Raw genomic sequence first — 72089 nt, 5'->3', positions numbered from 1 at the left:
GGGAGACAGGTTTTGGCACACAGATTTATAGTCACGTAAAACATAAACAATTTTATTTGATCATTGAATCCATTTAAAATGCGAATGGTATCGAAAGGAATGTGAAAATATGAATTCACAAAAATGTCTCATTCAGCAAAACAAGTCAGCAGGCTCTTGATTTGGAAACAGGGTTTGCTGTTCATGGAGGATCTTAAAGAAAAAAAATGAATTAAAAATTCAAACTCATAGGATATAAATTGTTCTTCTCCCAATCAATTATGGCATCACAATATTTTTAAAAAAGGTAACACGGTTTCCTTGGATTCGAAGTTAGTTAACAAATGTGGATGTATCCAGGTTTATGTACTAATGTTTATTATAAATTGGAAAATTTCTCAGGGGATGAACAACATAAATTAATCTTGTAGTTTTTGATGTCTTAACGTAAAAAGAACGAATTGAACAATAACTCATTGATATTTAGAAAATATTAGACATATCCTGCAGTTTATTTTTTCTGTTGCTGAAAACATTTGGGATTTGAACAACTATTTCTTTTAAAGTACAGACAAAAAAGATTGTACTTCTGACAAGAAGGCTCCGGGGAGTCGGGGCCCTGTGTGGAGGAAATGAGTCTCGCCAAAGCTAGGACACCTTCCTGCCGGCTCTCCAGTGGCCGTCTGGGTCTCTGACCCACAGCTGGTCAGCACTTGAACCCCTTCCTTTACTGGAAAAGGCATTTCAGGGTCAGCAGTGGGAGATGCCACCTTCCACCTCTAGGAGTCCTGCTCAAAATTTGCCCATGTTAGCGGCATCCCAAATTAACACAGATCCTGTGGTGGTCATACCAGTGAACTTGGCTTCCACAGTGCTCTCGGGTACCATGCTGAGGGCATCCAGCCACATGCACACAGAGGCAGGACTATGCAAGATACAGTCCTGGTTAGTGCTTCCTAACACCCAGACATTCTGACATTGTTGCTTTTGGTTTTATTTTTGTGCTTGTTTGGGGCGTGTGTGTGTGTGTGTGTGTGTGTGTGTGTAAGTGTGTGTGTGTGCTTTTGTTGTTTGCTTTTTAGATCACTGTCTTAAAAACTGAAATGATCTAGTAGTGATTAATCTGGATATTTTGGCCATTTTCAAGATCAACTAAGTAGGTTTTCTGCTCCAAGGGTTTATGGGAACCTTTAGATTGTGCAAATGATCAAAACTACAACATCACATTGATTTTGGCAAATAATTACAGCCCAAAGTAGCCTGCCCCTAAAATAGCAAATCAGAGGCAAGATGGACTACCTTGTAGTTGCTTTAGATACAGAAATCAATAGGATAATTCAGGGTAAAATACAAATAAATTCCAATTCGTAAGTTGGCTAATTCATTTACAGTTTTCAAAGTTTAAGCATAAACAGTTCTTAATAATTGCAAGCTGGTCATTGTGGTGAAAATATATTGACTACAGCTGAAACCGGTTTCGCTCAGTGGATAGAGCTTCGGCCTGCGGACTGAAAGGTCCTGGGTTCGATTCTGGTCAGGGGCATGTACCTTAGTTGCGGGCACGTCCCCAGTGGGGGATGTGCAGGAGGCAGCTGACTGATGGTTCTCTCTCATCGATGTTTCTAGCTCTCTGTCCCTCTCTCTTCCTTTCTGTAAAAAAAAATCAATAAAACATATTTTTAAAAAAAGAAAATATATTGACTACAGATGCTAAATATATAGTATAAATATAATATAACTACTGATTTCAATTTGCCCTAGGTAGAAATAAGAAAAAAAACTTGTCCCTGTAATGGAAAAAAAAAAAGCCACAGTTGGGTAGCTCAGGCAATGTGCCATGGCATAAGGGAGTCCTACAAGGAGCCAGAAAACACTACAATCTCAACCTTGGCCTTTAGTGCTGGTGGTGGCCTGATGTTCTGAGTGGACATCTCATAGGGACACCTGCAGGAAGCATTTGTTGTAGCAACATTTGCATTTGGCCAGGCCTGTCCCTCAAGGCATGCATGTGATGATCATGCTTGCATGGTGAGAAAATGGACACTCTAGAAGACTACCTAGATGATGTTCTCCTTTACAGACCCTGAAGCAAGTCTCTAATGGACTCTGACTATAGATGGTTGATTTGGGACAAAAGGCCTAGAGAGGAAAGTGTGGGTGTGAGTGAGGAGGAGGGGACAAGTGTGCATGTAGGAGTGGATAACTGAGGTCCACGCTCCACCCCCCATGAATGAGAGAGGAAGAACCAAGGCACGCGTGGCCATGACAGGAAAGATTCTGCATAAAAAGTACCCAGGATTGGCACCCCTTTGTCAGGAGCATTCGTGTGTGTGGGTGGTGCAGCACAAGGAATGAATGGACACTGAAGAGCTCAGGACATGGAGCGATGGCACCGTGCATGCAGGCTTGTCCCTGAGCACAGGCCTTCCAGTCCCTTCCCTCCGGAGTGGGTGGTCTCAGAGTTGAAGACACTGATGAGGATGCTGCAGTGTGGAGGGAAAGACGAGCACCGAGCAGCTTTCCCGTTCCGATTCAGGAAAGCTTATAGTGTGCACTTGAGTCAGCCTCCAGGGAAACAGCAATGAGTCAGGGACACTTCCATAGTTGGGCTATTTCCTAGAAGCCTCTTGTAGAGAAGAACTATCTAGAAACGTGTCATTGAGCTCCAGAGGGTCTCTCTCTCTCAAAGACACTGCTTGTGTTAGGAGCCCTAAGCAGAGCCTCTCAGAGAACAGTCTCCACAGGAGGAGACTCCTGTGACTGCCAGAGAACATTCTTTTTCATTCACAGTCTGAGCGAGGCTGGGCTTGCAGAGGGGTGTAGAAGATGGTCAGCGGGAAGTCCCAATGAACGGAGCCATTATTGGATTCATCCACTGGCCTCTCCTGGTGACAAGTGGCTCCTGTGAACACAACAGGGACTTCATGGAGACGTGTGGATTCCTGCCCCCCACCCTGTCTCCCTTTCTAGCTACAGAGCACTGAGCTGCTGAGTGCCTCACAGAGAAATGCCTGCTTATTTATTTGTTTACTTTTGAAAAATAATTTTTAAAAAAGTCAAGGTGCAATAAGGAATGATGCCAAGGGCAAGGAGCATGCCTCCTTCCGGGCCGGTGGCCTGGAGTGGGCATCGATCTGTAGCTTTCATAATGAACTCTAATAACAGCTCTATTACTGCCCGCCTGCCAATTGGCCCGGGCGCCCTCAAATTAGCCACAAAGAAGCTAGCCTGTCAATATTAATTCCACCAAAGAGATTACTTGTTCTGGGAGAACAAAGGTGTTCTGGCTTGGGCAGAACAACTTAACTCCTTGTCTCATAAAATTTAAGCTGCTATTGATCGCATTCTTCTATTGTGTGAAGGATTAAACACACGCACGCGTGCGCGCACACACACTCACAAACACACACAGGTCCCTCCCTCCCGCTCCACGCACGCACTCGGGGGGTGCACCACCCGCGCCCCCATCACTCATGCAGGCTCAGCCCCTCCTCCCTGCCTACAGGAATCATTCAGCAACATGAAGCAAATTAAATCAATGAATTCATCCTAGCAGATGGCCACTTTAACACTCAGTTAGCCTTTAGATAATTGAGCGTTGACTCCGGAATCATAAAATGGATGGCTCGTTTGTACATTTTACTGAAATAGATCGCCGAGGTTAAATAAATGAAATCCCATTTGTCAGGCGGTAATAAATGGTCTCCCCTTCTGCAAACAGCTCTGTTTGGCCTAATAAATACAGGGACGTTACAGTGCTCCTCCCTTGATAGGGTTACAGCTTAATGAAATGGTCTTCCTTCTGCTTGTTTTTGCCTCCTCCTGCACCGCGCGATAAGTAGCGAACCAACGAAGCTTGTAATTACAATCTTACAGAAACCCGGCCAATCTGTATATAAATCTCACCCTCCAATTACAAGATGTAATAATTTTGCAGTCAAGCTGGTAATGAGGTCTAATACTCATGCCTGCGATAATCCCCGCTGGATGCTGACTCTATCAGATGTTAGCTTTGTAATTATACTGGCAGAAAATCATTATTTCATGTTCAGCAGAAAAATGAGGTTGGTGGGAAGTTAATTTTCTCTATGCTCTGTGAAGCATAGACAAAATTTTAATGATTTAATCATTATGGTTATCCCTTTTGCAATTGACCCACGTTACTTGTGTAGAAACATTGGCACATTAAAAAGTCCCTGTTACCCGATAAAGCTTGCTAGGTATGCAGCTTTTAATGTAAGAATAACTGTATACAATTAAACTATTACCCTACCGATAGGGAAAAGTCATTTTATTTTTAGTTTTCATTATTTGTGGGTATGATTCATGGAAATGTTTGTATCTTGCCCGCACTGTAATAAATGGCTAATTTTAGAAAATTGAATTATGCTTTCCTGATTATGTCAGCCCCACAAAATATCATCATAAAAGAGCAATGCAAGCAGATGATTTTTATGTGTGGGCCTGAGAAGTTATGGCCAAAAACAAATGGGGGAGTGGCCAATATCCCACTTCGGGGATGTGGTTGCTCAAATATAAGGTTTCATATTTCTAAATTTGGATGGTGGGGGTGTTGAAACAATACCCTTTAACATAATTAAAATAATCTGCCTGTGACACTATTTTCTTTCCATAGCTTTGTAGCGCTTCAGTGACATAGTGAAAAACATGCACAGACACATACACCACACACCCCCTCCACACGCACCCCAGAGTTTCAAGCCAGTTATAGACTAAAGGAAGGTGAGATTGCTAGCACCACACTGTCCCAGGAAAGGAAATCTTTTAAAAACTTCCTCCTAGTGCTATATTTTGCAGTAAAACCAGCTCTGTCCTGAAACTCCTAAAATAGTTAGAAATGGATTCTATGGCCTGGTCAGCTATTGTCAATAGCTAAGCTCCTCCACCTGTGTCTATACCCACTTGCTCTGGTTCGGACGGAACTAACCCGATAAGAATCTCACACACGGGTGTACCTACTGTTCCGGTGAGGGAAGTAGGTGTTTGGGGTATGATCTGTTCCTGATTCCCACTTACCTTTTCTTCCTGTTCATCCTTTTCTGTGAAAGTTCACTCATCTAAATCAGACTTGGCCAGGTTCCTAGGACCTTTGACTGCCTAGGATCGTATCCCAGGGCCCTCTGCAGGCTGGGAGGGGTGGGGACACATCTACCTGAGAAGTCTTTACAGACTGTAAACCAATGGTCATTTGGGAAGAGGAACATTCCCGAATGGTAAATTAGCCTTTTGACTTTTTCAAGATAGGAGTGGGTATCAGAATTATACTTTGGTGGCAAGGATGGGCTCTGGAGGTTAAGGGCAGCATCAAAGCCCCATGTCCTAGGTTATAGTGCCCGTGAGAGTTCATTGTATGTGTCAACTTGACTGGATCATGGGGCACCCAGAAATCTGTTAAAACATTATTTCTGGGTGTGTCTGTGAGGGCATTTCTGGGAGAAATTAGCATAGTGGTTGGTGGCCTGATGGAAGCAGTTGGCCCTTCTTATTGGGTTCAACATCACTGAATCCTTCTCAGGCCTGGATAGAACAAAGGATGGGGGAAAGGGGGATTTGTCTCTCTGCCTGACTGCTGAGCCAGGCATTGGTCTTCTGCTGCCTTTGGACTGGTTCTCAGGCCTTTGGGCAAGACTGGAACTGCTTCACCAGCTCTCCTCAGTCTCCAGGATGCAGATGGTAGATCTTGGAGCTTCTATCACTCCACAGTCTTTTGAGCCAATTCCTAATAGTAAATCTATTTATCTACCTATCTATCTCTATTTATCTATCTAGTTACCTATTATCTGTCCATCAATAAGTCATCCATCAATTTACCTATACATCTATTTAATTATCCATTATCTATAATTTATTTTCTACCTAATCATATATCTATATATCAATCTATCATCTATCTATTAATCATGTGTTTATTATTTATCATCTATCTATCAATCTATTATTTGTCATCTGTCTCCTGTAGTTCTGTTTCTCTGGAGAGCCCTATCTAATTCAATGTGCATTTTTGTTAAGTGGCAGAATAAGTGAATTTTCTATAAAGTGAAGATTTTTTTTAAAATGACAGACTTTCTCAGCTACAACGAAAGAGAAGTGCCTGAGCCTTATGGCAGTGTCCAGTGAGCAGGCCCAGAGGACACATCCCAGCTTCCCAGCAGAAGCCTCCAGGCTGTGGTCTTTGGCAGTCATCCTCAGTGCCAGCATTTCCTCTGTGGCTCCGAATGAAGGCAAGCGAGCCAGTTTTACGTATGTTTCTCGGGCTGTTTTATTTTCTCTTGGTTTTTGTAAATTCTTTCAAGTCTCTCATGGAGGCAAGAAAATACATGCATGTACATAAGTAAAAAGGAAACAGTAATTATAATGAAAAATGAGATGTTTGGGTGACTGTGGGATGCTTGGGCCAGACGCTTGGCACTGACATTTGAGGTCACAGAGGGCACCTGCTCCCAGGGCCCCCACTGTGCACCCTTTGCCCCAGAAAGACCCCGCCTGGAGTTAATTACAAATGGGGGCTGAGAAGTCAGGCTATCTGTGTTTGAGTTCTGGCTCGACATTTTACCATGAGATTATAGACTGAGCACCTATTCTCCCCTGAACTGGACAATGACCAATTGTCTTTATTCTTGGAGCTCTTAGGAGGATTGAATGCATAGCACCATGCCTGGAAAAGCACAGTTCCCTAGAAAATGTTAGCCATTATTTAACCTGAATTTGGGGTCAACCCTACCTATGCATAGTGATGTACAATGCATCTGTTAGTGGGAGGGAGCATTCAGGAAGCTTGCTCTGGTCAGGCACACCACTGCGGAGGTGGATATGGTGCAGGGCCTATGAAGAAGGAGAGGACATGGACTCCATCCCCTCTGAGCAAACAAAATAAGGTTCCCCTCTCTCGCCCGGGCCAGGACCAGAGCTGCAGGCACAACCGATACATATGTCATGTTCAATCTGTACTACCACCCTGGACTTAAAGCTCTCATCCCACACAGGGAGAGACAGAGGCACAGAAAGCTGAAGAACTTGCCAAAGGTCCTGTATCCAGGAAGCAGACAGCATTCAGTCAACTTTCTCACAGCAAGAAAAATCAATCATTGACTACATTCCGGAGTTTGATAAACACTGGTTCCTCTGTCTGCGGGTAAGGTGCTCCTGTTTCTGCCAGGGTTTCTATGTTCCTAATGCTTGTGCTTTGAAGCATCTCACCACACCCCACAGTGGGTCACTGCTCGCTTGTCGGTCATTTAGATTCCTTGCCTGGCCTTCCCTTCAGGTCATTGATGAATAGCACATCCTCCAAACTCACCCTTCCCTTTCTCCTTACCTAGTTTTGATGCCTTAAGAGTCAGAGAAACACTTTCTGACTCCTTGAAGAAATGGACTACTGATTTTAACGTACTTTCAATCTCCTTTACTTCTAAAATGTTCATCTGTTCTTTGCTGCTCTACGCAGGGCACATGAGGACAGTCAGGCAAAATTTGTATTAGCTTCATCAAATTTTTCCTCCCTATTTATTATAAAAAGCTTAGATTTTCCTAAATATTGGAAAAATAAGAAGCCATGTTTAAGTACTTCTTTTTGCCAACCTCTTAATTTTTTACAGAGAGGAAAGGGAAGGGATAGAGTTAGAAACATCAATGAGAGAGAATCATCAATCAGCTGCCTCTTGCACACCTCCTACTGGGGATGTGCCCAAAACCCAGGTACATGTCCTTGACCGGAATCGAACCCGGGACCTTTCAGTCTGCAGGCTGATGCTCTATCCACTGAGCCAAACAGGTTTCGGCTAACCTCTTAACTTTTAATGTCACTTTTTCCTTATGGCATCTTCCTGTATCTGACCCTTTGGAGGAGTGGTGAGAGCTCAGGATTGTGTCCAGGTGCTTCTGACCAGTGGATAGGGCACACCCCTTACACCACCAAGGTCAGAACACCCCCCCCCCCCTCCGCCCTCTCCCACTATGTAGTTTTTTTTTGGTCAACTTGCAGCAGTAAAATGTTGCAATCGAAAGAAGCTGCAGATACCTGTAAGCCAAGGAATGGGAAGACGGATGCTTCTTACAAGTTGAGTTGCAGGATTTTGTCCAATACTGGAGTTTGCAAGGACAAATTCTCTGCTGTGTATTTGAAATACTTTTTGACAATACTCAAGGTTTTTGAGTAAGAAAGACAGAGTTTTTCTCTTACATTTACTGGTCTATGACAAGAAAAGTTACTTGAAGTCTTTGAGATTCAATGCCTTATCTCTAAAATGTAGATTTAACAGCTTCCTTTAGCTGTTGTGAGGAAGAAATTCATAACTAACGTAAAGTAGTTACCAGAGAATTTGGTACCTAGAACATAATCAATGAAGACACAACCTGAGGAAAAAACAGGAGTCCATGCTCCTCCTTAAAGCCCATTTCACTAGGATAGTTTATTAGGCACACATTGCACACACTTACACACATACACACTCACATATGCAAGCACATATGTGTGGACACACAAACATACACCCACACACTTTGCACACCAAAAAGCTTGTAAAAGCAATGCAGATCTTCTTGAATGCAAATGGAATACAAATGAAAGCCCCTCATTTAGTGGCAGAGGACAAGTTTATATCACGTGATGCTCAACAAACCATATCTGCATGGCCTTTTCTACTTGAGGCCCCAGCCTCCCAGATGCTCCGTCTGCTCCAATCTCCCTCTGGAACCTTTCCCTGCTGTGCTTTCCATTGAGGTGATCCAACACCGCCTTGTGCAGAACAACCTTCCACCCTCTCCTGGCCTTTCCTGCCTACAGCCCCGTCTGCCAATCCAAGAAGGAAAACAAGTCTGCACAGACTCTCCTTAGGCAGTGCAAAGGGGAGGAGACTCGGAATGTTTTCATGTGTTTGCGCCTGACACTGACTATCATGATAAATGCAAGCGTTCTTTCAGAATACTAATAACTATGTCAATTTCTGAAATATGTTTCTTATAATGTATTGGAAGAAAATTCTGTGGTTTATAATCACCAAATTACAAATCTGCATTTATATGTGTGTGTTTGGTTACTTGATTGTTTGTTTTCCATTGAAGTGAATGAGCCCAGGAAAAAGGATCCAGTTTCACACCCTGGAGGCTCAGGTCACCTATGAAATGAACACAGTGTACTTTCCTAAATTCCTGGAATTAAGAAGAAAATCCTTTTCCAGGCAATAGCAAATATTTAGAAACAATGGCCCCCCAAATTTCTTTTATTAAAAGTTCATCCCCTTAAAATAAGAAAATTCTATTTCATATTTGGATACTAAGAAAAGATAAGATTCCCCATGGGCTGGCAACTATCTTTCTACATTTCCTGTTTTGTTTTTTTTAATCATTATTAAAAATAGTTATCAAAGCTCTCTATCAGAATTGCATCTATGATTCTGATTTATGCCAAAATATATCTTATCAAATATTTAAAGCAGATTCACCCACCAAACACATGAGCTATCAATTTGTACTGCTCTGGACTCAATTTGGTGAGGTAAAGGATTAGGAATGAGACGTGAGGAGAAGCCAAAGGGTACATTTGTTTATGATAAATATTTTAAGTATCTGTCATGAAATGTGGCCAACCCTGTCTGCACTTTGATGACTGATTTCCATGTTTTAGCATTCCCTCCCCAAGTTGTTTTCATATATTTTCAAAGGGAATGACAATGATTGTTCTTGCCCTGAAATTTCTGAATCTAGCATGGAGGACCTCTCCTGTGGCACTGGACTGTGGAGGGAGTGGGTTGAGGGAGAACCTGTAAAAGAAGTATGTAAACAGTCCAGACATCTTACAGCTCATCTATAAGATGGGCTGCAACTGAGCCACGCAGTAACATCTCTCAGTGCTTTGCTTATGCCATGAAGTACTTTTTTTCTCATCCTTTTGGTAAGAAACCATTCTTTTTTCTTAGTGCCCCTGTCCTAGGGATATACAGTTTGAAGTTGATTTCATACTTCAGGTTTACTTAACCTTTGTAAGATTTACCTCAAGATAAAACATTTTCTTTTATACTCAGAATAATTCTTTATTGACATTCACTTAGAGTCTTGTTTTTAACAGATTGCTTTTCCCCCTGGAGGAAGTCATTTGAAATTTGGATTAGAGAGATATTTTTGTCAAATTTGAAGTCCTTTTAATCATAATAAAACATGCTGGAATGTTGTCGAACATGTTTATTAAAAATACATGCATTTGCATTGGCAAGAAGGCTTCCAGGAAATGCCAAGAATTTCCAGGCACTTTTTAGATTTTCCAGATAATAAGAAATTATTTTGGTGCTTTCATAAGTGTACTGAATTGCCTCAACTTATTCTTTATCCATAAATCTAGGGAGAATTAAGGGTTGTATCATGCCCCCACTGATTTACTTTAAAATGATGTTGTTAAATAGCCATGAAATTATAGGTTATTGAGGGAAACACAGGTGTCATTTACTTTATTTTCAACAAAAGTGATGCAAAACTTCTTCAGAATAATGAATAAAAACACATACTACTTAAAAATACTATACAATGAAAGAGACCCCCAAAAGCCTTAATATATTAAATTTGCTAGTGACAAATTCTTTTAGTTTTTCTTCCTGTAATAATGCCTTTATTTCCCCTTTCCTCCTGAAAGGTAGTTTCACTGGCTAGAATAGTCACAGTTTACTACTCTTTAAGCCTTAAAAAGATGCTGTGCCAGGTTCTTTAGTCTGCCATGGTTTAAAACAGAAAATCTGCTGTCATCCTGTTCCCCCTATATGTGATGTGCTATTTCTCTTTGATTGTCTTCTCTTTTAATTATTTTACTTTTCAGAAGCGTAATTATGATATGTTTGTGTAGTGTTTTGTTTTTGTTTTAATTTATCCCATTTGAGGTTGGCTTATCTTGTTGTATGTGGAGGGATGTTTTCAGCCATGATTTCTTCAAATTACTTTTTTAGTCACACTTAATTTCTACTTTCTCTCTGAGCTCCAGTGATATGGATGTTGGACCCTTTGTTATTATCCTACCGGCTTCATAAAATTCCATGCATTTTCCCTCAGTATGTTTTCTTTCTGTTGTTCAAGTTGGGTAAATTCTATGGATCTTTTCTCAAGTTCATTGACTATTTCCTATTATGTCCACTGTACTCTTCGTCAGGCAGTGTTTCACAGATTGGATCTTTCAGTTCTAACATTTCCATTTGGTTATTCTTTACAACTTCTATTTCCTTGCTGTGGTTCACCTTTTTCAAGGCAATTTGTAACAGAATTTTTATGGCAGCTGCTTTAAAATCCTTGCCAGATAATTCTGACACTATTCATTTCAGTGTTGTCATCAGCTGGTTATCATTTTTCAGTCCAGTTGTGATTGTTTTATTTCTTGGTTTCATGAGTGATTTTTACTGTACCCTGGACATTCTGTTTGTTATGTTAGGAGGTACTTGGTCCACTGTTAAGTTTTCTATTTTAGAGTGAATCTATCTCATTTAGGTGTAGCATGTAGGGCTGTGTCTCCCTTTGTGAGATGTGGCTCCAGTGATAGTTTAGGTTTGGAGCCTTGGTGATGCTATTTGGTCAGCTTGATGTAGCCAGTGCAGCTAGGTTTCCACTGGCCCCTGCTGGCATTTCCTCCTGGGTGGAAGGGGTTCCCACTCATATCTCATTTGGAGAAAAGGATCCCCAGGCCAGGAGGAGACTTGCCTGGCTGGGCACTTGGGATCTCTTCAAGATGCTATTTGGTCAGCTTGGCTGCCCCAAGATCTCCAAGCAGGAGAGGAGGCCTCAGGCCAGCTCAGTAGGTTGGGATGTGAAGACAAATGAAGCTGTGGGATGGTAAGTGAAAGAAGACTGTGGGACTGGGTCTGGGCTATTTCCACTGATGACGAGCTATCCCCCAAACTGGAGGTTAAAGGACAGCAGTGCCAGGAAGGCAGAAAGACATGCTGACTTTACACTGCTTTCTCTGTGTCCTCTGTTGGCACTTCTTTACTGAAAAGCCATTTGTGTAGGCAGATAGCATTTCAACATATCTGCATGTTTCCTTTAATATAGATTTCAAAAGACTGAAATAAAATGAAATCATATTTTATGGCCTTTTCCTTACTTTCTAAATTAGCAAAATACCCATGGGTCCCAATGTCATATTTTCTAGGATAACTTTATTAATCCATGGACAGAAAACACATGAAATCCCTAAAGGGCTATCCCTAATCAATGCCCCACCTTTGCCAACAAAGCCATGGTGGCCAGCTTCTCCATGGCTCTGTCTGTGGTCCTGAGGTGAGTCAGTCCTACAAGAGGAAGGCCACGTCTAGTTTTTCTCCTGTTTACAATGAACGAACAGAAGGTATGACACAATTTCCAGAGTTTGTCAATACTGAGGGCTCTTGGTTTTGGAGACCTTGAAGATGGTGAGAGAAGCAGCCATAAGTGTGGGACCTCCATGGGGGCTACCTGGTACACAGTGTGCTTCATTCAGGTTGGGGGAAACACTATTCTGGTTAAGATAGATTCTGAATTTTAAAAAATTAGTCTATTTTTTTCGAACCGTTTTAGATTTACAGAAAACTTAGCATAAAATACAGAGAGTTCTCACATCTTGCATTAGCATGGTAGAGTTTTTACACTGAACCAACTGATATTGATACATTATTATTAATCCATCCACTGCCCTCCAACCCTCCTGGCAACCACTGATCTTTTTTTGGCTCCATCGTTTTACCTTTGCTAGAAGGTCATAGCATTGGAATTATTATGCACATGACCTTTTCAGATTGGCTTCTTTCACTTAGAAAGAGGCATTTAAGTTCCTCTGTGTCTTTGGTGACTTATTTCTTTTAGTGCTGAATGGTATTCCATTGTCTGGATGAACCACAGTTTATTTGTCCTTTCACTTACCGAAGGAAATACATCCTGTCTCATTTACTTTTTTTGTTTGTTTGTTTGTTTTTGTTGGGGGTGAGAGCATTAAGGTTAAGATACATTGTTCATTTTTAAGGAAAAAAGATTTCAGGGTGGGGGGAGAGGGCCTTTTGGATTTTCACTTCTATGAGCCAAAGTTTTCCAAGCTGCAAGCCAACTGGGCAGAAAAAGGAGACATCAAAAGGAATAAATATTTATGGACTGTTTTTAGGTCTATAGATGACAATAATTTATTTGACTTGCTAGTTAGGTCAACTAGCAAGTGAAATAAATACTAAACATGTATCAATAATTCTAACAGATAACATAGCTAAGCTACTTTACAGCAACAAAAGAGGTACATTTAACAGATCATTTTAAACATTTGACCAGGTGAAATGAACAAAAAATCAGGATATAACTGAACAGGATTTGCTGGAAGGCACTCCTGCATTGCCAGGTCTGCAGGACTTAGGCGGGGTAGCACCTAATTATATGATGGGATGAACTGAAGATTCACCTCTGGTGTCACCAAGAAAGAGTATGATGGAGAGACCCAGAAACACACAAAAACAGGACATTTACATTAGGCAAAGAACTGCTTCATGCTTTCCTTTTTTATTCATGCTCAACTTACCTTGGCTTACAACAAGTTTGAGCATTTTCTTGAAGTAAGTAGGATTAAACAACGATCTCACTTGTTAGTATAAATAATGGTAACACCGGTTCTTCATTTACTCTGTGTATAATTATACAGGTGTAACAGGCTCAATTGCACCCGATGAAAATCATGTCTTCAAAGATGCCTTAGAGCCAGGATTTTTGGGGAGGAACATTGTTATTAAAGAAAAAAACAAAAACAGAAACACCCACATGATTTGAACATAAACAGATCTAATTATTTCTCCCATCTTCGTCATCACTATAGATGTTACATGGCTTCCAGTCTAAATAAAATAAATGAGAATTCACTCCATAAATGAAATGGAGGCTATTCTGAAAATGAAAACATGGCTTTGACATTTAGGAAGGAAGTGTCACCGCGTCTCCAAATGCACCAGCTCCCATTAGCCGTCATTTAGATGTTGTCCGTCAAAACCTTCCGCATCTGGCACTGACACCGTGCAAAACGCCTTGATTGAAACTTCCAGTCACACTTGGAAAGTTGGGCAGATGGTGTCTCTTCACATTTAATTTTCCCCCCCAATATTTTTCCCCCTGAAACTGAGCTCCAGGCCCTCGACCCCCCAGTTCAATCCCATTTTTTTGGTTTTTTTTTGTTAATAGATCTAATCGGTGGCGTGTTAAACAAGAGAGGCCCTTTCTGTATGCAGTGTTAGGACAAGTGCAGGCCGGCTGGAGAGCACCAGAATAAACAACTCGCCGATTCAATTACAATGCAGCTCGGCTTTTATCTGGCTGTGACATCATTTCAATCAAAATGTAAAATAATACAATCCAATAGTTGCAAGAGGGAGAGATAGGACACAGGCGGCTGCACTTAGTCATTTAATAAAAGGAGAAGAGGAGGGTAGGGGAGCCCTCCTCTGACAGTCGGCGAGGCTCCCAGTTCCAAAACTCCATTACCTGCTCTAATGGTATTCAGGACAACGGAGTGCAGGAAATTGTCTATTACTTTTTATTAGTGGAAGCTGTTATGGAGGATACAGCCTGCTGCACTGTTTTTTTCTTTTGTGCGTTTAATTAACAAAAGCATGAAATCTCCCTATTGGCAGCTTTCTGCACACAGCTTCTACTGCCTTCCCCTCCGAGCAGGGCCTTTTTTTCATTTCCTTTGTCTCCTTTAATTTTTTCTTTTTTTCTTTTTTTAACAGTGATGTTTTTCAAGTCCTGCAAATCATCATGAAAAGAAAAACATAATTCAAGGGCAAATGGAGGCTCTAAAGTGCTTAGGCTGCTGAAACAAGCAGGAGGCACTTCCCTATCCACAGTGCTTGTGTTGGAAGTTTCCCGTTCAGTTCTAAGAGTTTTACTGTCCTCGGGGACAGGGACACTGAGTGTCACCTGCTTTGTGTCAGGGTGATAAAACGACAATAGCCAGCTCTATCCATCCTGCCTGAGAAAAGAGAAAAGGAGGCCACAGTTTTAGAAAGAGGGTGGGGAGTGTGTCATAAACCTAAGTCTCCAAGTGCTGGCTTATCAGAATATTGACTGTGGCCCTTGAATAGCCCATTTCACGTAATCAATGAGGTCATTGTTTTTTCCTTGAACTGTATTTAATTTATAGCAAGCAATCACTTCTAAAAGGAAGTAATCCATTATCCTTCAATATTTTTGATCATTTCATACACCAAGCAGATTCATCAAGCAAAAACTGGTTTGAATGAGCCTTAAAATGGAGGTGGCCTAAAGCAGCATTTTATTTTCAGGACTGTGAGGACTCCAGCATTGGGACAATTGGACTTGGTTTTTCCTAGCATGAGAGATAGATATAACTCTCTTCCCACCCTCCACTTCCGACCCCATAAAGAACACAGTGTAGTTGGAAAGGTATCATCTTCATATAAGAAGTTAAAAAGCAGCATGTTCTAGGACCAAGTTATGACCAGGACCAAGACAGAGTCATGTTTGTGAGGCCATCAGGAAATCAGGTGACATATGTAACAGGACGTTAAATGGGAATTTTCCTATTGTCTCCACATTCTAGCTAAAGCCCAAGCTAAGACAAGGGATCCTCGTCCTAAAGAGGACGAAGGCTCCCAAACAAGACTCACCCCCCAAAACACAGCCTCTCTGTCTGCCATTACTCTCATCCAGCTACAGAAAGGAACAGAAGCTTGGGGGCATTTGGGGGAGGATGTGAAACACGCTTTGGCTTTTTGCCCCATCCCTGCCTGTGGGGGAGGGAGCACTCCCTGACCCCAGGCCAAATGAAGGACCTTCAAGGAAAGCACTCACAGAGATTGAGACCCTCAGAAAGGGGAGATGACAACTCTGTCTGGATGAACAGAGGAATTACAGATCTTTGTGCTGCTCTTGGGAAGATGATAACATACTGAGATGGCTCTTAGAAGAACCAGAAACACAACCTGGAGACTCTGGGAATGGACTAGAACCTAGAGAGCTCTTTATTTTTTATTTTTTTAAGTATATTTTATTGATTTTTTTACAGAGAGGAAGGGAGAGGGATAGAAAGCCAGAAACATCGATGAGAGAGAAACATCGACCAGCTGCCTCCTGCACACCCCCCACCAGGGATGTGCCCGCAACCAATGTACATGCTCCCACCCAGAATCGAACCTGGGACCCCTCAGTCCGCAGACTGATGCTCTATCCACTGAGCCAAACCAGTTTCAGCTAGAGAGAGCTCTTTAGAGGGGAGGTTGGCCAGGAAGCCCGTGATGGCACAAGAGCCAGAGAGCACAGTAGCTGGGTCAGTTGCATTTCTACAGCTGGGCAGGGCCAGGCTGCAAGAGTCTTTCCATGCCAAATAGATACAGCAGAGGATAGAGATCTTGAGCCATCTGGGTGGGCAGCCCTTTATTGTCAGAGAAGTGAGCTGAGGGCCCTGAAGTGGCCCAATCATTTCATCTCTGTATCCATGCCCTTTTGCAAGGTGACTTTACCCCCTACCACATAGGCAATATCTTTTTTTCTGGGCTTGCTAAAGTTTGTTTTGGCCAATACAACATGGCAGAAGTGACAGTGTGATAAGACTCCAGTCGCTGTCCTGGGACCCAGAAAGCATGATGTGAACAAGCCCAGACCAACCTGGTTGGTGGTACAGGCACACAGCCAGTCATGCCTGGCACCCCAGTGGTTAGCCACTGACCACTAGACCTGTGGGAGAAGCCATCCTGGGTCCAGCAGCCATGGTTGACCTGCAGCCATCACAGGTGCGTGAGTGCACCTAGCTGAGCTCAGTGAACTTTGGCCAAGATTTGCACACCCATTAAGTTGGTCTGTAGCCTCATGAGCAATCCTAAACTTGTTGGTTTAGCCACAGAGTTGTGTGACTTGTGATAGAGCATGAATAACAGACACCAGGAGTGTCTACGTGGGTGGCCTTCTCTGCATCAGGGACTCACAGACAGAAGCTCCCTATGGAGACCTTTAGACCCGTAAACATACTGTGAGGGCCACCTAGCATGATGAAGAGGGATGGCTGGTTAATGTTTCTGGGACAAAGTTCCAGGCATTTAAGACTTGGCCCTTTATGCTCATCCCAGACCTTGGAAGAGCCAGCAGTGGGGCCCCAGGAGAAAGAGAAAAAATGTGAAAAATAAAAGTTACCACCTAGGACCCCTCCTCACTGCAAGGCTCTGAGCCATGGGTCAGATGTGAGCTAAAGGGTGGGGGAGGGCTGAACAGTGTGAGATACCGAGGATTTGACTAAACTTTGGTGGATGTATTAATATCAGAAAAATGAGTGACTGCTGAAACCAAGAATGAACGGGAGGCAGAGGGTCTTGGCTAAGGTGTGCACAAGGGCAGGAATGGGAAATCTAAAGCATGAATGGAGGCGATGATGGGAAAAAGACCCAAATGCAGTGGCTTCCATGATGCAGCTACATAGATTTCAGTGGAGGTCTTGGCAATAGGTTCCAAATGTAAGGTTGGATGCAGTTGTGGGGCCATTGAACAGGGGTCTGAAGATTGTTGGCTTCATTTGGCAAAAATGGAAAACACCTGGAGGTCTTAGATAATGAAGAAACATGGTTCATTTTTGAAACGCGAGTCCTGTGATGAAGGCATTGGTGTACCATCAGGGAGAGAAGCACAGCATGGACCCTGAGCAAACCATCTCCCCAATATGAGGAAGCACTTCCCCTGGCTAGAGCTGGAGTGTGGGGGAGGGGATGAAAGGTGAGGATGTCACTAATCTGTGTTAGAGCCAGTGGTGGTAGAATCACTGCTTTTGTCTTTTGCTAGTTTCCTTCTTGGAAAAAATACTGTTTCCTAATAATTACAGTGTCAACATGAAAAGGAAGAACCTAGGCCCAATCTTGCATTATGTCATGAAACAAATTACTCAGAAGACTACTGCTCCCACGTCAAATGTCTGCAGCTGCTGACTTAGACCTTGGCCGTAGAATAAGGCACTGTCTTGATATTGTCAAGTTCAGGTGTATAGAAGAGCAATAAGCAAAGCTGCAATAAATTGAGTTCTCCCCAGTGGACAAGTTGGTGCCCATGTTTCACAGACAAGGAAATGAAACTTCATGTGTTCAGGTAAATTTTCCAGGTCATGAGGGTGGAGCCCATGATGGGATTAGTGCCCTGAGAAGAGACCTAAAGAGCCCTCCTCATCCTTCCACCACTTGAGGACGCAGGAAGACGTCTGCCATCTGTGACCCGGAAGAGGCCTTCACCCACCCACACCGGCACCCTGATTTCCAGCCTCCACAACTGTGAGCGTGAAACTTCTGCTGTCTGTAAGCCCCAGTGTGTGGCACTCCGTTGTGGAAGCTGGGATGGACTAAGACAGTACTTTCCAAGCTTTTACATCAAGCTGGAGGTGGGGATCAAATCTTTTGTTTGGAATTGTCATCCTGGAAACAAAATCTGCTTGACAAGGCTTTTGACTTCACACCCCCCCTCCCCACCCTGGCCAAATACTCTTGGGTGGTGAACAAGTCCATGGATGTGTCTAGCCTGTGGGGACCGAGCCCTGGAAAACAAAACAAAATACAGTCACTGACCAACACTCACTCCCCCGCCCCCTATTACACTCTGATGGCTTTGGCAGTAGATCACCAGTGGGCACAATTCCACTTCTTACTGGATCCAGTTCTGAAGCCTTGAATTCACACCTTCAGGTTTTATTAACCCTAAGAGGCACCCATTTTAGAAGCAAATGTGCTGTGTATTTAAGATCCTGTGATGTGAGCCAAGTTCTCCCTCCGAGGGGCCCATGTCACAGAGGCCCAGTCCTGGTGGGTGTGCTTGCGTTGGCACCATCAGGTCCATGGTGCTCTCTCAGGGAAGCCGACCCTCTGCCAGGTGCAGGGTAGGAAGAGCGAGGGTAGATTACAGTCCTTCCTTCTTGCCCCCCACTCCTATTTCCTAAACAAGCTAAGAGTTTTTATAATTCATCACCTGGCTGACAGATGAGTTCTGCTGGAGAATATTAGAAAATGTCTCAAATCTCATATATATGCTAATGGTATGCCGAGACTGGGCGCTGGTGTGCCAGGGTTTTTAATCTGTCTTGGCCAGTGTGGAAAGTGGAGGAGACAAGTCGCTGCACTCCACAATTTATGATCAAACAGCTGAATTGTGAAGGAAGAAGGACATGCAGAAAGGGAGAGTAATTTTCTGATTTAACAGCGTTGTTACGACAAATAAAGAAATCTTGATTTTGACTGCACTCGACATTAAATGAGTTTCCTGTGCCCTGTGCTGAATTTTTCATTTTCAGATTCGCATAAAGCGTCCTGCTTAGATACAAGTGACAGATAAGGAAACGGTGCATATGGAAATCAAATGTGTATAATAAAGCCGTCTTCTGTTTATTAAATAAACACATGTAGATTACTTCTGCGGAGGACGCACTGATAATTCTTCATCGCGTTCCCCTTTTTTTCCAAGTCACAAAGAATTTTATTTAACTCCCATGAATACTAGGCCTAGGCCCTTCTGAGTATGACCTTCTCACCATTCTGGGGTCGGGCCTCTGGAATTTATGGCCAACCCTCTACCTGTGTCGGGTTCTCTGGCCCCTGCTTCTACGAATCATTTCAGTACATCATTGTGAGTCCCACAGTAATTTTGGAGGCTGAGAATTTTGTTAAGGTGCGTTTTGCTAATATTTCCATTATGGGCCAGTAAGGAAAGGCTCAGGGACGTTATTCTGAACAGCGTGGGACACTCAGCAAAGCCTCGCACCACATCTCAGCGTTTAGCAAGGAGATGGTTGGGAGACTGGAATCTGCTGATGAGACAGTGGGACGCGGTGGTTTGGGAAGCACCTGAGCAGCACCTCTGAAAAGTAGGTGCTGCTGACCCCCTCTCCCCCCCTGGCCCTGGTGAGGTCCCTTAGAGTTAAGTGTCCAGCGCTGTGAGGTGGTGAAGGAAGTTGCTCTGAGGAGGGTGGGAAGAATAAATTCCCACTGCAGACGCCAGAGGCCTTCTCCGGCACTGAAGACAAGCCTGGGGTTGGAGGAAGAGGAGCCCCTCGGCACCAGGTCCCTCCTCCCCCAGAAACCCATGTGCAGGGAAAAGTGCTGAGTTTCTATATTCCTGATCATCTGTGTGACATTTCCTAGTTTTAAGCTTCCTGAAAGTTAGGAAAGAAGTCAGTGCTAAAATGGGCATAAAATCACAAATATTTTCTTCACGTTTCAATAAAGACCCAAATTTCCAAGCATATAGAAGGAATAATATAAATGATTTTCATTTCCTTTTTCAGCATTATCAGCTTTAAAAGTTTTTTAAATTTTATTTTTAAATTGCAGTTTACACCCAATATTATTTTGTATTAGATTCAGGTATACAGTTTAGTGGTCAGATAATCATATACTTTACAAAGTGTTTCCTCCAATATTTCCAATACCCACCTGGCACCATACATAGCTATTACAATATTGACTATATTCCCTAGGCTATATACATCCCATGACTGTTCTGGAGTTCATAATCCCAACATCTTTTTTTTAAAAAAAATATATTTTATTGATTTTTCACAGAGAGGAAGAGAGAGGGATAGAGAGATAGAAACATCGATGAGAAAGAATCATCGACCAGCTGCCTCTTGCACACCCCCTATTGGGGATGTGCCCACAACCAAGGTTCATGCCCTTGACCAGAATCGAACCCGGGACCTTTCAGTCCGCAGGCCGATGCTCTATCCACTGAGCCAAACCGGTGCCAGCTCCCAACATCTTTTTCACCCAGCCCCCACCCCTCATCCCTCTGACAACCATCAGTCTGTTCTCTGCATGTAGGAGTCTGTTTTTGCTTGTTTGTTAGTTTATATTGTTCTTTAGATTCCACACATAAATGAAACCATATGGTGTTTGTTTTTCTCTGACTGATTTATTTCACTTAGCAAAAAACAATAGCATATATATAGTGGAATATTACTCAACTACAAAAACTAATGAAATCTTACCATTTGCAATAGCATAGATGGACCTAGAGAATATTAAGCTTTAAAAGTTTTTTAACTATCTGTTTTACATATCTATCTATCTATCAATATCTATCTATCTATCTACCTACCTATTATTTATCTATCTATCTTCTACCTATTCATCATCTATTTATGTATCTATATAACTTTCTACCCATCATCCATCTATTATGTATCAATTATCTATCAATCAACTTAGATCACTTTATTTTTATTTCTTATGTTGAGCATACACTATGTAGTTTTTATTTAGAATAGTCTGATGAGGAAAACATTAGGTCGTGCATTTATGGTCATGGCTATTACTTTTGTTAGAACCAGGTTTAAATGATCACCTAGATTAAATTAATCTGACACACTGGTTCTCAACTGGAGGTGACTTTGCTCTCTGCCTCCACCCCCAGGGGCCATTAGTAATGTCTGGAGATACTTTTTGTTTCTCGAAATTGGTGCAGTAAGGGAGGGATGCTACCTGCATCTAGCAGGTCAAGGCCAGGGATGCTGCTAAACATCCTACAGTACACAGAACAGCCTCAGAACGGGAAGTGGCATTGAGGTTGAGAAACCCTGGCCTGATGCCTCTTCAGGGAGGGAGACAAAGGGTGTGGTCAAAGGAGGAGTTGAGAAGATAGTACGCCCCGCCCTCTCTTCCTAGCTCCGGATGTCAGGTCACAGAGCGATGGGCTGGATGTTTTCTGTTTTATTCCCCTTTAAATTAATGTGTGTCCTTGAATCAGTCCTGGTATCAGAGGTGAGGGTGAAAATGGCCTGAGTGGGCCTCTGGTGCAGGTGAAGACGGACAGACGAGGACGGGCAGCGGGCAGGCTGCCAGGTGTGGGGGTAGGTGCTGAGGCCCGCTTCTCCGACTCGAATTGGAGCATTGCCTTGGAAGGTTCAACACCCAAAGCAGCTGCGCAACCAAGAACATCTTAGGGAAATGTTGTAATTTTTATTTACATTACATTACTGCTCGTTTGGGTCTTAATTTCGCGTCTCTTTTGTGAGCTGTTTATTCCAGAAAACACCATTCTTGCTGTATAGCTCTGATTAGGTGCTGGAGGCACTTACAGTGTAAGCTTTTATTTTTGAAGAAAAAAGAAATTGCCACTTTAATCTACTACAAAGTGAAGCCACAGGGACGCGTTAGAACAGGTACCTGGAGCCAGTTTTGTTCTGGCGTTAGGGTTTGTGTGTGAGCATGCTTAGCTTAAAAATACCTCTTTGTTTCTAAGCCAGGGAAACACAGCCGAGAGTGTAATATTTTTTTTTGTTTGCTATTTGGGGAGAGGAGGATATGATTTTCTTCTTCTTCTGAGTCTCCCTCTTGCCTGTGTCAAGTGGCCCAGGAAATGGGAGGCTGAGAAAGAGTTCCCTGCAGGTGCCAACATAGCAGCAGGCGAGGCTCCGTGTGGACTTCCCAGCCTCTGGTCCAAAGCCTCTTGGGAACCCTGACAAGCCTTAGGTGTTTTAGTCCTGATGTCCGGACACCCTAATGATCGCCCTCTGCTTACCATCTTCCTCATTAGATTGGCTCCATCCCAGGTGCAGGAAGGACCCTGCTTTGAGTGGGTCCCTGAGACAGCACTCCATTCTGAGATAATAACTTTCAGAAAGAGATGAAACGTTTTTCCTGACAGTAAATTGATAAACCTAGAACACAGCTACTTCTTATTGTTGTTGGTTTTTAAATTTTTAAAAAATTTTTAAACCCATTTTTTTGTTGTTGATAGAACCGAACTCAGCCACTTCTTCCTGCAGCTCGTCCCACCTGGCATCTGTTGGATGCAATTCAGAACAAGGTCGGGCTGCAGGAAGGGGCAGCAATTACACCTGCGACTGGGACACTCCAGGGCCTGTACAGGCACTTCCTCTGCGTGTAGCACCAAACGGCTCCAAGAACAGCTAACTTCTCCCATCCTGAAGCACTTCTGGAAGCAGAGAACCTGCATCCTTTCCTCACAGGATGCTCTGAAGTTCACCCGCAGTGTTTCCTCCCTCCAGTCTCATCGTAGGCAAGCCCGCAGTTAGAGAGACACTCAGCCCAGGGAGGGTGTGGCCCTGAGTGGGAACCAGGGCTTACCCCAGTTTCCACTCACTGGCCACTGGCATGTGAGAGAGACATATCGGGTCCAGCCAGATAAGAATAGCCATCACCGTGCCTGCAACCTTCCATTCATTCTCTTTTTCTTTTTTAATAAATAAGCACATCATTTATTTTGGTTTTAAAAATAGCCTTTCTTGAAAATCCACACATCAGGGAGAAGCATAAAGATAGAAATAAGATAAAGCATGAATATAGCATAAAAAGCATAAAGCATAAATATAAGCATAAAGATAGAAATATTTCCAGCAGGGTAAATATGAGTAGATTTTCTACTTTTCTCTATAACAACAATAACATTAGACAATACTGAAATTGACATCCTTCTGTCCCATTTATTTTATTTAACATGATGATAGTGGCATTTTCTGTTTTACAGTTGTATCTAAGATAATTACATATCAGTAAATGCCTGACTATCCCACCATTTATTTAGCCACCTTAACATTTTTAGATTTCATTTATCATTTTTTTATTACTATTTTTTAAAAATTCTTTATTGATTAGGGTATTACATATGTGTCCTTATTCCCCAATTAACCCCCACCCCCTATTCATACCCCTATCCCCCTGTTGTCTGTGTCCATTCTGGTGGTGACATTCTGTGGTGACTGCTGTGTGCAGTGTCTGCCCAGCCCTGAAACGCTGGGAGCAGAGAGCACACTGACAGTGGTACTGGCAATTGGTGAGGGTCTTTGCAAGGATAATGGTGATACAAATGCCACTTGGAAATGGTTGGTCCTTGTAGTGGGCCAGGCATGCTCCTCAGGACTTCCCATTTGCCAGCTAATTTATTTTGCACAATAGCACAGTGAGGGAAGAATGGGGAACCATACTCTCCCTTAGCGCAGAAGGGGAGCAGGAGGCCACTCTGGCCCAGCTCCAGCTGTGAGACCATTGAGGGGCCCTGGAACCTCTTCACACCCTTTTTGTCACTCACTTTCTGGAACACTTAGGTCTCTTTTTTTTTTCTGTTTTGTAATCTACATGTGAACATTGGGGGGCATTCCAGAGAGGGGTGCATGTTCCATGCTTCCTTGGGCTCAGAGTGGGCTCAGTGATCCAGTCCCAACACTCCTCCTTCTGACTTTCCAGACCCTCCTCCTCATATCTTTCCCTGCAGGGAGATGGCCTGAGGTCCTTCTCCTCTCCAGGACTTGGCCTCACCTGCCTCACTCCCCATCTCTGGCAGTGAGTATTGCACAGCATGAAAGCACTGCTCACAAGAACTTTCACACTAGACCAGCTCCGTTCAGTCTGCTGGGACAATTCCTTCTTTGCTATTAGCCTCGGGATGCCTTTGAAGATCCAGAATGAGATGCATCCTTAATGTGCACTAATGAAGAGAGGTCAGCACTTGCAAATGCACACACACCTCCTCCTGCCCACACCCAAAGAGATAAATTTGGGAACACAGAGGGCACTCATGCAGGTGCATGACCCCACACCAATCCCTGCTGATTTCAGGGCTTGCCCCTCCTTCCTACCTCCAGCTAACTACCTCCCTCCCCTAGGAAGAGGGAGGCAGGCACTGCTTCAATGAAAGTAACCAATAGGGTCGCATTTGCTTCCTATTATGCAGAGAGACATAGAGGATATATAAGTGGACAGTCCTTGGGTGGATCTGAGCAGCTCATTTTCTCGGAGTGCCACTCAGATATGCATAATCCTTTGTGCCTGCAAGGCTGAGCCCACTGAGGCCACCCAACCCACCCCCTTTCCTCAGCACTCATTCCCTTTTTTGCAAGTCCCAGAAAAAAAACCATTTGCCCCAAATCGTGTGTGAACAGGGCAGTCAGAGGAGGGTTCAAACTTTACCCACATCCTCCAAGACATTGGACACAGCCTCCTCCAGTCTGTCTCCCTGTCTTGCCCACCTGGAGTCCCTCTTCCCCATTATCTCCTGTAATACCTGGCCTGGATGATAGTATTTGCTCATCCCTCCAAATCTCTCCTATTTCATGCAGAAGAGTTTGTGGGATCCATTTGCACGCACTGGAATTCAGCAAAAACAAAGGCACAAACGTAATAAAATCAGAAAGAAAAAACAACAACAACACTCTAAAAACAAAAAACAGAAGTCCCTCTGCTAAGACATGACTCACTAGAAGGCACTGTGAGGGAAGAGACAACACATTGCTTCCATGTCCCTGCCACTGCTGCATGGTATGCAAATGCTGGACTGAGAAGGTTCTGGAATGACATTCAGGATGTTTATCCACACAACTGTGCAGTCACTTATATGTGGATGCGCCCAGCCAAGACTTAATCTCTAGTGCAGATTTCTAGATTTTCATCTTAACACATTCCAAGGAAACTTGTCTTTCTCCAAACCTGTTCTGTCATTTGACTGATTCTTTTTTTTTGTTTTTTTTTTCCTTTGAGAGGAACCACCTACCACATATGTAGGTAAGCCGGCTCATTAAGCTGGTATTGGCTCTGACCCATCTCCCAAAAAATGTAAGTGACCCTCTGAGCCACCATGTCATTTACATTCCTTCCCAGTGGTGCTCAGGCCCATTCTCCAAGCCCCCTCCATCCCCAGGGTGCCTCTTAGCTCCCACCTGGGATCCTGTGCCCCTGGCACTTCTATCCACAGTTGAAGGCTTCCTAAGGGCACAACTCCTAGCATAATCCCATTGACAGCTCCAATCCCTGTCTAATGAATCACAACAGACCTTTCTTCAATGTGTTTCCTCCCTTGGGGTTTGTTGACAGTCCAATGGGTCAGTATATTGCTCTGGCTACAAAGCTTGGCCATCCCCAAACAGCCCTCTTGTTTCTTCTCCAGTCAGTGCATCCATTCTGCACCACCTCCCTGTGGAAGCCCAGGATATCCAGAGGGAACCAAAGGGGTTTGGATGGGATGATTCCAGAGTGCAGTGCAGGACGTTTGGTACTCCAGCTCCAGCCAGGTACAGCCAACAGTGCTTCCAGTCATTGTGGTAATAAAATGCCCCACCAATGTCTAAACATCCCATGGGGGTATTGAATGATTGCAAACCACTGATCTCTCTATCTCTCTATCTATGGTGAGACTGCAAGGCCATGGGATATTCAGCCCCACGTTGGGCGTCTTATGTACCGCACCAGCTTAGCCAGGTTCAGTGACCCTGAGAGGGGGCAGTGAAAAATTGAGAAAAGACAGACAAGAGAATAAAAGCTGGGTCTGGGTGGGATGGTGTTTTCTCTGATGGAGAGCTAGCAATAGCGCCACGGACTACAAGCTGTGTCTTTATTTTATAGCCATATTCCATGAGGCAAAATAAGGGCATGATCAAGATACCCTGTTTCCCCGAAAATAAGATGGTGTCTTATATTAATTTTTTTCTCCCAAAGTTGCACTAGGTCTTTTTTCAGGGGATGTCTTATCTTTCCATGTGCTAGGTCTTATTTTCGGAGGATGTCTTATTTTCGAGGAAACACGGTATTTACAACATTCTTGGGGGTTTTAATCCTACTCAATTACATGCACCTGAACTCTATTAAGCCCACATCTCTCAGGCACATGTTCAGAGGTTCAAGCTTACAATTACAGCTGTTGGCTATAATTGTGCTGGAAGGGCTCTAACCTCCAAGCTGGGACTTGCACATGGCTATGAGAGGACTGTGCCCTCTCATTAGTCCAAACACTGTAGCCACTCTCCACCTCTCTCTCTCTCTCTCTCTCTCTCTCTCTCTCTCTCTCTCTCTCTCAAGCTCATGCAATGTTGGAGGATAGCAAGTCCAAAATCTGCATGGCAGTTGGTAGGCTGGAAAATTGGGAAAGAGTTGGTCTTCAGTCCACAGGCCATGCTGGCAGAATTTCTTCCACTCAGGGAGATCAGCCTCTGTACTATTCTGGTCTTCAACTGATTGCATGAGGCCCACCCATGTTAGGAAGGGCAATCTGCTTTATTCAAAGTCCACCATGGTCCAGACAAGTTGACACATAAAGTTAACCATCAGGGGAAGACTGGCACATGTTTCAGCAGAGTCCATAGTGCTTGTGCATATATGTCCTTCCTCTGTGGGTATGGGATGGGGGATTGTAAAAAATGCCTGTTCCTGATACTTCCCCAGACCTTATGCACTTTCAGCACCTACCCCATCTCAGCTCATTATTACATGACTAATACACTCACCCTGAGGTGTGTGGATAAGAACTGAACACCTGGGTCTCAAGGTTAGCATCCCAAATGTGTGTGCAGTTAGAGTACCACTGAGCTGCACTTTAGGGGCCTTCTCAACCCCTCAGATCTCAGGAAGGATGCACCAGATCTTAAATTCAAGTTTCACATATAGATCTTCTACTATGCTACTTGTCATTCCAGGACTTCCAGAGACTTCATCTTTTTATAACTTTTTGTTAAAATGTTACTTTTTCTTCCTAAGTTTGGGAAAGTTTTTTTTTTTTTTAAATTGATTTTAGAGGGGAAGGAAGTGAAAGAGAAAGAGAGAAACACTGATGTAAGAGAGAAACATTGATTGGTTGCCTCCTGTAAGTACCTACTGGGGATCAGATCCCAAAACTTAGGTATGTGCCCTGACCTGGAATCAAACCCACCAACTTTCAGTGTACATGCCGACACTCCAACCAACTGAGCCACGCTGGCCAGGACATTAAAGTTTGATTTTAAACCAATTTAAGAGAGACAGGATGAGAGAGATCACACTGTTTGACTCAATGTTGTGAAGGGGTAATTATCCTCCTCTGAAAAGTGCAGAAGGTGGTCATGACTTCGTCCTCCCATTGGGCTGGTTCTGTTTCCCAAAGAAATCGCTGTCCTCCCTTCCTGGGTGGCCACAGTGTGTCCAGGTCCGCAGGTCCTCATGGACTGGTCACAGAAGGCCCTACCACCCTACAAGGGGCTGAAACACCCTGGGTTACCTGTTATTGATTTCAGAGCAGCAGGCTTATTTCTCAGCAACATGGTTGGGTTTCAAGCTAGTTCCCATTGAATTCATTTTTGTTGTTCAGTGTTTGAAGTTCAGACAGGAATGATTGGTCTGGAAGGACATCCTGTATTTTCGCTGAGTTATGGAGCCATTCCTCCTCTCTTCAGGGAGGGTGGAATTTGAAGTTTTTCTGTGGTTTCCAGGAGACTGCTCTGCCTCTGCCTGTCTCCAGCAGCACCCCTGGTGGTGGCTGAGCGGGTGGTACCCTGCTCTCTGCTGTCCTTGATGACAGCTCCGAGTACTTCCTGCCTCACTTCCTGTGTCTCCTAGAATGATCCAGATCTTGTGTTTGCACTTTTAGCTGAGGAGAGAGGCCATGCCCACATTCCACAACATTTCACCTTTTAAGCTTTCCTAACTTTGTGGCCTGCAAACATTGACTACACTTCAATGGAACTAGCTTGTGTGACTCTCACTCTTTTGTTTTGCTTTGTTTTTATTCTTTGCTTCTTTTAGACTTGATATTAGTCTTTCCCGCTGTTTAAAGACATAGGGAATGTGTTCTCCATCCTCACATTGAATAGGGTCCCTTCTTCAGGGACTTGGTCCGGGGCACCTCCTCAGGCCAGCCTTTCACTGGGTTTGGGGCAACAGACTCCTTGGCTGATCAGTGAGGGACAGTTTATGGCAAGCATGATGGTAAATGAGACTGTTGGTGGTTTTGTGGCCAAATTCAATCCACTTTACAAAATTTTGCGAGGGTTAGTGAGCAACTGTGCAGAAAGGTTCTCCATGAGCCTTGGGGGCTGCACTAGGGCAGTTGTCATCATTATTAGCAATCTGTAAACATCAGATATGAGCCAGGAGTTGCCTCTTTACTCTGGTTCAAAGTGTGCTCTTAGAACTTTAACTTGCCATAAATATCTACATCCTATATCTATTCTATTTATTTTTAAAAATCCAATTATTATTTTATTAAACGTTTCTTGTCTGCCCTCAACTCTTAAGAAATCAGGTGAAGAGACTTCTAGCACAAAAACTAATTTTTGTTTCAGGGGGAAAAAAACCCCCACAGGGTCAATGAAGTACTAACTTCCTATTTCCTGGCTGTCCTTACCTCTGAGTGTTGCCTTACTTAGATTAGGACTGAATCTCTCACTGAGCGCATACTCCCCTATTTCTAGTCCAGTCCTCTACCCTGTGTAGTTGAAGAAGCCCTATAGTCTAGGGGGGAAGTGAATGAGGGTGACATCTAGTGGTTACATTATTGAACTACGGATACGTGTTTCCTGGGACCCAGAATCTGAGATTCACTCGTTTGTTCATTCAACAGATTATGTTCTGGGACTTTAAGAATGGAAAGACAACTGTCATCACAGATTTATTATTATTAATCTGTTAGAAGGTAGAAATTTCCAAATGTTTTAGATATAAACAGCCACTACCCAACCTTGGCTGTGGAATCCCCACTGAGCAGTTATTTACTATTTCTGTAAACTCCTTCACTGGCAGAAAACTCACCTGATCAGTTTATTCCCATTTCACAGAATCATGTCGAGGCTGGGAAGAATCTAGAGACCCATTTGTCTTATACCTTCATTTAACAGGTGGGAGACTGATGTCCAGATGGAAGTAGAGATTGGGTGACACTCAGTGAGTTAGGGGCTAAATCAGATGAAACCTGGGTGCTCCTTGCTATAAGTCCCAAGTTTTTCCTCTAGTGCTATTTATTAGATTTTCATCTCTCTATCCCACCCTGCAACCATATCTTCTTTTCTCTTTCTTCCTTATCTTAACAAATATTTTCTGTCTGCCCATCTTATGTACCAGGCATCATAGGGGTGAATGTGAGCCATTCTGAGGATACAAGAGCTGATGTTCTCATGGAGAATACAGTCAGTGAACAGGTAGTTACAGGGTCCTGTAAAAAAAGAGGGCAGGCAGTGGGGCAGGTGGTGTGATCATTATACTTGTGGTTGACAGGGACAAAAACCAACACAAAACTGGCTTAAACCAACAAAGAAGATTGGCTCATAGCCTCGGGAGCCAAGGATGGTGGGTTAAGGAACCTGACTCTCCATCAGGAGCATTTCTCTCCATCTCTTAGATCCACCTCTCCCTCTGTTTTGGCTACTTTCTCTTCCACTGAAGATGGCTATGATCTCAGTGTGTGAGGAGTATCATACCAGGCAGGCATGGCCATAGAAAGAGCAAGCTGCTTCCCTAACCCTGTTAATGAATTCTCAGAAAAGGACCAGTATAACCAGCTGGTGCTGCAGGTCCACCTAGAACCAAGTCTGTGGAAAGGTTTTCATGATGGCTCTTGGTCACTGCCCATCTCTATCGGGGGGGTTGCCTCTGGTAACTCTACCAGAGCACCCCATGATGGGATGGGGGGATAATTCATTGAAAGTGAAGGTGCTGGCTATATGCAAAAGGAATAAAAGAAAACCTCTAGAACCAAAGCAAGTCGGACCAGGACCAGAATGAGGTTGTCTCAGCCAAGAGAAATAGATGTAAGGGGTGGAAAATAGTATTCCAGGTTGGGGAACAGCATACATCACAGCCAGGAGGGCAGAGGGGACACTTAGAGCACATAGTAGGTCTGGTCAAACCAGGAAACTCAGCCAGAGCTGTTGACAGGTGAGGCTGGACAGAGGACAGGAGCTTTGAGGTCCATGTTGTTTATTTGTGACTTTATTCTGGGGGTATTTTGGGGCTTCAGGTAGGTTTTAAGTGCAAAAGTAAAGTGTGATTGCAATAAGAACTGAGGAAATCCCTGGCAGCAGGGAGACAAGCATCCTGATCGCTTCTGTTTGGATTAATGCACTGGCTTCTTAACTTGCCTGAAATCAAAGTCAAATCATGTGATCATGACCACTTTAGCACAGTCCTTGGGATGCATGAGCATTTCATGTCTTGGCCTCAGTTCTCTTATGTGAAATGAAGGTATGAGAATGAATAACTGCAAATATTTATTTCTCTTTAAAAATTCTGCATTTCATACTACATAACTGAATACTGGGTAAGACTCCTTGTCACTCAGCCCAGAGAGAAGGGAGCTGTGGACACGTGCTTGTAGGTTAACCTTCTCTTCTGGTCTCTCTGGAGAAAATACTGAAATACCTTGTCAATAACTTTAGTTTAATGATTTTTTTTGCATTAAAATATCCTAAACACAATCAGCATTTGAACTTAACTCTGTGCACCTCAAAGCAACTCCTCATGCAGAAGCACCCAAGCAGGTTTCATCTCTCACCCGGGAACTCCTCACAGGTGGGGTGCAGCAACCCCTCAGATCTGCTCGCCCCCCAAGACCCCAATTACTCCTCAGCTGGTGCCATTTGTTCGGAGAAAAACTGTTGCCAGTGGTTATAGTCAATATTTGCCCAGCACTCAGATCTGCAATAGTGACATGTGCCTACTGTTTAAGAGGCAAATAGCAAATGATTAATTTTGAGTGGGTGAGGTGGAGACGTCCACTTCTCTCTGCTCTGCATTTATTTATGAGCTTTGCGAATGCAAGATGAATACTCCGAGCTCTAAGTTCTTAGATTAAATGTTGTCTTTTTAAATCAAAAGTAAGCAAATCCTGTGTAATATGCCTGACATATATTTATTACAATGTTCTTTCGAAGCAATTTCCATTCCGATATGCCATTGCCTGGCTTATTATTAAAGAGTTAAGAAAAATGGAAAGTAGGTGCTAGAGATTAGATTTTTCGGAGATGTAACTACAAAATGAATGATGCATTATAAGAACATTAAAAAAGCAATAGAGTTTAAACTATTAGAGAGAGAGATGTCAATTGACAGATGTGGCAGACTTTGTTTTTGCAACACTCCCATCGTCAAAATTATGAAGCTGGCGTCTATAGACTGTGGTTTCAAAACATCTGCATGGGAAGTTTTTTAATGTCCTGTAGGGGAATGAATGAATCACTCTAGAAGTAATGCAAAAAATTTACTATCATCATCATCATCATCATCATCATCATTATCATCATTATTATTATTATTATTATAATTATTAGTAGTAGCAGTAGTAGTAACTCTTACTTTCCTAATTTGAAAAAATAAAACTACAACAAAAATCAGAGCATAATATACCGTGATAAACAATCACAAATCTTCCACCCTAATTGAGCAAATACAAACATTTGCATTGTCCATTTTAATTTTTTGTACAGGTAAGATATTACAAATGGAGAAAAGTCCTCCTCACCCAGGCTCAGAACCAGGGCCACCCCCTCCCCAACGTGTGGAGGCCCCAAAAGTAGAGGCCTCAGTCCTGTACTTTTATCAGACGTACACTTTTACTAAGAACACATGTTATTCATTTTAGTAACTTGCATACTTGACCATGAACAGAATGTTCTGGACTTTGCTACAATTCTGATGAAGCATAGGAAACTCAGGAAAATAGGAACTTGGCTGTCCCCATGCTGGTGAATATCAGGGACTACGTTAGCGTTCAGGGCTGATGCAGCAAAGCAACACAAACCAGGCAGCTTAAACAACAGGTGTCTCACAGTCTGTAGGCCTAAAGTCCAACATCAAGATGTCATCAGGGCTGTGCTCCCTCCCACGCCCCAGGGGAGGGTTCTTTCCGCCTCATCCAGCCCCTGGTGGCTCCAGATATCCTGGGCTTGTTGCCTCATTGCTCCAATCTCTGCCTCTGTTGGTACATGGCCACCTCTCTGCGGGTGTCTCCGATCTCTCTCTGCCTCTCTTTTACAAAGACACCTGTGATTGCACACAGGGTCCACCTGGATAACCCAGAATACTCTCCTCTTCTCAAGGTCTAGCTTTTGCAGTATAAGATGATATTCATTCTTTTTCCATGTAAAGTAACGTTCACAGGTTACCGTGGAGGGACTTTTCTCAGCTTGTCTCAGGATGCCTCTTTCTTGGGATCTGACAGCAATGCCGTGGAGACCATTGGCGACAGGATGTGCATGTGCATGCTTTCCTTGGGGAATTTATCTGGAATTGGGATTGCTAATCAGAGGTCTGTGCACTGCCAGGCCTGCCTCCCTCGTGGCTGCACCACTTAACACCCTCGGGTGTGGGGAGAACCCATTTCCCCAACTTCTCACCCATCCAGTTGTCACACTTGAAAAAGTTTAGCAGCATCAGGTTCAAAGACCAATTCATTTGGAGAGGATTGCTTCCCCTCATTCCTAGTAAGATGCAGTGTTTTCCTGTTTGGGGCATTTTTCTTATTTGATTGTAAAGAGTTTATTATATGTTTTGAATATGGACATTTTTTGCTACATATGATGCCAAAAATTCAGGATATCACTTCTATAAGACTTTGTTTAAAAGTCTTTTCTTTTGGTCACAGAGAAGTTTTCAGATTTAAAGAAATACATTTAATTCATCTTCTTTTTATTATAAAATATCTATATTTTGTATAAAATATATATATTTATTATAAAATATCTATATTTTGTATCTTGAAGAATCCTTCCACATCACATACTTTTGTCTGTTTTCCACAGTTGGTTTAAAATCTACCTGGAACATACTTTTGTGCAGAGTGTGGGGTAAAGATCTAATTGTATTTCATGCTCTATATGGGATCCTTTTATGAACAGATCTATCTTTTACTCATCTATAGTAATAAAAGCATAATATACTTATTAGAGCGGACATCCTTCTGGATGACTTTCTGGACAAAGCCGGGGCTGCGAGGGGAAGTCCAGGTCCCAGGTGCCTGCTTTCCCTACCATTCTCACTAGGCAGTACCTTGTTTTGCTTTGTTCCTGAGTGACCACATCCTTGGCAACGACTCAGCTATTGCCCGGTACAGACCAGGCTGCTGGAGTCAGAAGCAGGAAGGAGCAGGGGCTCCTGAACAATGCGAGAACTTGTCAAGGTGATGCTTAGATCTTAAAGTATTTAAAAATAAAATAAAATAGATCCCAACTCAAAGTGTCCATGGGGTAGTAAGTAATAAAAACAGGGGGTGTGTAGTTGGTAAATGATGAGTCGTTTCTGGAAACACAGAGTCCTCAGCTCTAGTTTTCCTTTTACTGAACAGACACTGAGCATGTCACACCTTCAGCTCGAGCTTGGTCAATAAAGTTATCATGTAATTATCATCAACTGGATTTCAATTATTAATTGTCACCTCTGGGGCTGTCTGTGGACTGAGTGCTGTATTTCATCTGAAAGTGGGGCCTGGACTTGACAGATGGCGGGAAGTGTGGAGAAAACCATCAGTGCTAACATGAATAATTGAGCTTTAATAATTTTTGCTGCATTTAGAAATCATTTCCCACACTTGTTACATGACCGAAGTGCCTGAAGCCAGAGAGTTGATCAGACTCATCTCGCACTTGGTGGGACTCTGCAGCTGGATGAGAGTGAGGCACAGCCTTTCCAGGACGAGTCTGGGTGAGAAGTGTCTGAGTAGCTGCTGTGCGTCTGTGGTGCTGCGGCCACACAGCATGGCTCAGTGAGGAGGCTCTTCAGACACTAGGATTGAAAGCAAGCTGAAGACAGAGCTCTTTCTTTTAGAACTGATTTATCATTATTATTCATTTTAATATAAAGATGATATTCATTGTAAACAAATTACAAGACACAATTAAAATGTATATAAGAAGAAGGGTAAAACCTGCCCTTCTCTCCTGTCATGGCCAACCTAGAGGAACAGAATGGACCACCATCCAACATTTAGTTTGGATGTCAAGACCGATTACGCCACACAACCGAGAGGGTATAGAAAGGGCTATTCTTTACACAATGAGGCCTCTTGGGGAGAGCAGAATCTCCAGCTGACTGGAAGATGGCTGGAGAGGGCAGACTAAGGAGATGGGCGTGGGGTTTGTACTGTGGTCGAGGGAGGGAAGGCTGTGGAGTCCCAGTGGTGGGAAGGGGCCCATGTGGTTTCACCAGTGTTGCAAAGTGACAGACTTTCTTATCAGCTTGCCCAGAGGGGAAACAAAAGGTGAAAAGAGAGGTGAGGCTTAAAGCTGTCAGAAGTCAAACATTAAAAATGAACTCATACTCTTTGTTCTATTTCTTGGATCTTCTCACTCCAGGTGGACTACTGTTTATAATCTCCTTAGTACACATCCGGACATTTTCTATGTACAGACACAAAGATTCTTATAGGAGATTTATATATTCATCTGTTCATTGATCATCCATCTATCCCTCTTTTAATGAAAAATGACATTACATTATATACATACTGTTGTGAATTTGCTTCTCCACTTAACAATGAGTTTTAACAGGACATCTGTTTACAGCCCACCTCATTCTCCTGATGGCTTCCTGGTATTCCATGGCCTGTAATGGTGGCCATTTAGGGGGATTCTATTTCTCTATATCACAAACAATCTTTGTACTGCTGTACTAGTGCAGGTATGCTGGTAGAATACACTTTCATATGTGTGATCACTACATCACAGAGAATGCACAGGGTAAGTTTTGATAGATATTGTCAATTGGCTTTCAAAACTGTGCCCTACAACACTCTATGGTCAATAGGCTATTGGGATCTCTGTTTTCTATTATCTGTACTAATTGGGGTGGGTGCAGGGCATTAAAACAATCTACCAATTGAAGATATTGTGGCAGAATTAGTCTACATCTTTCAAGTATGTATCAGCCAGTTTTATTTCTTATTACTCTGAACTATCAATTTTTTTCAAGTCAATCATTTTTTTAATTAATTTGTAAGCGATCATTTCTATAATGTATGTTGCAAATATGTTTTTCGGTTTGTCATTTGACTACTTATGAAATGTTTTGCTCTAGGGAATTTTTTGTTCTTATAATATAAAATATAACAATCTCACCTTTGATAACACTGCTTTCTTTTTATGTTTAGAAAGTCCTCTAATGAAAGACTAATTTTTTATTACTTAGGATTTTATTCTAATAGTTATTAATTATTATACTTAAATTGATGCTCCAAAACGAATTTCTTCTGTTGTAAATAAGGCAAAAAATAGACTTCCTAACTCTATCTAATTAACTAGCAAGTTGTCTCAATACCATTTAGAAATTATAAATCTTTTACTGGTGATTTGAAATGTTACTTTTGTCATACAAATCATTCTGAATTTTGTTTCATTTCTAGATTTTACATGTTTTATATTGATCTACATGCTGAATTCTCTTCTATCTCACAGTTTTATTTATTGTGTTTTCTAACATATTTCCAAGTCAAATAAGGGGACTCCTCTGAATTTCTCTTTATCAAAACTTCAGTCTGAGGTTTGATGCTCTCACTATTGAGCACAACCCACGGGATAGACACATTTTTTAAATTTGTCACTCAGACCACATTACTCTTCAGTTAAAACAACCAAATAGATTTCTATTGCACTGGAAATACTTCCCAGCCTACACCTAGACCCGCAGGCTGCTCTGGGTCTGTTCAGCCTTCAGCTCATTCTGCACCCCAGGTACCCTCACCTTGCCCTCCAGCCACAGACCTTCCCAATGTTCCCACCTGCCTGGGTCCCCTCACTCATCCTCTGAGGGACTTGTCCCACTGACCTGCTGTCCTGATGGCCTAATGACCAGAAGCTTTAGGACCAGTGCATGGCACCTGAAAGATGACTCAGTATTTGGGGACTGAGAGCATGGACATGCATATCCACAGCGATAGTTTTCTTCTCTGCTCTCCTTTCTGACTTGATTTTGGTGCCATCTTTAATGACTGCTTTTACTAAAGTTCTAGACACTTCTTTACAAGTGGGCTTGGTTCCTGTTCACACAGGTTTGTGTTGAGTCCAGTTCACAGTTGGCTTCCCATTATCCCACTTTCTACCATAATCCCCACAGGGGGCAATACAAGAATTCAAATCATGGTTATTTGTAAAGCATGTGACATCACAAAAGAAACTCCTCACTCTGATATGAGCTAAGGGCCCCCTGATCTACCCCAGATTCAAGATTAAGGCCAGGCCAGAGGTAACACCATTGAAGCTGGGACACAGACTCAAAGCAGAAATTCATGGACCCTAATAAAGAACAAGAAAGAGCCCCCCACATCCCCATCACCGAGCAGCCAGGCTTAATGCTGTCTCGGTCCATGGGACAGGCAACTGAACCCGCAGGCCACTGAATCCTGACTTTTTCCCTGAATCCTCACAAGTAAAGAGTTTTCCTTAATTAATAAAGTTAATGAACTTGATGAAGTTCCCACTATATTTTGTAAAGATTAAAAGGAGCACAGATATTTACTTCAACTCCCAACAGACAAATAAAGATGCTGCAGCTTACTCTCTGTCCTTATAATTAAATATGTCTGTAAAAATTATTTTATAACTTTTTAATTTATACCCTGTGCATAATTGCTGCTCCTTGGTCTATAATTTTTTCACAAAAGTATACCTAATAATAATATAATGCCATAAAACCATTAAGTACCACAAAAATGAAGATATAAAAGACACTTTATGTGGACAACATCTTCAGTGTGGTCCATGTGGAGCGGAGATAGCACCTGTCACAGGGCAGCATTTTCTTGCACTCGTGCACATGCATGTGTGTGAGCACACGTGTGTGCTTGAGTGCGCACATGCACACATGTGTATACACATGTTTGTAACAATGCTCCCATCTTGGCCAGTGGTTCTCAGACTTGAGTCCTGTGCTCCGTCCCTGGAGGTGCTTAGTGAGGTTAGAGGAAATAGCTCCCACCCTGCTCACCTGGGTGCTGCCACAGGTCACCCAAGTTAACTGTTGGCACCATCTTATGAGCAGGGTGCTCTATGCAGGCCTCTAGGCAGACTTACCTCATTCTATTGCGCTTTGCTTTATTGCACTTCACAGGTGTGTTTTTTACAAACTCAGGGTGAGACCTTCCACCATCAGGAAAATTACCACCTACTTGCCGAAACCAGTTTGGCTCAGTGGATAGAGCGTCGTCCTACGGACTGCAGGGTCCCAGGTTCGATTCCGGTCAAGGGCATGTACCTTGGTTGCGGGTACATCTCCAGTAGGGGGTGTGCAAGAGGTAGCTGATCAATGTTTCTCTCTCACCGATGTTTCTAACTCTCTATCCCTCTCTCTTTCTCTCTGTAAAAAATTAATTTAAAATATAAAAAAAGAAAAATTACCACCCACTAGTTGGTTAGCTGAGAGACCACTATCATGAGCTGGCTGACTAGATTGTCCAGTTTATGGTCCAAGGAGCAGGGTCACCCTCTGGCTGACATGGAGGCAGAGGAGAGCCTAGAACCTGCCTTAAATACACAGGGAGGCAGGCATTTATGGGGAAACAGCTCATTGTGCAGTAGGCAGGTTGACCCAAAGGTGACCCCATGACCTCTGCCTCCTGCTTTCAGGCCTTTGTGTAGTCCCTGACACTGGAGTGTGGCCTGGGTCCTGGGACTGATTTCCAGCCATAGAATGTGGCAAAAGGGATGGACCATCCCCTGTAGCTGCTACCTTACATCTGTGACTGTGAGGGGCCACATCCTGTCCAGACCTGCTCTGCTGGCCCACGGGGAAGTGTGCTGCCTCAAGAAGAGAACTTGGGAAATGCCCTGTGTGAGAAAGCGCTTCATTTAGCCTGGGCTGATCTGTATATTACCTTACATCTCAGCTCACTGCAGAGAGAGTTTTGAGGACTTGGTGAAGTAAGTGGTACTGTTGGGTGACCACACACAATAAGGAACTGGGTGGTTCTGAGGACCTGAGGGGACCCCCAGTGAAGGCCAGCCAAGGGGAGCCCTCAGACAGCCATGGGTAAATAAATTCTACCAACACCCAGAATGAGTTTGGAAGCAGATTCTTCCCTAACCCAGTCTCCAGTTGGGAATTTGGTCCACCTAGATTGAGGGCCAGCTCAGCCAGCTGCACTCCTCTACCCACAGAATCAGGAGGTCACAAACCCGCAGAACCATGCAGTCCTAAGCAGCTATGTTTGTGGTCATTTATCATGTAGCAGTGAAGAAGCAAACACCGTAATGGATGCTTAGAACTTGGTTATTAGTTATTTATTTCTTTACATTAGCCAATGGGGACTCTGAATATTTGATAATGACAAATGATAGTAAAAAGGCAACAGTTTAATGTTTTAAAGTCATTGATAGTCTCATTCCCATCCTTACCCTGAGCAGGTTGGGGAAAAGAGGAGGCAGGTTGGGGAGTGGTCTTAGCACTGATGGATTTAGCATGACTTCGTGTGGGGCAGAGGCTCAGGAGCTCTGGCTTCACCACTCTGCCATAAGGTCTGAATGGCGAAAGGGCCCGATGGGCCTATTTGAACCCAGTGTGAGCCGCTATCCCTCAGTCCAGAGGAAAAGAGGAAGATTAACTTAGTGATCTCCACAGCTTGGCATTCATTGAAAGGCTGTTACACATACTGGAAAGGAGGAAGCTCAGCCACTTCACTGAGGACCAGCAGTGCAGGTCTGGATGCGATCGTGCCCTGGGCTTTGCACACGGACCCCATCAGGCAATTCTGAAGTCTCCTCTCAGAACAACAGACGACGATGGCTACACAAAGGGCTCGCTGGGTAAAGTGCTATTTTTATAGTCAGTGCAGACATGGAACAGACTTCCCAGACAATGTGGCTCATTTCCAGGAACAAGTAATGTCCAGAGAGGTAGGACGAATGAGGGCGGGGCTGGGAAAGGAGGGCTGCTGGGGAGACTGAGAGAGACCACTGATTTATTTTGACATGATCCTGGTGCTTGATGCCACCCTGGTCCCCGTCCCTCAGCGGGCACAGGGAATGTGAGCCCGGCATGGGGACCACAGGACCAAGCTTGTCTGTTTGGGTAAAAGGCTCAGTTGCACTGAGTCTGTCTGCAGCCACCAGCTTGTGCTTATTCCTGGGGAGGGCAAGTCAGTACCATCTTTGTCCAGTTTTTCCAAGAAGATAAATCCATGAAATTAATAAGTAAGAAAACATCACTGTATTTCCTTTAAGCTCAAAAGGAGAGAACCAGAGAAATGCTGTGTGTGAGAGGGTGCTTAATTTGTCCTGGGCTGATCTATAACCGTGGTGATCACTAATTCCCATGACACCCACATCCTTTGACACAGGAGTCGGTAGTCAAGCACAAATGCTGTTTTTTCTTTCCGGATGTGGTTTTTCCTTCTTTCAGGGCAACCTGAGGTTTAAATATTTAGCGTGCTTCAATGTCAGTTTTCCCATGAAAGGCCCATGTCCTGGCTCCCTGACTCTCTCCCCCACTGTTTGCATCCCAGGGATCCCGGGATTCCAAGGTTGGATGTGTGGTTGGGCCCTTCATGCAAGACTGATGGGGAAGCAAACTGAAGAAACTATCCGGCTGTGCCCTGCACCTGCTCTTCACAATTATGCCTTCATTCGTCTCTGAATCCAGAAATCTGAGCAAGATCCTCCCCGTCCTTTCTCTCTCCTCCCTCACAGCCACTTTGCCCCTCAACGGCAGCCTGCAGAAATTACCACCCCAGATGTGCTTCTCATTGACGTGCAGACAGTAAATTATCACACGTCATTACATTGCTTCAAACACAATTCTCCAGCCTTTGCAAATCACTCCGGCGAGCATGAGGGGTGATGGAAGCTGTCTGCTCCACTTAGACTCTTTGCTCTCTCTTTCTTCGGAACAAAGAACAGTTTATGTTCCTCTTTACAGGAAATAAAAAAAATCCTGTCTGAAATATGTAAAAGGCAGCTTAGCAGGTGCTACAACACAGGAAGGGCATAATTGCTGTCTTCTTGACTTTGGCTGGTCACGGGTAATGACTAAAACATAATCGGTGCCCTAGACCCTCTCAGAACCCCCACATGGTCCGGAGAACTGTTATTGAAGGTTTCTAGAAAGTGTCCCATTTCTGGAAAGCATAGGCAGCGGTGAGGGCATCCAGGACCCCGCCCCCATTCACCTTCCCAGTGCCCGCCCGCCAGCAGCAGCATCCATTTCCCCCTGGCTGCCACTTGTGCTTGTGTGACTCTATCAAATAACCATTTGTCTTGAGGTCTTGTCTGAAATAATTTGAACTGCCAAATCCTGAAATGAATAGGTTTTGTTAACACAAAAGGCTAAGGGACTGGTTGGAAATTTTAAAGAGCTCCCCGTCCCCGAGTCTTAACGGATCATATTGTTTGGCTCCCAGGCATTCTTTTGTCAGCGTCATTCTGCCTCGGTGCATGCGGGATGATGGATGGTCTGGCTGCTGGAGGCGGAGAGAAAGGCACGCCGGGCCGGGGCTGGGAATTGGCTAAGTACTTCTGGGCGCTTCGACCTCATCGTGGTGCGCGGTGAGCAGGCCGCCTTGATTTATAAACTGGGGTGGTGATGAATGATCTTTTAAGTGGACAAGGCGGGCCAAAGCTTCACAAACCGGAGCACTCAGACACGACGGCCACTTGTAGCAGAAGAATAACAGCCTTTGCACGGAGGGAACTGAGGCAGCTCCTGGGCAGCACGCATCCATCAAGTTGGGGTCCACCCATTTGGGACATGGGTTCCCTAGCCAGGCTCCTGGCCATTGTCCAGGGTGGGTGAGAAGGAAGGACACGTGTGGGAGGGAGGTATCTCTCTTGCACAATCAGAGGCTGCTGTGGATGGGGCCCCAGATGGCAGTCGGGGTCTCCAACGTGCCATACTGGGGTCCTTGCTGGGGCCATGGTTCTGGACAGTTTGCCCAGCTTTGTTCTTCCCTTGTGATCCCTTTGGTCCCCTGGGACCTTGGTGTGTTTCTGAGGGGCATCTCTGAACTCCTTTCTCCTGATCGCTTGCCCGCCACACAATTTTCTCCTGGCTTCTTTCCTTCTGATCTGGAGATGAAGCTGCAAATGTGGTGCCATCAAGACCCACGAGACCGTGGCAGGGGGGCCTGGGCGGAGCAGCTCCATGCAGGCTCTCCCACACCGGGGACAGGAAAGGTGTAGGAAGAGCACCAGCACTGCGGGCGTGCTCTGCTTGGTGCTTGCAGTATTTGTCAAGATAATGATTGTAACCAGAGTCAGCCCTGCTGCCAACTGGCTCATAAATTTACCATTGGTACCGGGGCATTGCAGCTATAGGTGAGCAGCCAGCAGATCAATAGTGGAAAACCAACTTCTGCTAAGAAAAGAGCTTTCACGTCTCCCCAGAGGGAGATTCCAAAATCATTTCAATCTGTTCTGAACTCCAGGGAAAACTTCAGTGTGTCGAAAAGAGGAAGGAGTGGAGAGAAATCTCAGAGGCAGACTCTCTGCACATCAGTTATAATGAACTGAGCCCTTTGCTCTGAGACATGTAATATCTTTCTCAAATGCCTTTTGCAAGGAATGGAGGTGCAACCAATGAATTACCCTGTAGCTCAGGCTATCTCTGGATAATTAACGCCATCTCCTTTTAAGCATTACTGCGGCCCGCTGCCTTTTCTCACAGCGCAAACGCAAAATTCTGAAATCACTATGTGAAGGGGGAGGTTTAAAGGGTTGCTGAAAAGCTCCATCCCAGAATTCTACCTGAGGAATCAGACTGGCGGACAGCTCAGGAAAAATATGACTTCTGCAAATATGTTTCTGGTACCCAGGATGAAAACAGACATGGTTGAGCAGAAAGCGTTTTCTCTACATAAGATGATGCTCCTTTTTCCCCCCAGCGGAGATGAACTCTTGTCTTGCTGCTGGTTTTTAAAGTCAACAGATGAGACAGCCAGTTCAGAACCACATTAACTTGTGGCTCAACTGCCTACTTATATTCATTACAAAGAATTTCAGACCCGATGCCCAGGATCACACAGGGAGGACTGAAGGGACGTCACAGCAGCTTTCAGTGGGAAATCTCCTTTCTCTTTTTGGTCAGGGATTTGAACATGTTTCCTCTGTATTTGTTTCCTCCCACATTTTAAAATTTAAAACATATTAGTTTTATTACGAGAAACTTGATTGGATAGTCAGTGCAAAGAAGGAAGCCTGGGGCTGGAAGAGAGAAACCACAGCATGTCGGCTGGGTTTGGCTCTGTTCTTCAGAGAGACCCTCTGTTTTGGAGAGAATTCACAGGCTCACCTGCCTCACAGGCCATTTTTAAGGCAAGCTTATGCCCAGGCTTTCTTTCATCTTCTCTCTAACTCAAGAAGTAGTGGAAAGAGCATGGAGCTTTGAGTCTGCATAACACGGTCAAGTTCTCTTTGGACACATCCTCGGGGTAAGTTGAGCAAGTGGCCTGGTCTTTCTGGGGTAACAACTGTGATAACTAGCATACCTCTGTCTCTTGGCACGTGGCAAGCTGTGTTCTCAGCCCCCTTCCATAGAATCCCTTATTAATCCTCGCAGCAGCCCCAGGAGGGAAGTATTATTCTTATAGAAAAGGAAGTTGAGGCACAGAGAGGGCCAGCACCTTGCCCAGGTTTGCGAAGCCAGCAAGAGGCAGAACCTGGCAGCCTGGCCGCACACAGGAGCGGAGAGAGATCTGCCCTAAGTGTCGCTGTTATAACTGATGGAGACTAGGTGAAGGTGCCAAACACAGGCTCCTTTCCTCTTTGCTCACAGAAGATCCGGTGGCCCAAATTGCCTGAGTTGAATCAGGTGTCAGCTGATCCATGAGGCTGGTCTTTGTGATACGTCTCTCACTAAAGCTGAATGATGTGTCATTTTGAATTCACATTCAGTTCAAACTTCATCCCCTCACGAATTGTGGTCTTTCAAACAACTGACCACTCCATCGCCTCTTACGAACTAATGACCTAAACATCATTCCTCGTCCCACCTGATGCTGAGACACTGTGGAGCAACAGTCTGACCAGGGTCTGCTGTTGGCTCCGCCTGGCTTTTGAAAGGCAAGTCACAGTCAAAAAGCAAAAGCTAACCTAAAAACCAAAACCAGAGAAAGAAAACAAAGCAGACAAACCAAAAACCACGCTGGATTTATGAATGGCCCACAGGACAAACCTGACTTTTTTTCATCTTCATCCATCATTCACATCCGAACCTATTTCTTCCCGTCTACTTGCAGCTATCAGATTGTAGGCTCATTTCTGTACCTAATGGGAGAGAGGCAGCCAGCGGGTCCACGTCTGGAGAACAAAGACTGTCTTTATAACAAAAGTGGAGCAGAACGTAAAACGGTTTGGGGTAATTGGCTTTTTGGGCGGGGATTATTTGAGGAGAGAAAGCAACATTTATTTAGGCTCCATGTCTGCAGCGAGCACCATGTGCTTGAGAAACTGCTGAAGCGTCACTGAAAAGTTTATTCTGCTATGGGTTGTTTCGCCTTCGCCCAGTGGTGGTATTGATTTCCCTCGGTGGATTAATTATCAGAGGCAGTTTCAGACTTCCCTGAGATGGACGGAAGGAAAAATGATGTTTTCATTTCAGTGAAGCCTGTTGGCAATCGCGCTGCGTGCCTCCGGAGCCCCGAGTCCACGAATCAGAGGCCACAGCGGAGAGCGACCGTGCCCGGGCTGTTCATCTTATCTGCGGTCCCGGAGTCGGCATGGTCTGGGGACTCTGCAAACTGGCGTCACATGGCTCTCGGCTGCGATTTGTAGAAGGAGCGCTCAGCCCTGGGGAAGACAGAGAAATTATGGAATTGCACAGTCGCGGAAGGCTGGGTTATTTATAGCGCAGCCACGTTGTGACAGGAGAGAGATTTAGACTATTTACCCAGACGAGGCCTCTTCTCCACGGGGACTTGTCTAAAAGTCACCGAAGAGCAGCAGGACCGTGAAAGTTCTTTGAGAGTCACTTCTAGAGACTCTAAAAATCCAGACAATTAGAGGGAACCGATACTTACCCACCAAATCTGTCTTGGCACCCTTTCTATGGATTCTCTGAGCTGCGTACTATTAGCAGTAATCCTTTACACTTGCACATCCACATTAGCCTCCCAGCGTGTCACAGTGCTTCTGCCTTCTCCCTCTGAGTGGTGATAGAGCAGGGCTATGCATTTCCACCATGGAAATCTGGTTGGAGCAGGGATGGGGGAGAAGGTTGTGTTTTCAGGCAAGGCCAGGATTTTTTCAGAAGCTTGGTGGGGTCTGAGACACATTTTCTAGGATGCCATCATCCACCAGAGGATTTAAATAGAACTTTTAGAAGTCTTTGTCTTTTATCATCGTCTTTCGTTTTTCTTAGTATACATGCAGAACTATAAAATGTCAAATAGACATCAGATTGTCAAATAGACATCAGGTGGAAATAATAGATGTAATCACTGAATAATCATGTTCTCTATTTTCCCCCGATGTATAGCAGCAGACATGTAGCACTTTTTCACATTGCTTTGTAAACTTTATCCCTAAAAAATTCATCGAACGACCATCCTATAATTTTCTAGAACATCATTTCTCATGGCTGCATATGTTTTATTTTTCTTTCATCTCCTTCCTACATTGATGCAGTTAGTGTCCAGTTTTGGAGACGTGGGTGATGTGGATGGATGCTTTTTTCCAATATTTATGCTCATCCGTGTTTTCTAACATTTTTTTTTTTAATGAGCTGACTTTCATTATACACTTGCTTGTTTTTCTGTTGCAAGTCTTCCCGTTGTGTTTGAGGGACAGGTGGTAGGGCGTCGGCCCTCCTCTGCCAGTGGTGGAGGAAGTGCTCTCACAGTTTCATCTTTATTTATTGTGCTCTTCCATGTGCTGTACAATTTCATTTATTTAGTCAATCACATGAAGTTAATATTTGAACAGTTTCTGCAGTTTTTGATATGTTTAGAAATATCTCCCTCAATTCTAAATTCATATAAACCTTCACGGATATTTTTCCTAGTATTTTGCACCCATATTGGGTTACATTTAAAGCTTTACATGATGGAGAAGAACATTGATGGACTGGATGGCGTGTGGTGCTGGGTGCAGTTTCTCTGCCTGCGTGGGAGAGGGCTTTACTCAGGACCAGGGTGTTGTTCAGGTGCCACAGACTCATTGATTGGGTTATTGTGATAATCAATTAATGGATTACTAGAGGCCTGATGCATGAAATTCGTGCAAGGGGCTCGGCCCTCACAGCTGTGGTGGCTTGCCTCGGCCCTCGCAGCCCCGGCTTCATCTGAAAGGTCGTGTGGAAGGACATCTGGAAGGTGGTTCGGCTGTCCAGTCTAATTAGCATATTACCCTTTTATTATTGTAGGTAGCAGTTCAGTGTGCTGAAGGCCATGTCATCATGCTTCCCAAATGTCCTGCTTCCTCCAGTTCATCTTTTTACTATCAACTCACCAGATTGTCTAAAGCACTCTCTATGAACCTATACTTCTTAATTATTTATTTTAGAACATTTGTATGATTGTTGTTCATTTTAATTTTATCCACTTGTGATTAACATATTAATTATGATGTCTTACATTTCTAAATTGATTCAGCAGGCAGTGGCTTTGGGGTAGATCCCGTTTGCTCCCAGCCTTCTCTTGTCCTCAGGAGCAGCCACCCCAGGCTGCAGGTGGCATTTTCTCTGAAGTTCAGCACAGAAACCCAGGAAGGCAGAGCACAGGATGGTCCATTAGAACCAGCATTGCAAATGCTTCCCGGGTTATTCCCAGGCAGGTGTTTGAAGCACAACCTGTGAGAGAGGGCCTCCTAGGGACTCCCCTGCCAGCTTTGCAGGCAGCAGCACAGCCTCACTCACAGGTGCGGCCCTCTCCCATTCCCTGCGAATTCCTGCCAGTCTGGGAGGAGTGGTGGGATGGCAGTGGCCCTGCAGCCTGTGGCACCTCTGGGAAGCCAGCTGGGGGAGCTGTTTTCTCCCAACCATGCTCTGGCTGGGCCACCTCCCTCTGAACCCGCTGGGCCTGGCAGGGAGAGAGGGACAGATGACCAGGGCCAGGGTTGCAAGCAGGGCAGGCCAGCCCAGACTTAGGGCCTTAGATCCCATATGGGGAAATGCATTGCAATCTCCTGGAGGCTGTTAAACGCAGGTTGTTCTCATCATTTTAGATTCAGGGTTGAGGGAGGTGAGGATTTGTATTTACCACAGGTTTCCAGGTGCTGCTGCTGCTGGGCTGGGACTGGCCTGGGAGCTAGCGATGTAGGGAACTGAGCGCCCCTCTTCCCTTTCTTGTATGTCTCTCTCTGCTTCCCATCTCCTTTGTCTATGTCTCTCTCTGTAGGTCTCCCTGTCTCTGTATCTCTGTCTGTCTGTCTCTCTCTCTCTCTGAGTCCCTCTGGTTTTAATCAGATTTAAGATAACCATTACTTTTTTCTGGATTTTTCCTTATACTGTTTAAAACACAGTGAAGTAGATATTAGGAATATTCTAAGAACATTTTGTTAATCAATTTTCTTAATTATTTAAGCTGACAATTACCATTTGTTTGCTTCCTGACTGTTTTTCATGTGAGATAAATTCCTGCTGGTGCTGCTGTGACCTGAGGCATGGAAATGGGTTCCAAGAAACGAGAAGAGGAAAACATGAAATTACACAGTTTATGGGCCCTAAATAGTGTGGAAATCTCTCCATCTCTTTTCTTTGTTCCTTGGAACAAGTAGGTGAACTGGGCAGAGAATGAAAGAAACACGGGGTGCAGTGCTCTGACTTGCACCCCGGAGAGCTGGCTCTGCCCGGGCACGGCGAGGTGGCTGCCTCGGGATCGGGCCTTCTGAAGGTGCGTTGACTACTGCAGATGGAATTCCGGATAAAAAGGGAGTCGAACATCAATGCCAATGTATCGTTTAATCACTCACTGGGAAAATGCCTGATTTATTTGTAAGTCGGTGCCTGTCATTTTCCCTAAGCATAATGACTGTGATTTGTAATGCATACATCATATGATTTATTTAAAAGTAAATTTATTTCAAACAACTGAATTTGAATGTGAATGAAATACAGCCTTTAAGCAAATGATTTAACCCACTGGCTGTTCAGAAAGCTTGTATAGATATGTAGCTACATCTAGCCAGCAGCTGACAGAAGCGGGACTGGAAAAGACATAGTACCTGGTATGTGTGTGGAAGATGAGAACCGAGTTTTCTCCTCTGGAGTGTGATCTTGTGACATTGGTGCCTAGAAGGAGGGGTGTCCCAGTTTCTAGGCCCTGAATTCCAGTTGTCTGTGTCTTCTGCCAGGTACCTCCTGCCCCCTTTGGATGTGAGATTCTCATAGTCATGGAGGCTGTCTGCTCTGCTAGCCTCCAGCTCCAGCCCAGCCCTAGTGACCGCTCCTTGTCCCATGTCCAGGGCTGACTAGCAGTGGACTTTCCTTCTGGGGGAAGTAGTGAGTTCTCCAGGGGCATCCACACTATCCCAGTCCTTATCCTGTCTCACCCTCAACCCTGGGGCAGGCTAGGCTTAGTTCTGTGAGGTTCCAGATGCATTCATAGAGCGGCTGGGCCTCAGCAAATGATTTGATGGTGGTGGGAAGCCACTCTGTCTCCCTTTTGTCCCAGCCCACATCAGATCCTGAGGTTGGCAGTTACTCCTATATTCTTTAAGGTCTTGGAGTATTTTCTGATTCCTAAATTCTGTATGAAAAGGCAAAGGCCAGTGGAATGAGGACCTCTATGGCCACCTGACTACAGAGGTAGGGCTGTGGGCACACCAAGGGTGGGAAGGAGCCAGGCCGAGGGGATGAGCCTGCAAAGCTGGATGTGACAATGTTGGGGCTGGTTGTTTACATGTGAGGGTAAGTACTTGGGCATTTCCCCACATAAATGCATGAGTTCATAGTTGCCTTTATCTCCTGCCTCACCCCTGTATCTTCCTTGACCACCCCCATCACCTCACGGGTTTTGCACGTGCTTGCCCTCCCATACTATGTCCACAGCTCCAACGTGGCCTGGAGTTGGTGGGTGCCACGTCATAGGAAACCAACTGGGGCAGGTTGCTCTGGCTGTGCCCAGCTGGTCCAGCTGTGAGGGAAGGCTTGTTATCACAGGTCAGATGTTCACTTGGAGGATTTTTACAGGCCAGCCTTACTGCAAGGTGATTCCACACCCCTTTAATGAGCCGAGTATTTCCCACCTTGGGAAATGTTCCAAGACAAGGTAGGGTCCAGGCCGAGCCAGGGCAGAACCAGGGTCGCAGGGAGACTCTGAACAGTCACATCTCAGAGCCATCTGCAGGATTCTGGATAATTCAGTGCATGTGAACTTAGGCATGATGAACAGAATAAATACCCTGTAGGGTGTGTTCCACACCATCCTTTATGCCTCTGCCCCGGAACACACAGCCTCACTGAGGAGCAGAGATTCAGAACCTCCGGCCCCTTGGGCTGATGGCTCAGTGGTCCCATTCCTCTCCTATCCCTGTGTCAGTGCCTGCAGAGTTCCCTCCAGAAAGCCTGCTTGTGGAGCACAGGTGTGACCAGCCTCTTGTGCAGAGTTAGGGGGACACAGGTGTTTGAAATACATTTAAACAAATTGAAGCTAGTTTATTGTCACAGGTGGTAATCTGATAGGCACAATAAAATCACAATCAGGACTTGGAGCATTTTGGAGGCATGAGTACTAAAATAAGAATTAAAGAGCTGTGAGGTTTGCAAAATCTGAGCTGGGGAGGAAGATCTCAGCACCCAGCACCCAATGCTTCTGGATCCTAAGTTCCTGTGAGGCCCAGCAGCCGGAGAGGCAGAGAAAAATGGGAGCATTGGCCTTGAGGTTGTATTTTACAAACTCAGTCCAAACAGATACGGTCACATTTCCAGCCAGCTTTATAAAGACAAGGAGAGGGGGTGAGAGGGTGTGTGCAGCATGGACAACTCTTCAGGTAGCCAACACCCTTCCTTCTGGGCAGGGCGCTGGAGGAGGCTGTGGATGATTGACGGGTGTGCTGACTGCTCCGTCCCAGTTTTATTAATAGCCTTCTTGCACTTCAGTTAAATAACAATGTTTTAATAGTCACTTGTGAGTTTGCATTTTGTTCCCAATTATGGGATACAAATCATTTGTTTATGGCGCTCATTTAAGACTCGGAGAGGTCTGCCCTGGAATTAGGCTCCGGGTGCATGTTAATTGCTGTCTGTGAGAGCTAATGAGACAGACTGCCAAGGCACAGAGAGACACTGAGACATAATTTACGGGCCTTCTTCCCTGAGCATTTGTGTCTCTTGTAAACCAGACTGTGACCACAATAAATTTCCCAGTGCCTTTGAAGCCCCGTTTCCCACGCCCTCTTGTGAGGACGGGTCAGCTCTGTAGATCTGCACCCTTGGCAGTGACCTTGAGGGCACCTAATTAGTGCCCCTTTCTCAACTAAAGGCTGTGGCTCTGCTGCAGGTCAGCCTCCAATCTCTTGGACACACTGTAGGGGAGACAAAGAGGCAGCCCTCCTTCTTAAGCCTTCTTAAGGTCCACACCTGGCTAAGGCATTTCTCCAGCCAAATAGAGTAAAACTGTGTTCACAGGAAGTCCAGTTCTAAAGGACACTCAGCTCTGCAGCTCTGGATGGGAGCACACCAGGCCCCCAGACCGCCTCTCTCTGTGTGTGATGTAGATAAGCTCCTGGCCTCCTAGAGGCGCACCTTTCCTGGCTGGAACAGGGTACACCTTGTAAAGCTGTGTAGCTTCACCTGGAGTGCCAGTCACAGAGCCTGGCACCGGCTGGACACCCCCAGATATACATTCCCTCTTCCTCCCGACAGTGAGGCAAATTTGAGTGAAAAGTGTGCCTTGGTGGGCCTGAGGCTTGTATTTGAACTTCAAATTAACAAGTTCAAATAAACACTTCATCTTTTTAAAAGTATAATTGACACCAATAGACTGCACACATTTTATCTAAATTATAATTCCAAAAGTTTTGGCATGAGTGTGTACCCCTGAAATCATCACCATAATTGAGACAGTGAACTTGTCTATCACCACCAAAATGCCCTTTTTTTTTTTTTTTTTTTTTTTTTTTTAAATCTTTCTCTCTTCCCTGAAACCCTACTCTGGATCTTGGGAAATCATTGATCTGCTTCCTGTCACCATAGATAAATTTGCATTTTCTAGATTTTACAAAAATAAAAAAATATATAGTTCATGCTCTTTTTCTTCTGACTGATTTCCTCCCCACTCATCATTCTCTTATCATTTTAAAACTTTATATTTTTTATTGCTGAACAGCATTCTATTGCATGGATAGACCATACTCTGTCTATCTATTCATGTATTTATGGACATCTGAATAATTTATAAATATATATATATAGTATATTTAGGTTCAAACCTTTGTATAATTATGCTTTCATTTTCTCTTGGATAAAAGCCTAGAAATAGAGACCTCATTATACAGGAGGTGTAGGTATAACTTTTAAGAAACTGCTAAACTGTTTTCAAAGTGGCTGTGCCAAGTCCCATTCCCACCCAAGGTGTGTGAGGGTTTAGTGGTTTTGCACCCTTGCCAGCCCGTGAGATGGTCAGTCTTTTAAACACTCATTCCAGTGGGAATTCTATGGTTTTATTCTGAATTTACCTAATTAATGAAGTTAAGTATCTTTCTTGCGCTTGATTGTTACTGATATCTCTACTTTAGTGAAGTATCTGTGCAGATGTGCCCAATTTTAATTGGATTTTGTCTTTCTACTATTAGTCTAAGGAAGTTGTTTACATCAGTGTTTCCTAACCTTCTCTCATGATGAGAATCACCTGGTGGAGTTGTTAAAACACAGATTCCTGAATCCCAACTAAGAAGTGCTAAACTAGAATTTTTGAGAACATATAGGTAAAATTGCATACCTAACTTAGTGCTCTGTATATAAAATCTGTCTTAGAGCACTAGTTAAGTATACAATTTTACCTATATGTTCCCAAAAATTCTAGTTTAGCACTTCTTAGTTGGGATTCAGGAATCTGTGTTTTAACAACTCCACCAGGTGATTCTCATCATGAGAGAAGGTTGGGAAACACTGGTTTACATGGTCTAGATATAGGTCCTTTGTCAGATACACATTTTGCAATTTGTGGTTTGACCTTTGCTATTTGTAAGTTTTGAAGAGCACATGTTTTTAATTTCAAGAAGTTCAATTATGGATTTTTAAAAATATTTTTATTGACTTTCAGAGCAAGAGGAAGGGAGAGGAAGAGGAAGTAACATCAATGTGAGAGCAAAACATCAATCAGCTGCCTCCTGCACACCCTTTATCAGGGACTCAGCCTGCAACCCAGACATATGCTCTAATGGGGACTCGAACTCACAATCTTTTTGTTGTATGGATTGATGCTCCAACCAACTGGGCCACTCAACTAGGATCTAAATCAATTTGATTACAATGCACCCAGAGATAGTTTTCTTCATATTTCTATGCTAGAGTTCTATCTGTGGGCTTATAGTTTTTTTAAAAATCAATTTTGGAATTTTTCAAGATACATCTTCAAATATTTTTGTTCTCTCCCTCTTTCTTCAAGATATCAAATTACACACAGAAGTTTGGCTGACATCATTTTTATATCTTCCATATGTTTTCTTAAAATTTTCAACCTTTACTTTCTTGAACATAAGAAATATAGTTATAATAATTGCTTTAATGTCCTGTCTATTAATGATATCATTTGTGCCATTTTGGGGCATGTTGTCATTGATTGATTTGACCCTCTATGTGGAGGATTTTCTGTTTCTTTGCAGTGCCTGATCATTTTTTGTTGGTTGTCAGACTTTATAAATTTTGCTTTGTTGGGTGCTGAATATTCTTATATTCCTATAAATACTTTCAAGCTTTCCTCCCCAACCTATGGATTTCAGTTAAACTATGTGGGAACACATTAACTCTCTCAATCCTTGCTTCTAAGCTTCATGGTGTGGTGCTTGGGTGACCTTCCGTCTGGGGCTGAATTTGCTTCGCTATTGAGGTGATGCCCTTCTGATTCTCTACACAATGTCCCACTGATTACACAATTTTTCTATTCTGGTTGTTGGAATACAGACTTATCCTGGCTCTCTTCCTGCTCCTGTGTGTTCTGGGACTTCTCTGCTGTTCATTGTCTTTACATGCACACCCGACAAGACCTCTGCTCTGCTGAGCATGGCAGGTAGGAATCTCTCCAGAGATCTTTGCAGCTCTCTCGCTAGCAGAATTCTCTTTCCAGAACTATACCCCATGCACTCTACCTACCTTGAGCTCCCTCAAATCCTCATTCTTTTCTTCCAGCTCCAGGATACACTGAATTTGCCTCAGTTTCCCTCCCTGAACTGACATCTGGAATATCGCTCCTAGGACTCGTGTGATTTCTATTCTGTCTCAGGAATTGCTGGTTGTGAAGCCTGTTGTCCAATGTCTTAAAACTGTTGTTTCATATATTTTACCATTTTTTAGTTGTTTCAGGTGGGAGAGTATATATATCCTACTCCTGTTACTCCATCTTGACAGAAATCTTGGTTATGATTTGAAAGTTATTTAAATCACTGCCTATATTAACTGTTCACATTGGGTGGGTCCTGCATTTTACTAATATATATTGAGCAGTATCTGTGTGCCTGACATTTTTCTAGATGCTTGGGCTACAGTAGTGAAGCAAATAGACAAAAATGCCTTCCCATGTGGAGTTTATACTCTATTAGGTGCAGAAAGAAAATAAACAGATAAGCAAAGTGCATTTTGAACTGATGGCAGTAAGTGCTGCAGGAGAAAATAAATCTAGGTAAGCAAAGTTGGAAATCTGTAGTTTGTGCGCATGTGAAATAGAGTGCCCATTGAGGAAAAGACATTGTATAAAATATCTTAAGATGTGAGTGAGTGAACTCTGTAGATATCTGGGTAAGAGACATTCAAGTAGAGGAAATGAGCAGCACATACACATCATTGCCCGATATTCCAGAATTTCTGACAAATAATTAAGAAAAAAGTAGTATAGATTGAGTGAACTGAGGTATGGGAAAAGATGACGCATGTCCTGGTTTACATTAATAGTCTATATTAACATTAGAAATAAAATCTTACTTCCCAGTCCCTTTTGGGTCCAGTTCTACAGTAGTCTTCAGAGATAGTAGAGAATAATCTTACTTCCCCTGTCTTCAGACAGGGAAACTGCAGTGGATAAAAATGAAGAGATAAACTCAAAATGATCTCCTTCTGCATCATTTATGCAGAAGGAAAAGTGGGATGGTGGAGAGTGAAGTTGGTAGATATGTCTAGACCAGCCTTGAGCATACACGATGTCTCTCATCTCTGCAGGTTACGAATAGAAGTGAGCCATGATAAAAAGAAAAAAGATGGTGGCTAAAATCACAAGTGGCAACTGACTGAATCAATCATAACCTATGTCTTTTATTCACAATTTTTCTGTGTCATGGCTATAGACCTTGAGTGGATTAAGTAGATTCTGGGGTATCCTGAGGCACTTTTTCTAACCCTCTAAATTTTAATACTTTTTATAATAAAATAAGAAAAATAATGGTCTGTACCTTATGGGGATTTCAGGAAGATTAAAGAAGGTAACATGTACAAAGCCTTTAATACAGTGCCTGGTGCAGAGTAAGTACACATGTGGTAAGAACCCATTGGATATTAGCTACCATGATTGTCATAACCACTATCACCACCACCAACATTATCATCATCATATTTATAATCAACAATAGCACCATTATCAACACTATCTCATAATTATTATTATTAACATCATAATTATCACCATCATAAATATAACCATCACTATTATCTTCACCATCATCATCATTATTTTTGTTATCACCATCATCAACAACAGCATGATAATTACCTTTATTATCACCATTGTCATAGTGTCACCAAAATCATCACCACTATTATCACCATCACCACCTTCACCATCATCACTATAATCATCAACACCACCATCATTCTCATCATCACCATCATCATAACTATCATTATAACTACCATAATCTCTCAGCATCACCACCACCACCACCAGCAGCAGCAGCAGCAGCAGCACTCTCATCACCACTACTTTACCATCACATTCATTATCATCACCATCACTATCACTACACCATAACTATCAAGATCATCATAATCATTATCATCACAATCACTATCACACAACAAGCATTACCATTATTATCACAGCCATCCTCATCATCACTATCACCATCACCATTAAATCACCAGCATCATCAACATTACAATCATCACTAAAACCATCACCATCAACATCTCACCACTATCACCATCATCAGTATCACTACCATCAACATCATCATTATTTTCGTTATCATCATCACCAACACCAGCATGTACTTACTCTGTATATTTTCAACATCTTTATTACCATCTATAGAAGAACAGTTGAGTGACATGAGCTTCAATTCATGAGAGAAAATGCAAGCTAGGTGTCAAGTTAATCCTGCCACTATGAAGAGTGGACAAAAACCTTGATATTAAACTTTTAAGAAAAGACTTCTTCCTACAGACAGTTCTTATTTTTCATAGCCCCCAACTATTTCTAATTCCACCCTTAAATTCATAGCTAAAAGTGATTCCACCAGCACTAAAATGGAATGAATTTCAATTTCAATCATTCTATTGGTATAACTAGGTAGGCAAGAATTGCCAATGTTAATACATCAAATCCCAGTGTCTCAGGAGTGGTCATAGAGTATGTGTCTCTAGTTCTCATTACTGTCTTTCCAACTCACTGTCAGGCTCTAACTACTTTAACGTTGTTCCTGCCAAATTTTAGGTTTATTTCAATGTTATAGTTTTTCTTTTTGCATCTGGTTTGACAAGATTTCTTCACCATTTTCAAAAATCAGGGAAGGATATTGTCTACATTTCTGCATCTTGTAAGAAGTAAAAACCATTTTCTGTCCAAATTAGTGCTTTTTTATGACAATTACTGAGCTATGTCCCAGTCACTTTTTCTGGTTAGTGAGATCAATAGCTCAGAAGATAAGCTTAGATGACTATTTACATTATTGTGTCTGTCAGATTAAAATTAGACTGTTCAAGTTTAGTCAGAGCTGGTCAATTATTAAATACTTAAGAAATATAACTTAAATAGGTTAGTAGTTACACAAAAACCATTCTAGCAATTTTTTTTTTAACCATTCTATCTTGAGATAAAATGATTGGTGTTGAGTTATGACAGTAAAGCCAACAATCCAACAGTATTTTGAGAATTTTTTCTCATAGCATGAAAGAGCATTGCATTATCAGTTTTGTTTTTGAGGTTCTGTGGAATACACTGTCATAATTATGGAGGGATTCAGCCTGTATGTATACACAATATTTTGTATAGTGATACAGTCTTTCCTCTTGATCTTTCTTTCTCTTATTTTTAAATCCAACATACCATAAAAGGTGTAGCAATTCAAACAATGCTCTATATATTTTTAATACCTCTAGTTCCTCCTTCCTGATGCCCCCACACCCACTATAAAGGAAACAAATATCCGACATGTAGAAATAAGATGTCTCAGATTAGGAAGTTATAGGTTAGTTTGGGTATATCGTGACCCAATTCCAATGTTCAAATGTTCTGAATCACAACCTCCTCACTCCCCCATGTCCCCACTACCACATTGCTCCTCTCCTGTGACATTACAAGCCCCCTGCCTGGTGAGTTTTTATTTTAGAGAGTATATCTCTGTAACAATCTTCTAATACTCTATTTAATATTTGGTGCCTATTTCCCTGGTGGTTGAAAGACTTTCAGGTGGGGCTTCCTTTCAAATAGGTTTGCTTTTCCAAAGCTGGAGATGCCTAGCACACGGTATGGAGAAGACACTGTGTAATGAAGCACTTTAATTAATGTGAATATTATGAAATTTTAACTGTGGTTTATGGGCTCTAGTTAAGAATCAATCACTGTCTTTTAATTCTCTGATGAATCTGGGAATCTGTGAAATGAAAAACCACCAAAGGTTTCACATAGGAAGAGCCAATCGGATGGGAAGGCTTTGATTTATTGAATGTCAGATAGGATCGGTTTGATACAGCATCCTGGTGCTTTATGAGCCCACGATATTTGTGTAATGAAGGTTATTCCTGCGTTCATAACATTTCATGTTCCAGTCCGTACTCAATCATCACCCTACACTCTGAGGCTGGGATTGATAAACATATTAATTATGAAAAGAATCCTTCTGTGGATAGGTGATGAGGTGTGTTTCTTTGGCAGCCATATTATGGGGGATGGAAGAGGATGTGTACAAGCAAGCTCTCACGGGAAGGATTGGGCTCCCTGGTAACTTCCTCTTAGATTACATTTTCTAAAGAATGGAAACTGGGGGTTCTATGTTCTAAATAAAGTCAGATTTATGATAACGTTTACTCAGAAACCATTATAGTCCTTTTCAAGTCTCCCTGATACTTTTGTGAGGTGCTAGGGGGAATGTCCTGGCCCAGGGGAGATGTCTTGGCCCAGGAGCCAGATCCCTTCATGGTCTTTGTTACCCCGAGCTGCTTATGGCACAGCCTCTCCACCTGGCCTCTGCTGAGCTGTCCACTGGTTAATCCCAGCTACCTGTCTCCTGAATCTGCTTGATGTTCAGACAATGCTCCATCCATCCTTATAGTCTTGGTTTGGGGTCCTGCCCAGGCTTCTCGGTCCCAAAGAGACTAGGAGTGGGAGCACCTGTCTTTTCAGTTTTAAGATTGCCTGGCCAGGATGGCAAGAAGGGATGGGTTCTCCCAGACCCCTGGGCCCTCTGCTGCAATGAACTTAGGTTGGCTTCAGCAGCAGCCCTCTTCCCATCTGTCTATGTAGCCTAGTCCCTGTGGTCTGAAAGGACAAAGGACAATTCTGATCACGTTAGGTATTTTAAAGCTTGTAGTTGAAACAAGAGACCCTCTTTCAATGAATTGCCAATAATCTAGGTCACTAACTTCCTGAAGTTGACTTTTTGAACCTCAGCCACTCTGTATTTTTATCCCTGCTAAATGTCACTTGGTTGGTTTCCAGCATTTTTTTGAGTGTGTCCTTTAGGCCTGGTTTGATCAGTGGTGAGTGTTGAATAGGGCAAGCAGGGGTGTTTTGCTGGAGATAGATGATGCAACACGAACCGGACCTTGTCCCCAGCCAGGTGTGCCTCCACTTAATGTTACACTGTCTTACCTGCAAGCCAGCACATTCTTTGATGAGCTCAGTGGATGACCTGACACTGGCATTTCTCTATCTGCAAACCCAGACTTGTTGTGGAGCAGGATGCAAGAAGACAAGACGTTGGTCTGATGCCTTGAAGGGCACCCATGACTACTACCATGGGGTCCATTTATGGAGCCTGACCCAGAACAGGGATCTTCTCAGTGAGCCCATTAACCTGGACAGTGTCCGATTGGCCATTTGTAGACAGATCTAGCTATCAACAAATACATACATTCCTAAATCTGTGGGCCTGAAAAAAAGAGGTAAATTAATGTGTTCTGATCACTTACCTGTGCCTGGCCTTTTAGGGTCACGTGGTAATTTCACCAACACCAGCCTCCTATTCTCTCTATAACAACATTGTAGGGATATGAGGTGCATGGACCACATCTTAGAAATTAGATGTCCCAGTGTCCTAAGGCTCAACAGCTAGTGTTCAGCGGGCATCCAGATCCAGGGCCTTGATCCTGGGTTCACGCAGCCAGGCCCAGGTGTGCCCCAGTCTCCACCTTCTGCTGGTGATGTGTCAGCTCAACCAGAGGGGTGGCTAAAATTGTGGCTAAAAGCAGCTCCTCCCTTCAAACTTACCCAGAAGGTCTTTCACCACCCCCACACCCCCGCCCCCCTTTCCTGCTCCATACCTGTGCTGATGGCTGAGGAAACACTTTAGGTTTAAACCTATTACTTAATCTCCTGTGCTTCCCCTTTATTATAATGTCGGGTTGGCAGCACACACCTCACAGGGGAAACGGGCGGAGCTTTCCCACGCTCACAGACAGGCCCTGTCAATTAGGTATCGCTTTCAATTTCCCTGTTTATAATCCTGTGGCTACTAAACATCAATAATTCCTGCCCTCACTCCTTGTCCCTTGGAAGATTGATGGTACCCGTCATCTCTCATACGAAGACATTTAAATGAAAATCACACTTCTGTCTGCATCCCATTTTCCCGCTGAGTGGGGGAAGCGACCCTATTAAATCAAATTATATGTGACTTTTAAAACTTCCCTTTACAGCATTCAATTGAAAAACGGGATCCTATCATAATACATTGCCTTTTTATGAGTAAATTGACTTTACTGGGTCCCTGGGGGCTTTCCAACCTCCTTTCCATGTTAGGGAAGAGCAAGACCCGCTGCTCCCTCTGGGGCTCAGGAGGATAGGGGAGCCCGCGGGAGGTCTCCTGGCCCTGCCCTTGCTGGATTTGAGGGCACCAATGTCTGGTCCCAGTGACTGGTGGCTAGGGCTCCTCACACTCTGTCTTACACCAGACTTGTCCTTGAGGCGTCAGACACAAGCAGAGGAGAGTCAGTGGGTCTTGGGGGTACCTGTAACTCCTTCATTGCTAACAGTTCAGGATGGATAGGTGGGTGGTTTGGAACTAAAGGTGGCTCATGGCAGGTTTCAGGGGCCTGTCCTCATCCAAGGCCCTGTGGCTACGACCAAGTGCAAGTGTGCAGCATGGAAGAGGCTACCCAAAGGCAGGATGGCCATCACAGAACCCAAAGGGCCACAGGCTATTGTTGCTGGGAAGACTCCAAAAGGGATCCTCAGTATGTCTGTGACTTCAAGGTCCAAAGAGACCAATCCAAGGGCTGGTGGAGACACTTTCACCTGGCTCTCCACCTGAAAGGGTGGCTGTATCTTGACAAAGGGAACCAGCTGGTGTCCTTATTTCCTTGGTGCTGGTGAAACCTGTGCCATTTAATTTTTGTTCATCACATTTACATTGGGCAGTGGGCATGTTGTTCTCACCTCACAGATGAGGAATCAGGAGACCAGGGAGTTTGGGGAACATGTGTGTACTTAGAACTGTTTAACTCTGGCACCTGCTGTTTATTTGCCACACCAACATAATATTGACTAGTGCATAACTAATCAGCTAATTTGTAAGAAACTACAACAAGCAAGAAGTTAGCTGTGTAAAGAGTGAGGGCTCAATCAGAAGGCACACTGAAACTATGAGTGCCTTTTCTTATTAGGATTATAAGAGAGACTTCTGCCGAATATGGTGGGTCTTATAAAAAATATGTAAAAAAACTTCTCATATTTTTGAGGACTGGGGGATAGTTAAATGGTTAAAAATGATAATATGAGATTTAGGTGATTGGAAACTGAATGGATTACTGCATGCAGAGACTACTGGTTTAAATTTTTTTTTAATTTTTAAATTTATTTTATTTTTTCTCACCTTTATTGAGATACAATTGACACATAATATTGTGTAAGTTTTAGAGACTATTGAATTAAGTACAGATGGAGTGGAGGGACCTTACTCGTGTCACCCTCTGGCTCATTGAATGTCAATTATGAGATGTCACCATTGTTAGAAGATGGGCAAAGCTGCTAATGAAAAGACTGAAGCCTCGAGTTGGCAAAATCAACATTCATTTTCAACATTTAAAAATGAATGAGAATGAACCGACAAACCCAATTTTAGTACTAACAAATGTACATCTTACTATTGGACTCTTTAGATTTAAAAGCTGAATTAGAAGAAGTTGATCCCAGGGAAGGTGTTTTCTCAACTACATGTTGAACTCACAAGCCTGGGCTGCTATTACAAAGTACTATGGGCCGAGTGGCTTGTAAAGAACAAGAATTTATTTCTCACAGATGTAGTAAAAACATCATCAAAGTCATCATAACACGAATGTAATACTGATGTGAGGAAAAGAGAACAAACAAAAGTTCTTTGACTACTTGAAATAAACTTGTTATTAAATAGATACATCCACTCAATTTTTTTTTTCCCCTAAAGAAAAACAAAAGTGGTCAATTTCCTTCTGCTGCACAGAGAATGAGTAATCTGGAAGTCAAGATTTAGGGTCAAAGTAAAAATCTATTCTTTTGTGGTAGAGGAGACCTTTGAGTTCTTTTGTTATTCTGGGTGGGAAGGACATCCCTGTTAACACTTCTGCTTGGAACTGCTGACCAAGAACCTTCTGATGCCTAACCCATGCCTGGTCAATAAGTTCTTGGTGCTGGAGTCCCCATGATAGGATTGGGAGTGAGAAGCTCACTCCTTAGGGTCTTTGCCTGACTTTTTACACACCTACTGAGGCCCAGCGCATGAAATTGCAAGAGACCTAGACCCGCACCATGCTGATAGAGCAAGACCTGCCACACTGTGAGACCCATTAATGCACCTCCTGGTGACCAGTCGTTTGGTTGTTACAGCGTTACAGCATTAAGGCCACTGGCTTTTTATAATATCGATTCTTAAGGATGTGGCTGTAGAAGGACCTCCTGCCACTCTCTTTGAATCCCACACCCCTAGTTTCTGGAAGATGTGTTTCCATCCATCTTGACCACACCATTTTCCTGCACCTGTGAGAACTGGAAAAGAAAACCAACATTTGGAATCATGCAGGTTCGAGTCTGTGTCCCAGTTCAGCACTGACCAGTGGAGTGGCTGCTGGAAATCACAGCACCTCCCTATCCTGCCTCCCCGTCTGTGAAGTGAGAAGAATAAAACCCTCATCATAGGACTCAGGACTGAGGGACAACAGCTGAGTTGGCACAGTACCTGAAACTAGAATTTGATTTTAAATTTAAATTTCATTTCCTCATCTCTATAACTGAGGCTCTGCCTTCCAGAAGTTTCCTCCAGTCCTCTGTCAGGCAGACCTAAAATCCACTCAAATGTCAGCACAGAAAGCCAGTGTCTGCTCCTGGATCACATGCTTGTGCTAAGAAGATGGACTGAAGCTTGGAGAATACACCTTTCTTCTCTCTTCCTGCTCATTCCCTTTGCAACAGTTCCACCCCATTCTCTACTGCCCTCACCTCAGTCTACGGAATTCCTTCCATTTTCTGTAGCTTCCCCATTCTTTTCCTTGTATATATGCAGATCCCTAAGCACTCTGCTGAGTTCATTTTTGTAAATTGAATTTGTGATTGGAAATAATTAATGAGGATGTTTTGACACTTATAATGAGCATGAGCTGGTTTAGTGCATTTCTAAGGTGCTTCCAAAAAAGAAAATCTATTTGTGTTCATCATTTGCCATCTAATCCACCAGTAATGACCCATCATCATATGATCAATTACATCTTATCATTAGCATAATCAGCACAATCATATTATGAAATAACTGATGCCATGTCATTCTTCCTGATTGGGGATCCCATGTGCTGTGAAGCCCTCGGGTGAGGTGTGTATGCGACACCACTCTGTTTCCTATTGGTAAAAGGTTTAGGCTCCTGCATCTAATTTTATCGATCTACCTTCAAAATATAGCTCACATGCTTGCCACTGTTAACATTTCTATTAATTGTGCACAGCTCCACTTCCCTGTCTTCACTGGTTCAGTCAGAGTCTCTCAAAACTTTCATTCCATTAGAGTGAGTGTGTATTTATGCTATGGTGAAGAGTGAGGGGGTTGGCTATGGTTCAGTAGACCTGTTTTTCTGGAAAAAAAAAAATTTCACCTAAAATCCACTCAAATGCCAGTGCAGGTTGTTGGTCTGCTTCTGCGAATCAGGTAAACTTCGAATGCCAAGGGCAAGCCCCCATGGAAGCCCAGAAGACATTACAATGATCTCAGGTGACTTGTGGGTTCTCACGGAATGTGTCATCCTCTTTGGTGAATTGGCAGGACTAAGGTCAATGGCAGATAAACACCTACTTAGATAGGCACCTATGTTTCCAGGTCCTGGGTTAGGACCCAAGAGTTCACAGGGTCCCCTGGACATGGCACAGGGACCCTAATAGTAAAAATCCAGATGTCTTCTTTTGGGCTCAGTCTGTGGAAGGAAACATGTGTCAGTTGTGTAATACCACTTTTATGTCTGTTAGTGGTCCAGCATATCCAGAAGGCAAGAGTGCCCTACCATGGACTGTATAGTTCAGTTGGTTGGTCATTGTCCAGTGCATTGTAATGTCGCTGGTTCTATTCTTGATTAGGGCACATGCTGGGGTTGTGGGCTGGATCCCTTTTAGGGGGGTATGCAGGAGGCTGCTAGTTGATGGTTCACTCTCACATTGATGTTTCTCTTTCCCTCTCCCTCTCCCTTCACCTCTCTCCCTAAAAAAAAAAAATAAAATAAAATAAATAAATAAATAAATAAATAAAATAAAAAAAAGACAAATCAGTAAAAAATAGTTTTTTTGTTTTGTTTTGTTTTGTTTTCTAAATAAAGAAGAAGGTAAGTGTCAGCCCTTGTAACACTAAAAAAATCAAAGGCCAAAAACAGGTATCACCCAAACATTGACACAAATAAGGATGTGGGTACAGTGCCTCATACATACTAGAAAATCCCAGGCTATCACAAAGCATCTAGAATCTTCTATTGAAAAACATATCTCTGTTTACTCACTCACTTAAGTTGTTATTCTAATTAATTGTTAATTTGGGTTACTTCAGGGCCAAGGCCACTGATTAAGTGAATTGCACAGTGTCTTCCATCTCCACCTGCCAATGCCGAGCAGCGGCACTGCAGCCGGATCCTCGTGAGCTCCCAGCCTGGGAGCTCAGAGTATGGCGGGCTCTGTTCCTTGATACCTTCCATCTCTCCACCCAGTTCCAGCGGTCTTCTCCCCTCTGCTTTCAGAGGTCAAACATTCTACTTGCAAAAGGGGACAAAGCCATCCCTACCACTGAGGACCCAGGAGGCCTGGCCCTACCATTTCCTGAAAGCGGAAGCCCCTTTCAGCAGCTCCCCTTCAGCCCGTGGGTGCACTTCACTCACTCTAATAGCTCTCTCTTACCAGCTCCAGGTTAGCATCTGAGCCAGGAGCTGGATGGGAAACAGGGAGAAAGGACTGTAAATTATACGGAGTGGTGGGAACAAAGGTTTTATTTCTCCTGAGCACAGCCCTTTGATAGGGAAATGGGGGAGACAAATGTGTTGCTAATTTAATTAAATGGTATGAGATTTCAGGGTCTACAGACACCATTTGGAACGGGATTAATCAAGAGCAGGTGATGAAAATGAATAGTCACACACAACATTAGCGTTTTCTATAATCCGACACAGTCGAATGGAGTCAAGGGCTCTTCCAAACAAGACAGTTTTCCAGTTAATTCAGACATCCCTGCTCATCCTCCTTACAGTGCTCAGGTGTTCTCAGGAGCAGGAACCTTTCCTATTTTCTTGCTGTTATCAAGGCGGCGAAAATAGGAGGATAAGGAGCTGGTTCAGGTCCTCGGTGCTGGGTTTACCCTCCTTCCTCTGCATGTTCTCTCTAAGAAAGAAGAAGTGCTGTTGGGGAATCTCAGAGTGTCTTTGAACAACTCTTAGTCTATGTGAAATAACAGATACATCACTACTCAGTTCTATGGTGGACTATATGCATGCATCCCCCAAGCAGTTATTGAATACCTGCTGAATGCTCAGGCACTGTGTAAGAAGACTCCTTCACTCTGATAGCTGGAGGAGCCAGGGTGAGATGAAGCATCAAAGAAACATGCAGACCCCCATCCGAAGGCCACCCAGGGAGCCTGTGACAGACCCTGCACTTAGTAGAAAATAACCCTCATTTTATAAACTGGACCAAAGGGGCAAAGAGGTCTCTGGCTGTGCCCAGAGGACACCTTGTCCTGTGCTGTCTGCCAAGACCAGAGCCCCTCAGTATAGTGGGCTTCAGGGAGGGGCCTCCCAGTTTTTTGGGTCAAATACCCTTAGGGTGCAGCTGCGATGAGAGTGAATGTCTTTGTAGGTGGCAGTCCTTCCCAAGATATAATTAATGAATTAAGTTTAATTTTAATATTATCAAGGCCTATAGACTGCAATAAATCAGCCTTTCTCTTTCTGATATATTTTGGGGAAACTTAATCTTTATAAGTGGAATGCTTGATATAGAAATATTTTAATATATTATGTTCCATGATTTTATTTTCAAATGTCTAGAACTTGAAATGTTCATGGGATCAAGATTTAACAGGCAGAGAAAAGGGTGGTAGGAGTTGGCAGGCAAGCTGCTGTAAAGTAAATTGTAATATTCTAAAATACACTTCACCACAGCCACAGTACCTTAAAAAGGGGGTCTCCTTTTTTAAATGATAGTCTTTTTTAACTTATTTATTAATTTTAGAAACAGGAAGACAGAGTGAGAGAGAGAGATAGATATCAATTTGTTGTTTCTTATTTATGCACTCATTGGTTTATTCCTATATGTGCCCTGGCCACAGTATTTTTTACAGCTAGAAAAATTATAAATGTATGTATAATGTTCTTCAAAGTTATTATAAATCAACATCTTAATTAATATGCCTTTACATTAAAATGCATCAAAAACATTAAATATTAGAGCTCATCTATGCTTTGGGATTATTGAACTATTTTCTTCCTTTTATTGTCATGGAGAATTGAGAATGGGCTCAACTGACCCTAGAGAAAAAGAAAGGGGAAGAAAAGGGAAGATGAATGTGGTATTAGAAGTGGTTCGACCAAAAGCATAGGATGGGCTGAAAGGCCCTGAGCGCTGAAGAAAGTGAGTCATAAATGTATCCAGACAGAGAATCTATTATAAGTAGCTCTATAAAATATAAACGGAGATATATAAGTTCTTAAAAAACACAGTGTGTTAATGCTGGAGGGTGAGAATAAATAGGAATCTTTTTTTTTATTAAACTAATATACTATTTGATTAAAAAGCGAGCTATGTAAGCTTTAATAAGATGAGAATGATGAAGCCAGTAAAAATATTCCTGAATTAGCTGAGTTAGTATTCTTTTTTTCAAAACTGTTTAACAGGAAAAAATGAAAGGAGAATGTCTGGGCAATTATTAAGCCACACAGATGTCATAGATATGGCTGTAGGGAGCAGGCAGATATCCTCAAAGCAGGTGCCCTCAGGTGATCAGGTTCCACGACACATGACCCACCAAGTTCAAAATCGGCATCCCACATATTCCCAGCCCTTTCTCAGGAATCCAGTGTTAAAAATCATAAAGGTCAGTGATGAAGATGAATACGTATTGCCATATGCCCTCTGTGAAAAAAGACTATAGATGCTAAGCACGCAACCACTGAGAACAGGATAAGCTAGTCCTGGGCTGAAGAACCGTGCAGTGTCTGGGTGCTAAGTGTGTATACATATTGTGGGTGTGAGACCATTAAAGAAAAAGGAGCAAGGAAGTCAGGTTTTTATGTTTTCTTGACGTGGAGAAAGCCAAATAGGTTTGTAACTTTTTCTTTTGCAAACTTACAGATACTGTGCTTGTATGTTGGCTGGATCCTAATTGGGTTTCAACTCAACTGACAGATGGGCAGAGTAAATGATAAGACCACCAAAACTGAGGTGACTAGAACAGTGTTTTTCAACCTTTTTTGGGCAAAGGCACACTTGTTTCATGAAAAAAATCACGAGGCACACCACCATTAGAAAATGTTAAAAAATTTAACTCTGTGCCTATATTGACTATATATAAAGTAATTCTCTTGAATAGGAATCAAATAAACACAAAGAAAGTATTTTATAATTACTTTATTATGAAATATTAAGTAAACAAAATAGTGAAAAATTATAAAATTCTTGTCTTGTCTGCACCTACGGCACACCAGGCAACATCTCGCGGCACACTAGTGTGCCACGGAACAGCGGTTGAAAAACGCTGGACTAGAAAGCGGGTCAGGGCTGGGCACGGCATGGATATGAGCTAACTCTGCACCAACCCAGAAAGGGGACAGAGGAGAAATGTGATCAGAGCAAATGATGCAAAATGGCGTGCATGAGAAGCAATGGCAAAGCAGGAGCCATGGGCCTTGGGGACCACCTCAAGGAGAAGGAAGCTGGACCCGTGGTCCTCTCTGGACTGTGCTGCAGGTGCAGGAAACAGGGTATGAAGGGCTGAGAGGAGGCTGTGGGCCATTGGCTATAAGGGGTGAGGGAGGAAGACTGGAGGACACAGGGGTAGGGGCAAGGGCGGTGGGTCTGGGGGCACTGGAGGAACCCAGGCTCTAGTACCAAGTGACCCTGGGCCATGGGGAGGTCTGGAGCTGGCAGGATGTGCCTTGACATAGAAGGGGTGGAGGACAGGCTGCAGGAGCCAGGGCAGAGCAGGGAGGCACAGAAGTATCCTAAGCTTGAAACTGGGCTGTTGGCATTGGGACAGTGGGAAATGGCTGAATTCTGACTGTTGTTGAACATTTGGAGTGTGGGGTGTTTTGAGTTTTAAGCAATGATTCATGGGTCATCCTGCAAGGAAGCCTGCGTGAAGGCTGGGCTGCGGGTCCGGGGCAGGTAAGGCACATGTAGCTGCAGACCTAAAGGACGCGGCAGTCCTTCACCCCATGGGACCAGGAATGTGTCAGAGGGACTTCCTCAAGTTTGAACATAAAATACCTCTGATGATAGGAAAAAAATACACCACAAAAAAGATAAACATGAAATGGTAACATAACTCACATTAAATATCAGCCTGCCTTCCAAAATTGTACCCCATTTTTTTCCAAGTGGAAAAGTGAAGCCAAAAGCAGAGGCTCCTGGGTCAGGTCTGGTCCCATCATCCTGGGAACTGAGACCTGGGGTGGCCTGCTCCCCTGGAGAAAAGAACCCATCCAGGTGCACCTGGGAGAGGCGCAGGCCTTGGTGGTGGTGGGGGAGGGGGGGTCTGCAAGGTGCTCCTAGAGGGCTGGGTGTGTGACCTCAGAAGTTGGAAATGTGGTCACTGCCACCTCACCTCGTCCAGTGTATGTGCCCTGGTCTCACTAATCTGTGTGGCAGCCCGGGGACAGCCACGAGCCCGCGGTGCCTTGGTGCGGGTGCCCCCATGCAGATAAAATGGGAATTTAACAATGTCTTGGGGTGAATGCGTGTTCGCCTTTTTTTTAGAGCGTGTCACATGATCTCGCTGTGTGACATCGCCAATCTCCTTCCCTGCTTTGTGGGCCTCTATGCATGAGTAATTTTCCCAGTGCTTGTTTTTGGCAAGGCCGGAGAAAGAGCACGCCGTAGGCGCGCAGGCCTCCTTGTTGCCTCTCCGCATTCTGCCGGCCTGAGCCGCTTACCACAGTGTAAAGACCCGGTGGCATGTGTTATAATATATGAGGCATTGTCCCCTGAAGAACACACGAAAGAAAGAACATTGTTCTACGAGGGAGCAATTCATCGGGTTTTTCCCAGAGACTCTTGGGTCAAGTTTTTATAGGCCTATTTGATTTTCAAATTCTTTTTCTACCCTCTTTTCCTCTCAGCAAGCGTAGTGTGCAAACTTGTCTACATTCACTTCCCATGTTTTGTGCATGGTAGATGTCCTTTAAAAAGAGTATCTCAAATAAGTCTTTATTCTTGTTTTGTTGGCTCTTATTCTGTGTTTTCATGAACTCTGGCCCCAGCCATGGCAACTGCAAGAAAAATGTTAACAGTGATTGACAGGATTAGAAAAGCGGGTCCCGAGCCGCATTTCAAACACTCGGGGAACAATAGTGTTCGGTGTGATTGAATTAATGAGATACCTCGGGCTGTCAAAAGAGCACACATACTTTACATAAACCTGATTATCTTTGCATGGCAGAAATGGAAAGAAAATAGAGGGAGAGCAGAGTTTGGCTTTGGCTCCTACCTCCAGAGGAGCCGGCCGGCTAGCTCTGCTCGCAAGGGGCTGGGCCTGGCCTCCTCCTGCGCCCGCTCAGCATCCATCAGCCATGGTCCTTAACAAGTCTATTCAGGAAACCAGGCTCCCAAACAGCTCTCTTTTCAGGATGCGGCAACTCTGTGGGGTTTTGTATTTTCCCTGGGAGCCATTGTTTCACGTGCGCTAAGCACACATTTCAACAATTAGACCTGAGCTGGAGGCCCCTGACCCAGTCCAACCCTAAGGAGTGACATCAGTCAGTGCTGCAGCTCGATGTGAGGCCCCGGGATAGCTGGTGCAGACTTTGAATCCCAGGCAAAGGCAGCCGGGCCTGTATTCTCTGTGGCTGGAAGTCAGGCGGTTCCTGGGGGCCTGGGCTGAAGCGTCTCCATGCCAGTGGGAGAATGGGAGTGTGCAGGTAAAATGTTTCAGTCCTTCATGGAGAAAGCACTGGCCTCTCCGCTGGGGGACGGCCATGAAGAGAGCAATATGTTTATGCCAAGGCCCAGAGAGCCAGGGCCCAGAGTGAGGCTCAGTGCTCCTTCAGAGGATGGGGGGCAACCCCAACCCCCTCATCACTCAGGGATCTCATTCCTGCATCCAAAATAACCAGCAGCTCATGGGGGGTGGAGGTAGGGCAGAGAACTCATCCAGTGACTGTCCTGTGGGACTGGAAACATCCCTGCACTTCCTCAGATGCACGTACAGTTCATGAGAAAAGCATGCCATTAAAGTGACAAATTAAATACAGCAAACAATCCACAAATAACCCACACCCTCCTCCAGCCCAGCCCCAGAGTGTCTAAGCTGTGCAATTCAGAATCGGTGGTGAAATCAACAAGCAGCCACCGAGGTTGTAGGGCCACCTGCTTGCTCAGCAGATCCTGTGAGACGAGTGATAGACCCATAAAGACCTGGGAGCAGAGCTGCTTCACCAAAGCAAGTGTGAGTTTCAGCCCTACCCACCCCTGGACCTGCTGGTGGCATTCCCACCACCAGATCCAGCCTCTGCATGCACAACGCCATTTCAAAGCTGCTTTGGTGCCCGGTGTCTATGCTTTATCCATGAATTAAAGTCCACAGATTAAACACACAGAGATATGAAACAGTGGCAGGCATACTAGTAATCTGGCCATTTGGCTGGCCTCACTGTTCCTGGCGAATTCCATGGTCCCTGAGGATGGCTGTAGTAGGCAGTCGCCACAAGAATGGGCTTAGCTCCCAGAGCACAGCTTTGGAGAAACACATCCTTCAGATTTCACATCAGCCTGGGAGTGTGAAACTGTGTCCGCTCCCATTCTAAGTCTAAAACCAGATGACAAATGCTTAATCCATTCTGGGCCACCAAGCTGGGAGCAGGACCGGCCTTCGCCCACAGCTCTGCCAGCAGGTGTCTCTGTTTCACACCTTTGGGCCCCAGCACCATCTTCCTCCCACTGGCCACATTCCTGGTCAGGGACCTGGTGGGTGGAGTAGGCAGGAGGACCCTCTTGCTCTTTATTGCCTAGAGTGAGGATGGGCAGAACTAGAGGCTATTTCTAAGGGAACCCTTTTGCTCCCCACAAGACACTACCAAGTCCCCAGATCTGAGCCTAAATTAACCTGCAATGCTTCCCCTGCCCCTGGGACCAGAGACTCTGGAATTCTGTCACTGAGTTTCCCACCAGGAAAGCTACACCGACAACAGTTATGCTAGAGGTGGCAAGGGAAGCACATACTGCCCGATCTTATAGTCATATTTCATCTGCTTGGAAATCACACCTAACACTACCTGAAAGGAGCTGTGAGCCGCATCTGCGTGTGTCCCTGGCTTACTGTATCTGGCAGCCCTTAAAGTTTTGTTGTTTAAGAAAAGAGTGTGTCTTTCTTATTGTAAATAAAGCCGATAGGAAAACATTTTTAAAGCTTTCACTTAAGTTCTACTTTAAACATAGATATGCCATTTCAAAGCTGCTTTGGTGACCAGTGTCTATATTTTATCTACAAATTAAGGTCCACAGATTAAATATGCACACACAGAAATATAACACTATAAACATTTGCAGGACACAATAACCATTTGAATTTGCTTTCTCATCTTTCGTTTGTTTTAATGAAAGCTCTCAGAAAACACGTTTTATTTTCTAAGGCCGAGAGGTATTACTGTTAGTGACCATTACAGGTTTATAAATTGGGAGCTTGGCTGACGGGTTTGATTAGTTCATCTTGGGAACTCCGTGTGTTAAAGATACTTTAGATTTTTAGGCATTTGAGCGCCTAGAAACATGCTTGGCTCAAAGCACAGTTCATGTTGTTGAAACAATGGAGTCTCTACAATTTTACCAAAATCTGTCCTGAAATGAGAGCTTTGCTCCTGTTTTATTAAATGAATCTCTATTAAAGTTTTTATAATTATGGCTGATATTTGGGGAATAATTTAAAGTAATCACATTCCAATAAAATAAAATTTGTTACTAATGAACCCATTGTTTTAAAAAAAGGATCTGAGGCAGCTTGTTTCTGTGGAATTTATGGCTTCATTTTAGATTATGTACAAATGGAGACACTGATAATTTCCAGTGAGCACATAGGGTATTTTAGGGGGAAGGGACTCTGCATTAGGATATAGATCTTCCGAGACCCACATTTGTGTTGCTTGCTTGTCCCTATTGTTTCTCAGTGCTGTTTACATATGATGGTTCTCTCCCCATACCAGGCTCCCTTGGATATCTTACATATTAGTTTAAAAAATGCTTTTGATAATCATAGAGCCATTTAAATAGGTATCTTAAGGATTATATAAACAAGTTTGAGCTGCCTCATGAGTTAGAGCAAAGGAACTAAGTGTGCAATGCTTCATTCTTTCACCCAGAGAAGCAGAGCCCCCTGAGGGCTGTGGCCTTCCATGTGCCTGTCCAGAGCCCTTCCCTGCCATGCTGCTCTCACCCACCCGAAGCCTGAAGAGGATGCTTCACATTGGGTTGGTGATGACTGTCCCCTCTCTCCTTAGGCCTCGGTGTTGCTGGGCTGGTGTCCACGGGTGGGACTATTACCTCTGCCCAGCCTTTCCTAATTCTCACTACCATCCTCTAGGGCACCTCTGGCACCTCTTCCCTCCTGTGGTCCAGCTGTGCCCTGGCAGTGGTGGTCCCAAATGGCAGTGGGTTGGCCTGCTCAGCGCAAGGCTCACCAAAGGGAAGATGTTCCTGGTGACGTGATTCTGTCACCATGTCAGTGCCCCTAGCTGAGCTGTCCACACCCACCAGGCTGCAGTGCTGCCACCTCGCTTACCCTTTTTCCTGGGAGGTGTTCATAGACAGTCCATTGCTGCTGTGTATCATACTGCACATAAACACCAGATCATATATAAGTACTTGGCGGCTGCCTGGCCCCATTCAGGTTCAGTTTAGACTATGAGACTATAAGGGGGGACATGGGCTCAGCTGTGGACTAGGCATGAAGCAAGGGTTAACCTCATACGGAGACCTGGGAGGGCCCCAATGCGATGGTTCAGAAGCCAGGTAAGTGAGACAGAAGAAGGCTCAGAGATAAAGCCAGGATGGGGGCATAAGGGGCTTTTAAGAGATTCTGAGGCAGGGAATCTGCCACCTAGGCACCTGCTCCCCCAACTGCGGTGCCCTAACCTTGTGGTGGTCACAAGGGAGTCTCCACATCAGCTGGGAACAGTAGGGGAAGTCATGCCATGGAGATGACTGCCTCACAGGCAATGTTAGACCACCACCTGTGCCCCCAGACAGACAAG

Source organism: Pipistrellus hanaki (assembly GCF_964339955.1).
Source record: "Pipistrellus hanaki genome assembly, chromosome: 4".
NCBI lineage: Eukaryota > Metazoa > Chordata > Mammalia > Chiroptera > Vespertilionidae > Pipistrellus > Pipistrellus hanaki.
The sequence above is the reverse complement of the archived record's forward strand: the minus strand, read 5'-3'. Positions refer to the sequence as shown.